Source organism: Squalius cephalus (assembly GCF_949319135.1).
Source record: "Squalius cephalus genome assembly, chromosome: 4".
Lineage (NCBI taxonomy): Eukaryota > Metazoa > Chordata > Actinopteri > Cypriniformes > Leuciscidae > Squalius > Squalius cephalus.
The window spans coordinates 44,854,942-44,927,030 of record NC_137125.1 but is presented as its reverse complement, the minus strand read 5'-3'; the positions used below and the strand labels follow the sequence as shown (position 1 = coordinate 44,927,030).

At 37.4% G+C, this 72,089-nt stretch overlaps 3 protein-coding genes across 5 annotated transcripts in view; 1 reads left to right on the top strand and 2 right to left on the bottom strand.

The window, feature by feature from the left end:
- dyrk2 (dual-specificity tyrosine-(Y)-phosphorylation regulated kinase 2) overlaps positions 1-7,443 on the top strand; it is a 10,336-nt gene extending 2,893 nt beyond the window's left edge. The window contains exon 3 of one of the 2 annotated variants that reach the window (XM_079868991.1): positions 2,789-7,443. In XM_079868991.1, coding sequence (XP_079725117.1) covers positions 2,789-4,381 — 1,593 coding nt within the window. In that variant the 3' untranslated portion in view covers positions 4,382-7,443. The remainder of the gene's footprint in view (positions 1-2,788) is intronic. The other variant, XM_079868992.1, reaches the window with a different exon arrangement.
- A 41,268-nt stretch (positions 7,444-48,711) lies between these two features.
- On the bottom strand, positions 48,712-51,864 carry LOC307157775 (uncharacterized protein). The gene is made up of 6 exons (XM_079869698.1): positions 51,418-51,864; positions 51,102-51,164; positions 50,515-50,673; positions 50,127-50,174; positions 49,943-50,017; positions 48,712-49,862 (listed from the first exon to the last, which is right to left on the bottom strand). Exons 1-6 carry the CDS (start codon positions 51,574-51,576, stop codon positions 49,743-49,745), a joined length of 624 nt encoding a protein of 207 aa, XP_079725824.1. The 5' UTR covers positions 51,577-51,864; the 3' UTR covers positions 48,712-49,742.
- Positions 51,865-57,293: 5,429 nt separating this feature from the next.
- On the bottom strand, positions 57,294-59,364 carry ifng1 (interferon gamma 1). Of its 2 annotated transcripts, none has more exons than XM_079869409.1 (4): positions 58,961-59,364; positions 58,442-58,519; positions 58,055-58,258; positions 57,294-57,464 (listed from the first exon to the last, which is right to left on the bottom strand). In XM_079869409.1, exons 1-4 carry the CDS (start codon positions 59,087-59,089, stop codon positions 57,327-57,329), a joined length of 549 nt encoding a protein of 182 aa, XP_079725535.1. In that variant the 5' UTR covers positions 59,090-59,364; the 3' UTR covers positions 57,294-57,326. The 2 variants fall into 2 exon arrangements, with proteins under 2 accessions (XP_079725535.1, XP_079725536.1); XM_079869410.1 differs by having other exon boundaries at positions 58,454-58,519.
- Positions 59,365-72,089: the final 12,725 nt, after the last annotated feature.

Genomic DNA, 72,089 nt, shown 5'->3' with positions numbered 1-72,089 from the left:
GTGAATTTCCGCTATACATCCAAAATCTTAATCCACTCAGCATTCACGGCATGATGTAGGACTAAAAAACATATTTTAGCGAAAAATTTTTAAATTTGCTAAAACACATGCAATGCACGACAATGAGATGCTGCTCAGTAATTAGTTTATTAGTAATATTTAAAGAATTGCAGTTTATGTAAATGTATTTGACATCACTGAATAAAATAAAATAATTGGATCAATGCCATTTATGACTAAGTAGCTGTGAGTTCTTTATTTAGCTGTCATTCTATTATGGGTAAATATAGACAGACTCGCATGGTAGGCACATTTGTACGTGTGCATAGTCTTACAAAACAGAATTCCTGCCACATGTAATGAATCAAATCTCAGCATTGTATTTGTAAATCTAGCTCGTCAGTCAACATATATATTTCAAGACATTTAATTGCTAAGCTAAGATGGAAATTGTCTTATTTCAGTGAATAAAAAATAAATAAAATACAAATATGCTTAATGATTGAATGAGAACTTTTTCAGGTTTCTGCAGATCCAATTATAATTATAACATAATAAGCTTATTGGGAATTATAACTTCCAATTAGGTGTCATGATGAGCTATGATTTGATGATGCTTAAGTTAACAGTACAGTAATGATTTCGAAGTGCAGTACGTTGGGCTCATTCCTACTTAGTTAGCCTATGTAACAGATTACATCAACAAATTAGAGCTGATTGTGTATACATATACATATAAGATCTTAAAAATAATTTCTGATGTGCTTTTCAAATGTCAAATTCACAGTCAAGTTATGTATGGCAATTAGTAGGACATTTAGGGACACACTCTGTGTTGATTTTGGCTTTGAAGCTAATAAGAAGGTTGCTTCCAATTATATGCCAAAAGTTTTAGATCGGCCAGCCACTCATGTAAGAAGACATTCTAGTTTTCAAGTTTTATAGTAATTACAAGGATGGCAATACTTATTCTGTCTTTATTTTTCTGTATGTTAAAATATCTGTCCAGTTAGATTTGAGTCTCATACCTTTTAGGTAAATTAACATCATTAAGGGCAGTTGAATCACAGCCTTTTAGCACTCCTCTTAAGCCGTATATGTATTTTGCAGAGTAGTGAGCATTAGAATGATTGCCATGCTCGCTACATTTCCTAGACCAAATGTGTCTTTTGTTCGGCTCCAGTTGTGTCCTCTACAGCTGCCAGCAAGCATGTATTTTCTACGACCCCCCACCTGTTCAGATCCTGTTTGAATTACCCAGCAGGGCGACCAAGTACAACAAAAGGTTAAAATTGAAGCTTTATTCAGATTAATTTTTAGTTCCAGAGGCTAATTTTAAATCTTAGTAATCTCTTGTGTATGATGCATGAGCTCAATAGTCAGTCAGTGTGATACATTTTTCCTGTAGAAACTAGGCTATATACTCTTTATGATGGCTGGTAAATTATCAAGAATGTCCTGCCTTAGCTAATACTTAAATCTTTGCTTAATATCATAAGCTTATTTAAAACAGTGCGATTTATTTTGTGACACTAAATATTGGTTTACTGATTTAAGATTGGATATTGGTTACATTTATATTTATATTTGAATGATGCAGTTTTCTAAACTAGAAGCCTGTCATTAAACAGGACATCATTGTCACTGTTTTAGTTTTGCGTGAGACAGGGCCAAAGCAAAAAATATGCCTGTATTTTGAGTGGTTTTAGAGCAGATTGTATGAGAGCCTTTGGATTTAGAGTTCAGCTTTATTTTTATCTTCAGTCAGAGGTGTAAAAACATCAGTACTTGCCATCTGGGTATTGCAGATAGGTTGAGATAAAAAGGATATGTAAATATCAGAAGTCTTGCAATGCCCTGATATGCTTTTACACTTTATTACTCTCTCTGCATGTGAATACGGAAAGGCTGAGATTAGACAATAAAGCACAGTTAAGTGGATCATGAGTATCATTCAAAACACAAAAATAAACGCTAAACCATTAAAACTACCTGGCTGAAATAACAGGACAATAGTCATGTCAAGGGGAGTAATGTTCAAATGTGTAAGAGTTTATGTTTTGTATAAAATGAGAAGGTTGCTGCAAACATCTGACTGAAGCAACAGGATGTCCTTGTAAAAACAAGATTCAGAGGTAATCACATTATCAAGGAAGTAAGCATCTTGCAGGGCAGGAGATTCTGGAAAGCAGGAAATTCATGTTTAATGAGCTTAAATAAACAACAACAAAAAAATCTTCCAAGTCTCCCATAGCTGAATTCCACATGCTAAAAACGCGATATTGTTTAACATCAAATAGCATTTAAATGGAAAGGTTGAGAAATTACACTACACGCATTGGACACCAAATCTCTTAGATCAGTTATTTAACATACTGAAGTAAATTATACAAACCAGCAGGACCCGTCATGTGTCGGAAGTCAATGCATAACAAGGGATACACATAAGTGCCCAGTCTGTTTTTATTCTGCAATTTTTGTCATTCAAGCTGTTCTTTTCCCTCTATGGATTATGTCCTGATCTCTGGTCTTTAGTATAGGAAGCTTCATTTCTATTGATCCACCAACAATAGACAAGGAGGATTTTGTTGTACTTTGTCCAAACTTTGCAAAGCACAAGAATTAAGTTAATTAATAATGCATGCAAATAAACATGGATTGAATTTTTTTCGAGCCTGTTGTAGAGAATCATGGAAAAATGTGTATATATTATCAGCCGTGTGTCCTTAATTTATTTGGGAAACAATCCTGAAATAATGCCTCTTGCTTTTGTTTTTACCTTATCCAGGCTGGAGGCAATAAACACACAATGACTGACCATCTGCACGTCGGGAATCACCAGCAGATCCATGTCCAACAGCTGTTTGAGGAGAACAGCAACAAAAGGACAGTGTTGACTGCACAACCCAACGGGTTGACACCCGTAGGTAGAGCAGGTCTGGCCATGCCGGAGAAGCAGCAAGAAAGCAGCCAGTGTCGACAAGGCAGCTCAACTTCCATCAAATCAACTGAAAGCAAACCTAAGCCAGCACCTTTGACTCCTGAGCAGGCCATGAAACAGTACATGTCAAAGCTTTCAGTGTTTGAACACCAAGAAATCTTCAGCTACTCTGAGGTCTATTTTATAGGTCCAAATGCGAAGAAAAGACAAGGTGTAGTTGGAGGGTCTAACAATGGAGGTTATGACGATGATCAGGGCTCTTACATTCATGTGCCCCATGACCATATATCATATAGATATGAGGTACTAAAGGTTATTGGTAAAGGCAGTTTTGGCCAGGTGGTGAAGGCCTATGACCACAAGAACCACCAGCAGGTGGCCCTGAAAATGGTGCGTAACGAAAAGCGATTCCATCGCCAAGCAGCTGAGGAAATTCGCATTCTGGAACATTTGCGCAAGCAGGATAAGGACTCCACCATGAATGTCATCCACATGCTGGAGAACTTTACATTCCGCAACCATATCTGCATGACGTTTGAGTTGCTCAGCATGAACCTCTATGAGCTCATCAAGAAAAACAAGTTTCAGGGCTTTAGTTTGCCACTAGTGCGCAAGTTTGCACACTCCATCTTACAGTGTCTGGACTCCCTGCACAAGAACAGAATTATTCACTGCGACCTCAAACCTGAGAATATCCTTCTGAAGCAGCAGGGGCGCAGTGGGATAAAAGTCATCGACTTCGGCTCAAGCTGTTATGAGCATCAAAGGGTCTACACTTACATCCAGTCACGCTTCTACAGGGCCCCAGAGGTCATTCTGGGTGCTCGATATGGGATGCCAATTGATATGTGGAGCTTAGGTTGTATCTTAGCGGAATTACTTACAGGGTACCCTCTCTTGCCTGGAGAAGATGAAGGGGACCAACTAGCATGTGTCATAGAGCTGTTGGGTATGCCCTCCCAGAAGCTACTGGATTCATCCAAGAGAGCAAAAAATTTTATCAGTTCGAAGGGATATCCCCGTTATTGCACAGTCACAACCTTACCTGATGGCTCAGTGGGGTTGAATGGAGGAAGGTCACGTAGGGGCAAACTCAGAGGTCCACCAGGCAGCAGGGACTGGGTGACAGCACTCAAAGGCTGTGATGACCCCCTCTTCTTGGACTTTCTAAAACAGTGTCTAGAGTGGGACCCGTCCCTGCGTATGACCCCTAGTCAGGCCCTCCGCCACCCATGGCTCAGAAGACGCTTGCCAAAACCTCCCACTGGGGAGAAAACCACCGTAAAGCGGATCACTGAGGGTACTGGTGCTATAACTTCAATCTCCAAATTACCTCCCCCTTCTGGCTCAGCCACAAAGTTAAGGACTAACATGGCACAAATGACTGATGCCAATGGGAATATACAACAAAGGACAGTGTTGCCAAAATTAGTCAGCTGAACACTACTTTTTTTTCTTTTAAATGATGATATTGGAAATTGTTATTGATATTGGAAAGCTGAGCATTCAGAAGCGTGGGTTTTTTTTAGGAATGAGAGTCATTAATGCATATACACCATTAATGAACTGCTTCGTAGCACCTTTAGTTGGATTTTTTCTAGGAAAGCTCAAATGGCCAAGAAAGGGGGAACAACACTTTAAAGTTTTTATCTCAGGACTTTGCTGAATGCTGCTTTGAAGGAGCAGTCTGGTTCTACAATCTGGTCTATAATAACAAAAAAGTCCCACTTTGGTTTGATACCTACATATTGTAGCATAAAAAAGTCAATGGCCTTGCCACAATGAAGTAATGGTTCATTGTTTTTATGTGCTTTTGAAAATTTAATCACTACCATAGTGAGTTAAAGGTTAAAAATGCATTTACTAAAAGCTATTCGATCTGAGACCTGTTGCATTGCAGCCTAATGCTGTCAATATCAAGACAAGAGAATTTTATAAAACACTCTAAGAGACTATGTAAGAGAAACAGGTACAATGGAGAGTGGATGTTGCAGACTGTAATGAGGTAGCAAAAGGAATCAATGTTTACATGATAGACTTGGTATGTGCCTATAAATCTCTTGACATTCCTTAAAGACATTAAATGAGGAAAAAAGAGAGTGTCTAGATTGATGGCAAGTTTAAAGGAATTTATGCGGCTAAATGGAGACGATACTCAGCAGTACTTGACACTCATGTAATTATAAGCTATTCGCTGGAAGAGTTGCTTTTGACAGTGTACTGTCCTGGAAGGAAGAAAAACTTTGGTGCTTTACCTTTTTTATTTATGATGATTTTTATATCTTGAAACGTAAAGCTTATGGAACAAAACAGTGTTGTGTATTCAGTTGAGTGAAGACTTAGTTTGCAGATTAGGGTCAAGAATGTTCTTTTTTTTGGTCTTGTCTCTAAAATGAATGCTTTTTTGCTGTGATTAGGACTAAGAATTTAAGAATAGGAAAGCAGAACATTGCATTTACTTTAATGCAAGCAAGTAATCATGCATGATACATATTTTAGATGGACAGGTTATGGCGGAGTATGTCACGATTCAAGTCTCGAAACAAATCTATAACCACAAAGATAATACAGATGGCAACATTGCATATCCTCAAATTGTTACATAATCATTGTGTGGACTTGCTAATATGAGGCCAGAGTTAAAATTCTTAAAGGTTGTTCCCTTTTTAAAAAATAATGTTACAAATAAGTTATTATAACACTTTCCCCCCAAATCCAAAACAGTTGGATTTGAAAAAGAATATTTCTCTTTAGAACACAAAGACTGGCCATTTTTGTAGCATTTGTGACATGGAAAGAATAATTTGACTGACATGGGTGTAAAAGCTTAGTAAGTTTAACTTATTTATTTCATTTTATTGTGTCAATGAAGAGCTAATATAGGTGGAACCAGTGGAGGTGGCTTGTATATCAATGGATTGATTTACGGTGCAATGCACAAAAAATATATCTGCCACTACATTGAAATCCTACTCTAGCAGGGGGTAGTCCTGCTTAATTTCACCCAGTCATGGATTGGGGGTGTGGAAGGAGGTCAAACTATGGGCTGTCAGGGAGACCAGCAAAGCTGTAATGCTCATGTTGATCCCTCCTCCTCCCCCACTAGAGGCTGGCACAGTGCCCACCAGGCCTACTGCACACTGCACAGGGGCTAAGGCCCTTTTGGACACCCATAGTGCTTTACAAATGCAGACGTTACCTGCCAACATCAGCAGGCATTTCACAATGTACTTTACACTGTTTTTATTGTTCTGTGAATTGACAGCAGTGTGGAATAATTGTGCCCTTAGGTTTAATACAATGTGCCTTTGGTTATCAATGCCATTCATTTTTATTTCAAACAACATTTCTCCCTTCCATTTACTTTGAAAGACTCATGGTGATTCTCTTGCACATGTTTGAGCATTGCCCAAAGATTGGCTACTTCCCAAACCTCGTTAAATGGGACTTGGGAACAACTGGCCGCACAGAAGAGGTTGTACATGCAGTTCAGACACTCAGTCTTTTTTCTACTATGATTTGATGAGTAAACAAATAACTTTAGGGCCCTTTTCCACCAGGGATGTCAGTAAGAGACAACAATCACTGACATAAAACAAGTGTCTTCACCACTGCATTCATGTTGTCTTAACATCACAAGTATTCAAGGTGATACATTTGGTTGATTTTATTTCAATAGAAATGAGAACACATTTTAATATTTTACCTCAGACTGTTGTGATATTCTTGTACTTTACGAATCCAGGGCATTTGGTACATACCAAAGTGCATTCCTTTCTGTGTTAGTGGCTATGTGGGAAAAGAAGCCAGATTTTCTCTCTTTACCTGATCAAGAGGCCATTCAAGCCACTCAAGAGTATGTCTTGAGAATGATAATCTTCTGTGGAGAGGGAAGGATGCTTGAGCTCTATTAGACAGTCACATCACCTGTTAAAATGTCTGACAGATGTAGCATACCTCCAAATCTCTTGTTACTTGACATGGCTGGATGTATCTTTTGAGCAGTAAAAACTGCAACCCCATGAAATCCAGTGAGTAAGTTGTCATCCTAGTGTGCAATACAGTGGTAGCATTGTTGGGGAAAATCAAACCACATGTCTGAAAGTTACATTTTAAAAGGATATGCTTTTTACAGTTTTTAAATGTATGCCCTAACTCTTGAATCTAGCTACCCACTGTCAGCTTCGTTTTTTAAAAACAAATCTTTAACAGAGGAACAAAGTTGGCAATGTTTATATTCAGCCACAGAAATGTACTGTACATATGTGAATTTGTTGAGAATTCGATGTGGATGTGTACATATGTATAATGTTTTCATTTTGTGAAATGCTGCTGAAAACACTACATATATTGCTGTAGTGGGGGTTTAATGTTGGCGGCCAGTTTAATGATACTGTATTGTACAGCTGATGGAAGAAGAGGTTTTTTCTAGTGATCATTTGTTAAATTTTATTGTGTGGCTGGAATATATTAATAATAAAAGTTTTAATGTCAATCTTTACAAAATGTGGTTTGTGGTGACATCTTTAAGCAATATGAAGAAACTAAAAGCTAAGCTAACTACGGTCTGATTATACGACACCGTTTTCAACTAAAAACTGAAAAGTTTTGGCCATTCATTTACACAACAACAGTGTTTTGAAGGCCTAAAAAAGGAAAGTTTTGAAAATGGTAACGTTATTGTCTTCGTGTAAACTACAAAAACGCAAATTTGTGAAAGCTGTGACGTCATCAACATAGTGACATTGCCAAGATGGAGTCAGGTAGTCCAATCAAGTCACCTGCTTTGCCATAGAAAAAGATACACAAATGTTGCCAATTTAGTGACTTTTCAGACCGCTTTAGAGACTTGCAACAAATCTAGCGACTTTTTGGACTGCTGGTTAACATGTAGTCAGTCATAATATAATACTCTTTCTGTTGTCTGACAGAAAATAAGTAAATGAGAACAGCTTTATTGGATATTTGGCTATGTATTGAATATATTCAAATAAAGTATGTGAGTACAGATTAGGAGAGAAAATGTGTAAAGTGCTGACAATTGGCTCATTATGTCATCTAGCGACATTTAGCTACTAAAGCAGGCTTTAGCTATTTCCATTGAAAATAGTTGGCAATACTGCACATAATTTTGGCTTGTTGTCAAAAGAAGATATGTTGAAAGGGCTGTAAAGATCTGGGCAGCCAGTAGTTCACACTCAGGTACATAGTTTACAAATTAAGGGAATTTTGCAATGTTACTGTTCCTCCTAGAAACCTCAGATTGACAGTTGATCTCCAGGCAACATTTGAGTTTGATAGTTCAATATAATAATATTCATCCATTTTTGATTAATAGCAATGGCTAATAAGACTGGGGGAGAAGAACTTCTGCGCATGTCAGCATTATTGATAAACCTACAGTAATACAGAAATATCCCAGGACTGTGTAGTGAGCCTTTGCCATCTTTATCATGTTGTATTAATGCAGAATGCTGTGTGCACGACTGTGGTTTTCCTTAAGGGAACTTCCTTCAGGGGCAGAGAGAGATGTCGTCCATGCAACAACCATGCAAACACTCCATGTGTGTGCTATTAATAAACGGTTCAAATATTGAGGGACTATAATCAAAGTCGTTTTACCGGTAACAGGCAACACAAAATCAATAATGAGCTGCAGCATGTTGTACATTTTAGAGATTCAGACATTGTGTGCATGGGTGCATTTATTATTTACAGGAAGTTCAGAAACTCTCACTTATAAGTGGTAAGACCACCAATTAACAATGCGTTTCCGCTAATGTCCTATTCTGAAGCAATAAACAAAATTGATGCCAGCAGTATTATAGATAGTGCAAATGAATGGTCCATTGCAAGTGGAGAGAACTGATAGGTGCTTCTTAATCCTATTTTATGTTCACTGGAAGTTGGGAGAATGTCTGTGACTCATCAGCTCATAGTCTGATGTCCCAATATGTTTAATGTGCTTTGATGGAAAGTCCTTCGTCTTTTGGTTAATACCAGCAACCAGTCATCAATTCTGCATTGTGGTAGTTTTCTGAAGCAGAGAAATCCTGTCTTCACTCACTAACTTTAATAAAGGTGTTTCTTTGGAGGAAGTCTTGGCATCTCTAAATGTGTTGTCTGTAGTGCTAATGAATTCAGTGTTGATTCTTTAAAAAAATTCCCGGAAAGCACTGAGAATTGTGTGCTGGATCTTTTATAAGACTTTAGCAGGAGGTTGTGTTGCTCTCTTTGCCAATTATGGTTTAAAGGAAGACTATTAATAGGCTTTCCAAATTCTTTGCATTGCTGATAGATTGGGCTGTTAGTGCATTGATCAGTTTCAACCACAGGATACCTTTTCTTGTTCTACGTCATAATAACAACCATGCATATTTTTGAGTCTGTGCATGATCTCAGGAATTTAAAATAGTCTTGCCTTAACTTCTAAGCCATATCTACAGCTTTGAAGACCATACCATTAATCTAATAGCCTTTCAGTTTATTTAAGGTTAATATTACTTTGCCTTATACTGCCAACAATCAACTACTTCATAGTTTGAATGGAAAAAATATCTACTTAGCTTGAATATATTCCTTGTAGAGTACATAAAACAGTAAAATTAAGGGTTTAGGTTCAACAATGAATTTGTTGCTGTGTAGAACTCTTATGGTGCTTCAAAGACTCAAAAAGTTCTTAATGTTGCATTATAGGTTCTTCAGATCAGTGTTTAAAAAAAACTGTTTTGTATAGCTTTCTTTGATTTGAAAACTCTTCTCTGTATGGCCATTAAGGAACATATTTTTCTTTCATGTTGTCCAGGAATGTGTTAAAGCTGGCAACCTTGCTTTCAGAATATGAGCACAGCTGCACAAGAGAAAACTACAACATGACTGTGAACAAAAGCAAACCTTCCAGTTTATTTCAGACCAGCTAAACGACTCATGAAATAAAACAGAGTCAAATACATCAGCATAACTCAGAGACAGGAGGCAGAAGGGATTTTCTGTCTCAATGCAGTTTTCTGTTGTTTTGGCTTATTGGCCTTTCTTTCGTTTTTGCTGGGCAAGCGAGTGTGGGAAGAATGCCCATGTGATAGACCTCTGTAAACAAACAGAGCTGGTGATGTCATACCACTGGAATGCAGAGGAATGCATTTTACAGACTGAGGGTACCGGAGGTATTTCCCCAGAGAGATGGAAAATGATCCATCAATGTTGCCTCCTCCATTTTATCATATCCTATTAAATTTCTTAAAAGTAAATAAGTTTTAAGTGTATAAAATGTTGTTAGAAATTTTTTAAACATATATATTGAAGAAACATTTTTGGATGTACGCGAAGCGACTTAGGCCAAAAGAGTAACACTTGTAACAGTGTAACACATAGGAGTAGCGTAAGCTTTGATGCCTCTCGCAGTTCAAACAAACAGGGCTGGACAACAAATTCAAGCTCCTCCGACATTTCTCTTCAAAAATTCTTATTTTAGACTTCTAATTCGTGACTGGTGTTTTGTTTTGCTCTCTGCGCTTCCGCGTTCATCATTATGTTGTGCACAATGTCAAAGTTTACTCTTTCGCCGTAAACGAACGCATCAATTCACTTCAGAAGGCCTTTATTAACACACACACACACACACACACACACACACACACCACCCCCACCCCACCAGAGCCTTTTGGAGCACTTTTATCATGGATGGATGCACTTTGATGGACTTCAAATAATATAAAGCCATTCACTGCCATTATAAAGCTTGGAAGAGCCAGGACATTTTTTAATATAACTCTTGATTGTATTAGTCTGAAAGAAGAATGTCATATACACCTAGGATGACTTGAGGATGAGAAAATCATTGGCTAATTTTCATTTTTGAGTGAACTATCCATTTAAGGAACCAAGTTTAACTTTTCAGTGTTTTGTATTTAGTTACACAAGGAACAGCAATGACTTATTACAGTTTTACACATTTATGTTCTATTTCCTAACATTGTGGCCTTGTCTGGATAGCGCACTTATCCATGGACATACACACATAAGTAACTAATATGTTGTTCATATTGCCAGCCAAATGGATATTTTCCCTATTGAGCCACAAGGAGCAGGTTTTCTTAGAAGCAGAGTAAATGAGGCTTCTGTGGGAGGGTCTTGCATAACTTTGAGCTGGAGGGAGTGCAGCTCCTCTCCATTGAAGTTAGCACATCTGCATGAATATGAACACCCTTAGAAGCCTCTCGTCAGACAGCATATGATACCACCCTTGGTTCTCACATCAACTGGATGATATGACAATGATCAGTGTCTACAAGCCAAACGTTGCTAGGAGGAAAAGGATACTCTACCATAAACCTCTGTGCCATTCAAAACACCACCCGCATACTGCACCTTCTGATGTGTTTTCATGCACCACACAGTGTTTTTCTTGCACCAAGAAATAAGATATGAACACACAAAACTACCATAAAAGCAACTACCATTCAATCCAGGTCTTCCATACCACATGGGTTTAATGTCTGCAAGCCCTATTTCTGTTTTGAGTTTTACTGGTTCTTATGTATGTGTTTTTTTTTTTTGTTTTTTTTTTAATCTGCTGAACTGTCCTGTTTAATTTATGGCATTGGATCAGTAAATGCAGCTAATCTTCCTCAGCAGGCACTGTCATCAGCAATGATGTCAGCTGATTTGAGGGTCGGGGAGGGCCTGAGACCTTTAGTGGAAGAAGGCAGTTTCTCTTTTCCTCTGTATTTATCTAAATGTTAAATATTAAGCTCTGTTTTCCCCCATGTACAAAGATCTGAATTGGCTATATTTTAAAATTAGTTGTACATTATAATCCTTAAAACTAAACAATTAAATAGGTCTTGCATTTATAAATTCTATACTTAAATAATACATTCAATTAATTATACGTTTGAATATTATTTGCAGCACAGATGCAATGATTTTCACAACCATAGTTCACAGGGCCACATTGCATATCCTTGGCTTTCCCTGGACTTTACACTTGGTGGTCAAGAATGTTTTGGTTTTATGTATTATTGAAGATTTTTTGAAATACAGCATTGCAATTTCATTCTGGGTGATATATAACAATTTATAAGTTATTGTTTTTGCCATGTTTAATAAAAACTGCCTGAAAAACCTTTTTGAGGTATGAAATTCAAACACTTAAATTTACTGAATATGCAACTTAACAATTGCAAATGTGTTTTTCAGAGTTGTGTTGATGCCATCAATACAAATAACTACTCTTAAGTGGTGACAGGATAATTAACTCTTGATAGTAATGGAGAAGCTGGCAGCTTGGACCATCTTCATCACCATATTAGGAATGTGAGAGACTGAGACTGCCATGATAAGTCAGTTGAGTTGAAGCCATGCTATTTTCAGCCATCAGAATCCCAGAGAGAGAAGACGAGCAGCTTTGAATCAGGGGATCAGAGTGCCAGCATACAAGTGCAAACATCTTGACCTGTGATTGGGCATGCTGGGATGTTTCTTTGAGCAGTCTCTCTATTGTTCTAGACTGCAATAAAAGCAATGGTTATAATAAAAAAATATTATGGCAAAACAATGCTAAAGCATTTGGATATTTGTTAAAACACTGCTTTAACTATTAATTATTAGATGCAAACTACCATGATCTCCACTTGCTCTATTACTTGCTCTATTTCTTTTTAATTATATGTAAAATATCTCACTGTATTAACAATATGGTTTCTTCATGGCTTAGCACTGCCGTCGATTGAAAGGTTAGAAGAAGGGGGAGCTTTTTGTGATCGACCATATCATAACAGAGGAGATGAAAGGTTTATAAATGTGTGGATGAGCACTTTCCAGCATCATTGGAAGTCTATCAAATCCTTTATGGATAGAGATGTGCTGTATCAGCTGGCTGAAGATGATGTTCAAGCAATTTAGCTTCACAATTTCCTTCTAATGCAAACTGTAAATTGTATATTGTTTTCCTATCAGCTCTGTAATTAGGTCCCAAACAAGATGCACCGCTTTGGCTCTTATACGCTGCTCTAACAAGTAATATCACAGTCACCATGTTTTTAGTCGAAGTCACTGCAGTTTGACATTATCTTTATGTAGGTACCATTAAACTTGTGTTAAACTTGTTTTGTTCTGTGCTTATCTGACAGATTCAGTTTTATTTAATCATGTAATGATTTTGTTGTTTTCTTAATCATGCATGCTTTATTGGCTTAAACCAGTTTTGAGTAGCACAGAAAGGTTATATGCAAATAAAATGCATTGAAGTTAGTTTTGTAATCCAGGAATATTTTTCAGTCAATGTGCAGTCCAACAAAAAAAAATCAGAGCTTCCTTGGAAAAGCCTTTTAGTCTGTAGTTGGCTATTTTACTCCTCATTTAGTCTTTGGTTGTCTTTTCCTCTGTTGCAGTTGCAAAGCAACAGTTTAGTCAGTTTTAACAGTTTATAAATCCCTAATGCAATCAGCATTAATTAATGTGGGCAGGTGAAAGGTCACAGCATAAGCCAACTATTGGCTTTAGGGCTTGTATGAAGCAGTGAATGCGGGAGACACCAGCCTGCAAGTATACTCAACATGATATAACTACTACGTGTTCACTTTATAAAATATCTGTTGTGTGTATGAATGTGTTGTGCAATTCTTATGAGGGGTGGCTGTATATAAAGTGCACAAAGATGAAAAATACAAGGAAATTGTCTTTTAATTCAATAATCCAAAGGATACAGAGCAGTAACACATCCACTTAAGACGAGACCGGACAAAGAACTGAACAAAACCGGGAGTGTATATACACAGACTAAATTCGATAATTAATAAACCACAGGTGAACAGAATGATTAATCAAACACACTAGGAAACCTGGTCAAATTACAGGGCACACAGGCAAACAAGAACAGAACTAAAAACACAAAGCCAAAACAGAACATATATGTGACAGTTCTCTTAAAGGAGAACATTTTTTTGTAAATTTGGAGTGCTGTCAGTACAGAGAACAACGACAAAAATCGGTGTTGCCTACACCATGTTATCCTCTTTTTAAAATTTGCACCCTGTTGACTTCAATGGGGCAAGTTTTAAACCTGCTTTTAGCCTCTTAACATCCTTGATGTGTCATTACAAGTGCCCAGCCATTGTGAGTGATTCCTTTAGAGTTAACACGGGTGAATCTGACTGCAGTAGATGTGAAAGATATGAATAAAAATGATGTTATTTCAGCCAGCGCACATACCTGTATTTACATCCTGTTTTCGGTCGAAGTCCACAGTAGTCGATTGTCGAATTCACGGGCGTGATAACCTATGCGCGTGAACTCGACAATCGACTACTGTGGACTTCGATGGCTGGGCACTTGTAATGACACCTCAAGGATGTTAAGAGGCTAAAAGCAGGTTTAAAACTTGCCCCATTGAAGTCAACAGGGTGCGAATTTTAAAAAGAGGATAACACGGTATAGGCAACACCGATTTTTGTCGTTGTTCTCTGTACTGACAGCACTCCAAATTTACAAAAAAATGAGCTCAATGTTAAAATTGACCGGAGTTCTCCTTTAACAGGTCTGTGGGGCTAGACTTGGGCGGGCGCTGTGAGCGAGGTTTAGATTCCTCACCGGCAGGCATCACAGGATTCAGATTCTTCAACACATGGCCTGCCAATGTGAATGATTCTGTCCCCCTCAGTCACGTGAAATTAAATTAGTGCTTACCTGTTCTTCAAACACAAACAGCAAGCAGCTGTTTCTGTACAAAGGTGCACTGCATGACCCCTTTATATTTAGCCTCAGCCCTGCTATCTGTATGCCATTTTGATCAGGTACATCGGGTCCCTAGCAAGGTTATATGTTTGGCACTGAGGTTAATGGGACCCTGGGGAGTAAATCAGGTTTAACTGTCAAGAAATATATGACTTTTTGAGATCAGTGATTTTAAATTTGACAAAAATTCTGATGTAAAAATCTGTTGTAATAAAATAACAAATATATGTACAATGTCAATATTTTTAGGAAAGATTAGCTCTGCTATACGCATTGTTTTACTCAGAAACTATAAGCATCTGTCATGCTTGGTAAGCAGAAAATGATGTCTTACTTTCAGGTGAGAACACCCATTCCTCTGATGGAAGCTTCCACTGCAGACAGCAGTTAATGACTTTGCAGAGAAAATCCACAGCCATTTATTAGAGCATTGTAATGCACTCACCATCCAAAAGTGAGTGTTTGCAGAGCTTTATTGGATTTTGAAGTGGATGCTGAAACTAGAGATGTCTAATAAATGATTCAACCATTTGCAGATGTTTCAGCAGCAGAGACAAGCCAGGCACAGGATCCAGCGAACACATTAACTAGCCATAATGTCTTACAAGTCCTTACCACTTCTCTGTGCTTTTACATGTCAGATCCATGGGCATGTTATCCAAAGGATCTCAGCCAGTAAACCACACACGCGTGAGGGCCCTTTTGTTAGAGCTGCATGGCACAGGGCCTTCTTTTCATGCCAGTTCCACTCTCTTGTTCTTTCATAATGGATAATGTGGGGACAACAATGCTGCAAACATGTCTCAATCAATAGGTAGACAAAATGGACAGGTGGTCATTTTAGTTGTGTATCTGTATGTTTGTGTGCGTGGATATACAAAGTACTGGTTAGATAAGCCAGTCATAGATGGGGACACCAATGGGTCATCCGTGCTACAGTTCCTATACTTGTTCTCATTCTGTTTTTTGTCACCTTGCTTGATCTGTCATTCAGCCCTGTTTGTTTATTTCACCTCTACATCAACCTCCATTTGCAGCTGCCTCTCTCTCTCTCTCTCTCTCTCTCTCTCTCTCTCTCTCTCTCTCTCTCTCTCTCTCTCTCTCTCTCTCTCTCTCTCTCTCTCTCTCTCTCTCTCTCTCTCTCTCTCTCAGCTCCCAAAGCTTCCCATTCTGTTGGCTCAATTCCCTGTTGTTCTGAGCTGCTATTAGAGCACTTTCCTGAAAAACGATTCGCCTTTTCAGGACAGCAGAATTCCATGTCAGCTCTGGAAAATCTGTTAATTGTCATGTTAATGCCACCATTAGCTGCTGCAATTCTCTCGTCAGAGACTCACCAATCAACATCACTTCCTCCCTTGTTTTGACTGCACGCTTCACAGCTCTCTCATCTTTACAGTACCATTACAAAACTGCAGTAAATATTGGTCTCATAGTTAAAGGAGACATATCATGCTTTTAAATTGTTCCTTTTTACATATAAATCATACATTTGTGGTCTATATAAAGCGGAACTGCAATGCTTGGGTCTGAATTCCTCATTATTATAGCTCCACGGGCCCCTTTTTTACCCCTTTTCTGAGGTGCTTCTGAGATCAAGTCGTTTTGGTGCGGTCTCTTTAAATACAATTGAGACACTTCATACCCCGCCCCCTCCCCAGGTTGCAGAGGTTCAACTGGGGTATGGGGTGGTGTGGCGCAATGGATAAGACACTTGCCTTTGGTGTGAGAGACCCGGGTTCGAATCCACTGTGAGACACCAATGTGTCCCTGAGCAAGACACTTAACCCCTAGTTGCTCCAGAGGCGTGCGACCTCTGACATATATATAGCAATTGTAAGTCGCTTTGGATAAAAGCGTCAGCTAAATGAATAAATGTAAATGTAAATGTAAACTCCACCCCGTTCGGCCATTTTTGTAGTCTGATAGCAGAGATAGGATTATCTAGCGGCACAGAAACTTTTTATTCACACGTTATTAACAAAATGTCAACAACGGAAGACTTGTCCAGCCAGCCTTACATGTTCGAGCCAGAGTTGGAGCTGGAGCGAAATGAAAATGAAGACGACGAACCTGCAGAACAACGTCTTCATATGGATGTATCGCAATGGTGTGTTACTGTATTTATACATGAAACTTTGGTCTTCCGACCTTTTACCACCGTGTCGATTTATTTTAAATAATATGTGCGAGGGAGAGAGAGCAAGACAGCGTCTAGTTTGGAGACGGTGATGTCTTGTTTACACTTTCGCCGGGCTCCGAGAGAGAGCGCGCGCGAGACCGGGTCTCTCTCTCTCTGCTCGTTCTTTCAGTTAAACATGCGCCACAAGCGCGGCAGTTCATCTACATTAGACGGTGTAATGAAGCGTGTGGGTTACTACATCCAACAACCGATCATTTTAACTTACCCTCTCGTAACTTCTGCATCCTTTAGCTTGGACTACAAAATTGCAGCGAGAAATAATAATGGCGGATCGCTCGAAGTGTTGGGCCGGAAGTCAATGTCCTTATTTGGCAGTTCCGCTGCAAATACTGTGACGTGATAGTTCACAAAACGTCATAGATAACAGAAAAATCGGAACAGGTTGAAAAATATGACCAAAACAGAATATAAAGATATCAACGAAGCACCTGAAGAGAATAATTTCATCTTTTCTGTACTTCTAAACACTCCAAATATACAACAAAATGCATTTAAGGGCTAAAAAAGTGCATTTAGCATGATATGTCCCCTTTAATGAAAATATAATTTTGTGACAGTGTTATTCCCTAGGATAGTAATAAATAAAAATTACAATATATAATGTGTGCATGTTGTCTCACGTGAGTATCTATCAAGTTTGTTTATATAATGGCATGTTACAGCATAGTTGTTTTTTTTCACACCCTATACTTCATGTAAGCTCCACTTCTGTTACAGATGTTTATCAGTACTGTTTTGTGGTAATGTGTTGCTGTTCTCTATCTTAATATACTCACAGGGTGTTTGAAAGATGTAGACTTCACTAGCCACACAGCTTGCCACCAGGAGGCCGATGAGGCCCAGGTGTCAGTGTTAATTAACAGCTTTTGAAATAGCCCTTTAGTTCCTGGGCCTGGCTATCAGCGTCTATATAGGGGAGTGAACTTTATGATATATTTGCAGATGGCACGCACCATGGAGCCTTTGGTTCAAGTTTCTTCGGCCGTAGCTCATGAGTCCTATTTAGGCCATTGGCAGAGTTTGAAATTTGAATTTCGTCACCAATAAATCTTCACTCGGGCCATAGCATGGGCAGGTTATTCATGCAACTGGTACTCTCATCATTGTTTGTCTTTGCCCAGGTCCCTCAGGGAACATAGTTGGACTGGAGGGGGCTGAGGTCTCATAACAGGCAGCTGTCAAACAGAGATGAAAGCTTTTCCTGTCAAACCATGAGCTTGCCAAGAAAGGTCCTCCTCTGTGAGCTGACATACTCATCCCAGACTGCCACGTCCTGAGCCAATCCCACGACTGCGTCCGAACACAAAACAACCTTCATCAAGTAATCTTGCTCTAGTCACTATATAACTTCTCTTTTGGTTTTTATTTGTATTTATTTATTGCCTTTTTAGTATAGGCAGGAAAGTATGGGCGAATGGTCATCCGGACATGACCCAGGTTGGATTCAAACCTGGGTATCCATGAGCAAACAGCTCTTAAAAGCATATGAATAATCCACTGCACCACAGCTCTGATAGATCATTGCTTTGACCTGTTGTTAATTTCCTGCTGGCTGAAATCAAAAGTAAGCTATTAGATTTTATCAGTGCCATCAGGTTTGCATCACTGTGGCACTTCATGTACCACTAGTGTACATGCAGTTTTGTTTTGTGAGATGTATTTCTGCTAATAGATCAGGACACTTAAGCCCTATGAGGATGCACAGTTCAAGTGTACTTAGAGATGCACACATACTTTTCACCCATACAATATATGTCTTTCATTGCTGCTTGTCTTTTAGAGGGTGTGGATATTATTGGCATCGTTTTACTAGCCCGTCGTTCTCTGGAGAAATGTGACTCCATTACACAATTAGAACCAGGGCAGTAAATTGTATGTTTGTGTCAAAGCGTATAAGGCCAAGATACAGTGACAGAATGAAGACTGTCACACTAACACAGAAAGGTCACGTATATTGGCGCACAGTATCAGTGTGTAAAAGTTCAAAGGGTATTTGATTTGTCAGAGCAATTTGTCCATCTGTGAAGTATATTCAACCTTAATTAAGTGGGTTTTTTTCTTCTCAAATTATTCTTTTCAATGAATCAGTTGATTCAGTTCACAAAACAGTCTGAATGATTAGTTCACAAATCAAACTGTTCCAGTTCTCACTGACTCAATGATCAGGTCAGAGGGATTAACAGCTCACTGGAGGGGAAGATTATCAGTGAAAACAACTTGTTGCTCACACAAACCTGTTGTATGAAAACAGAAGGAATATAGTGAATTTGTGAACAGTATCAACCATTTTATTATGATTTTATTATGATTTGATGCAAAATAATGATTTGTTCATCACTAATTCTCTCGTGAATGAGCGAGTGAGTAAATAATGGCATATAACTTTAATTATGCTAATAAACACTAGCCCTATTCACAGCAAGCCATTTCTCTATATCAACGAAACATTCAAGTATTGGAGTGTTGGATTAAATAAGCACGTCTGTCTCTAGGCGACATCCTGATCCTGAGAAGATGTCCTCATCCTCTGCGATTTTTAGCAGTGTAATTGCAGAAACAAAGTGAGGTATTGCGTCTTGAGCTAATCTGATTAGCTAGCCTATAAGCAGGCACAGGATAACACTGTCCTGGGATCCCAGGAGACTTTGGAAATGATGCGTCATGGAAACATGCATCATTTGAAACACTACAAACAAAAATATGCACCATATTGTGTAAGTAATGAGGTAATGTGAAATAATGATGCCTACATTGTACCTGTGGCATGTAATTGTTAATATTCTATTTAATATGTCATTCATAATATGTTATTTATTAAAGATGTTGTAGTTTTTATTCAATACACGCTAAAAAAAAGCAACAAGCATCTAAAGATTGTAAAGGTAGTTGGCCTATCAATATCATTGCAGTTTCTGTCCAGTCAGTGTGTATATATTTCATCAAAGCAACAGAAATGATGACCTCACCAATTGTACATTTCTGGTAGTTGAAAAGCACGAGGCAGTTAGAGAGATCTGAATTATTTGGAACTGTATGCCATGGGATTGCTATCTCTAATCCCTGTTTGCCATAGATTAAAAACTTGATGCCTCAGGTTTCTAGGCTTTTTCTTGACTTTCCATGAACACTGAGCTACTTTAGGGTGTTATCATTATTCTGTTGATGGATGTAAGTTTTGCACGTGATCCATGTAGCATCTGTCCTGGATCACCTTACAAGTCCTATCTAGGAGAATAAATGTGTTGGGGTGGGGGTAAGAAGGGATCGGCTTACTGCTCTGTAGTGTGGCTGTTCTTGCTAGCTCAACTTGACATTTGTCATATCGCCTAGAGGCAATAAAGAGTAAATATATTGTTTGAAAAAAATTTGACAAAGGTTGTCACTTTACTAGTGTGGTAAAGACTGTATCCTGTGTAGTCATTTATATAAACCAAAACTAGTTTGACCAAGTGGTCTAATTTGTCCTGAGTTCCCTGTCAAGAGTCTTGCTTGCCTTCATGTTAACATTCTAAAGGTGTCTTTTTCCTTTGAGGTCTGATGTTAAACAACTCAATTATCAGAAAGGGGGACACCAAAGCTGACATCTACTTGCCATCAATCTGTGCATGAGCTTGGCTCTTGCATGTAATTAGACAAATATCTTATCTTTGATGCTGTACTGCAGAATATTTTGCATACTTGGAATTTTCAATTTACTATAGGGGGTCATCTGTCTTGGTCAAATCAGATGGCACAGCACTGGGTGATAATGTGGATGCCTTCATAATCTGAATGCAAAGGAAAATGTTTTTTGTTTTTTTTTGTAAGTTATTGCACATTTTATTTGTAACTTATATCAGATAATAGGTTTTCCCATTTTTACTATTGTTCTTCTGTCATCAAAGCCTCAGGAATAAATGTTAAATGATAAAAGAAAGGGATGTGCAGATGATTTAAAAACATTTGTTTAGTAACGAGTAACCAGTGGCATCATACATATTAGAAAAAAAGTGTAGTACGCCACAAAAAACATGACCAGTGATAGGTAAATGAGACTAGATGGTGGTCTAAACTTGGGTCGCTTTGAATGCCTAGAACTTTTGTATTTAATACTTGATTATCTCAGATAAAATGATATACTGTAAACTCATATCTCAGTGTCCATCCTGTATTAACCATGCCTGGTTCATGCCAGAACATGTATTGCATACATCATTTTGTACGGTATGTTAAACATCAACTAGCCCTAGTCCACTCAAATAAATGATGGTCTATATTTGGATAAGCAGGCACCATGCTGACCTTGGGTATCTCTTTGTTTGTCATGAGGGATGATGAGGGGGTGCTTAGAACATGTGTAAAGCGATGCATGTCATGTCTATGCACAGGTATAGCTACAAGCAAAAATACACACTACAAGCAAAACCTCCCCAGTTCCTTCCTAATTTACTGCATACTGAGTACTCAACTGCAATGCAGGTGAAATTGCCATTGAAGGCAATATCTGCAATGACCTCGCCCCACATGGGTCAGCCTTGCACATCAAGACCTCTACTGTCAATCCTTGACATGGCATCAGGTTTCAACACAGGGATTACTAGAAAAAGATCTGTCCTCCCAGGATAGCACAGCGAGGTTATATTTAGCAGGCTTGATGAGTAGCCAGAATAATGCCACGTCTGCTGTCCACTGACCGCCCTTTGCCCCCTGATGCTCCCCAGTGAGAGTCTTACCAAGTGAGGGCCACACAGCAAAGTGTTTGAAAAGCAGGGAACTCCCCCCAAAAAGCAGTCTACTCATTGAGTTTTCAATTTCTTCCTGTCATCTTATAAGACATTGTTCTTGTCTTTTTACATAATAGAATCTGTTGCATTGTAAAGCCTACTAGTCATCGCTGATCTAGCAGAATCAGTGTGTGAGAAGAGTGTGTGATTGTTTCTGCATCCAGACACAGCCATTTTTCACAGATTATTTAACCTGTCCGCTTCGGTGACAATAATAAAATAGCCCCTAAAGTGTTTCCTGCCAAAAAAAAGCTTATAGAACCATAGAACCCGTCCTGTTTGAGTTCCAGTAGTGTCAGTTACTTTTCAAAAGTTCTATGGTTCTATTCGATCAAATACCAACAGATAAAAAATCAAAACCTGACAGCCTCTGCTAGAAATCTTATAACGGGCAAGGTTTGGATCTTCCAACAGGACAGTGATCCAAAAACAAACATCAAAATCAAAACAAAAATGGGTCACTGAGCACAAAACCAAGCATCTGCAATGGCCATCCCAGTTCCCTGACCTGAACCCTATAGAAAATTAGTGTGCTGAACTGAAGAGAAGAAGCGTCAACATGGATCTGGGAATCTGAAGGATCTGGAGAGATTCTGTATGGAGGAATGGTCTGAGATCTCTTGTCAGGTGTTCTCCAAATTCATCAGGCATTATAGAAGACTCAGAGCTGTTATCTTGGAAAAAGGAGGTCGCAAAAAGTATTTAATAAAAGGAGGCAAATAATTGTTCCCAACGTGTTTTGGAGAAAAACATTTATTTCATAATGTGATTATTAAATTATTAAAATGTAATTTTAATAAATTATTAAAATTATTCTTAATTAATTTTAATTTAATTACATTTTGACTTTTGTTGTAATTTTGTAACATTTACTTACCCTCATGTCATTCCAAACCAACATGCATCTCTTTTTTCTGTGGAATATAAAATAAGATATTTGTGGGGGGTTTTGCACAACATTCTTCAAAACTCCATACTCTGCAGAAGTCACACAGGTTTGGAACAACGTGGGGTTGAGTAAATGACCACACAAATTTTTTATGAACTTTTCATTTAAGAACAGCCAATGTATGATTGTGCCTTATAACATCCTCAGTGTGATAGCCAGTGAATAACAATGTCCTCAACAGACAACACATCCCTCTGTTTTTCAAAGTACACCCCTATGATATAGCGGGCAGAGTTTGTGAAGCAGGAATGTGGCCAGGCCCCATCGTGTAGTCAGAAATAGCCCTGTTCTAAAGATGTGCTTATTGATTCCTGCAAGCACAAGGGATCCAACCCTTTTGAAAAAAGAAAGAAAAAAATCACTCATCCCTGGCTAGTAACAGTCATTTGGGAACAGTGACACCTGTGTGACTGTGTGAAGCTGGGATTTGCTTTGTTGGGATTCTGAGTTATACTCAAATCCCTCAGACAGATCAGTAGTATCATATTACTGTTCCATTGAATGGGTGAATGTCCTGCCCCTGGTCAGTTGGATGAACCTGTTGAACCCTTTTCACAGACATAGACATGAGCCAGCAGTGGATCAAACTAAGATAGTGGACAGACTGACCCTGATCTTATATAGATATTGAATACTCTGATATTCTTGGTCTTTGGTATTCTTTAGAGCACTGTATTTTATTTTTTAGAGATTGGCCTTTTGTCAATACAGTATTTAAATGGGAGCTCCTTTACATTTCACATTAGTTTTAAATGAATCCATTTTCATCTTAGGTCATCTTTAGACTGCCAACAAAAATCTGATATTTTGCATATCCAGATTTTATCCAGATGGGTTTTAGAAAGTCTGGACAGCAAAACAAACAAACAAACAAACAAAAAACACATAAAATCAGATTTTTCAAATTTGATTCACACCACATAAGGAGGTGGTTTAAAATGCAATTCCAATCATATTCTTTTAGATGCGTCTCAGTCTGGATGCTCTGGCTGCTGAAATTGAATCCGAATCTGACACAGTTCGGAATTTGTTGCACACTTGTAAACACAAAAATCCGCACGAGATCTGATTTTTCACCATCCGTTCTGAGCCACTTCCAAATGTGGTTTTAAATCAGATACATATCCGATATCTGAACATCTGACCTACGTCTAAACAAGTATATCTGATTCCCCTTGGAATTCCAAGCCAAAGATAGCTTTTTAATTTTGTATTATGAAGCAGATGTAGTGCTCCCTTTAGTAATAAATGAGAGTGAGAGAGACAAAACTGTGTGTCATTCCAGTGGTCCTCTCTGTGTTGTTTGAGGATGTGCCACAGTCATCATGGCAACTCTCAACTCCCAACTGCCACTCAGAATTCAGAAAATGCAACTGAACTGTTCAGCGCAAACTCATTATAATTAAAGTAATTTAAATAAAACATACATATACTGTATATAAATTGAAACAGACATATATAAATACAAAATTTTTGTGACCCAAATATGCAGGATGGTCACACAGACAAGCCTATATTATGTACTAAAACTCTATATGTAAAACTTTATATGTAAAAATTGCACACACAGAAACATTCAGAACTCAGGAGCATAGAAATTGCCTTGTGAATTTTTTTAACAAAACAACTTCACTACTGAAAGCTACATTATATTTGTCAGCAACGAGGTGATAACTTTGCTGTTTTGATATTAAACTTACAAGCTTCACTGTTACATATAGAGATGCTTTACAGACGCATGCAGATAATTCACATACTCTCTCTCTCTCGCTCGTTAATTCTTTCAAATTCATAAATGTAATCTTACCACGCTACTTTATTTAGCTTCAGAATTCTAGAGTCGTAGATTAAACAACATGAAAATTACCGTTATTTTCTGGTTTATATCCATTCAGCCAGATTTTGCGCTGCATACATCTACAGTATAACAGCTTTTAACTTTACCATGCCTGCAAATAATCATGGTGCCACCCGACGTGAATTTTTTTTTTTTAGACATTTCCCTTTGTTTGTGCCCTTCGCTTACACGCAAACGGAGAACTCGCCTCTGAAACCGATTCTTTCTAAAAACTCCAGCCAGAGTGGAGATTTTGGAAAACTTTGTTTGCACGTTTGCATGTAAACTGAGAAAAACTGAGTTTTAGGCAGCCAACGTCACAGTATGCGACAGAACTTGCACCTGCGTCAAAAGTGCGACCTTGTTCGAAAGAGGAAGAGGAAGTGATTTGTTGCTGTTGTTGCTATTTTCGGGATTCTGATTGGCTAACGTGGGCTTGAGCTTCTCGTTACACTGCCACCTACAGGTTTGGCATGCTCTTGACGGCATATATACACGGGCTCATGTAAACGAACACTTCTGAAAACTGACAGGTACAGTATGCACAATGTTATTTTTGAAAATGGAGAGGGTGAAATGTCCGTTTATGAAAATAGCCGGCCACGTGTAAACGTAGCCTTTGTACGCCCATTCAAAACCTGAGGGTCAACCTTGTTGCATATAAAGCGATCACCAACAGAATAATTTTTTGGCAGGGATTAATGTAAACACAGATATCCGATTTCAGACAAAAAAATCAGACAAAAAAACGGATGTGGTCAAAAGATCAGATCTGTGCATTAAGACTTGCAGTGTAAATGCAGCCACTGTCTTCTGCGTTACTCTTAATGCGACACAACGGTACCGTCAAAACTGGGGACGGAAATGCCAGAAGTAGTAATATGGTGTCCAAATGGTATGTCAAAAGATTTCTGCATTTTCCTGTGCGACGGAGGAGTTCTGCACTGCAACTCGACAGGGTGCTTATTTGTAGAGCAAAATGATGCAGCTCCATTTTTCCTGCCTCTGTTTTGAAAGCCTCGTCACATACGTGGGTATGTCATTACCAAAGCAACCCTTATAGATAGGTTAGTTATGTCTGGACACACAAATCTTATTTGACCACTTGGAAAATAATAGTGTGGAAAGCCTGCTGAAAAGATCTAATCTGAGAAAAATCTAATTTGCCTGAAGTCTGAACATAGACTTAAAAAAGGCTATAAGTAAAATTCAGAAACCCTTGTTATTAAAGACACTGGTGGCTATTAAGTGAGCTGCAACCAGCAACTTATTGCTCGTACTTGCACTCGTGCACACGTAACGTACGAGACTTAATGTGATTCAAGGCCCCAATCATGGCAAAGTACTTTTTCGTTGTTCACTTAGAAGTAAAAAGTTTTAAATACCTTAGCAGCGATACTGTCAACGAACATCTGACGCTGTCCACACTGCTGAGAGTGGCATTTAGATTAATATGTTAATATGTGCTGCATGCTTTCCTCTCAATAACAAAATAAACACACACACAAAATGACAGTGGTGAGAAAACAGCAGTTAAGAAAGCATCTGATCCTAACAATGTGGATATGTTTGCATATCATGCATTCACTGGCAATTCACTGACATCATGTCAACAATAATTAGAAGTAATTAAAATTGCAGTGTTATGATAGTTTGATTATAAAGTATATTCAAGACTATAGACTATATAGATCTAGCAATGTGAGACTATAGTTTGAATTAAAACATTTTCTTTGCATGACACATTGACATTAAAGAATGGCTTTTCGGACATTATCCTGAACATTGTATAAGCATTCATTTCATGTGCCATTGAATAGAAAAGATGCTCTCTGGAGCATACATAAACATCACATCCTTTTGATCCTTCTCTTAAAAATTAGTCTACAGGCTTTCATAGGCAAACTAGGAAGTCGGAGAAGGTCTCAGTTTTTACGTTTTGTTACACAAGCAGTTCACACATTGGCAAAAAAAGGCGATTAATACATGAAAATTCTTACATATAGCCTCTTTATAATGTAATTTCCTTTTCTTCAGATTTTTTTCTTCATTCCTTGTTTTTATGAATGTCTCAGTAATTCTTTCCAAAATCTTACGAAATTTCACATCGGGTATGTGTGAAAACAGGTCTGGCTACTGTGCATTTTCATAATACACTCATCATTTTCAAATTAAAAATAACAAAATCTAATCTAATATGCTCATTTGCAATCCAAATGCTTGGATTTATAGATGCAGCTTTTTATTAACTAATGTATCATATGTTTAAGTAAAAATCATTGGAAAACTGCCATGAATAACCACCTGAAAAAAGACAAAAGGTCCAGCCTGTCACTCCGATATGAAAGACTCAAAGCGATAAGGCTCTATGCATGACTGTAAGTTCAAATGCTGGCTCAACTGGTTTACAAGAGGGTAAACTTAAAGCTGTTTATGTGTCATGGAGAGTACTTGCCAGATAAGAATGTCCAATGGAAAAAAAGCAGAGGAAAACAAATAAGATGAGAGAGGGGTCACAAATGTGCCCGAGTTGGAGTACTAGCTAGTATCTGTTTTCTCTTGCAGAATAGTTGTGCCACCCATATGTCTGGGTCAAGAAAACACAATAGATTAAAGGTGAAGTTGTATAAGAGAACTTCTTCCATTAGCCTCAGCTGCATACCTGAAAAAAGGCAGACTAAAATAATTTCCATGCCTGCTACTATAATATTGTACCAGAATCTTGACACATACCTATCGGAAAAAGATATAAAATAAAATAAAAAACTGTAAAATGCTCTTAACTTAATCTAAAAAACATAGCAACTAGCTATATCTACAGTTTAAGATGGGTTTGGTGCATACTGGGATAAAAAAGTACCCCATGTGTAAAATAATATACTCTGCTGTATCTTTAATGCTGTGGGCCTAGTTTTCTGCCAGAGGTCCTGGACATCTTGTTTAGATACATGGCATCATGGATTCGATCAAATACCAACAGATAAAAAATAAAAACCTGACAACGTCTGCTAGAAATCTTATAACGGGCCATGTTTGGATCTTCCAACAGGACAGTGATCCAAAACCAAACATCAAAATCAAAACAAAAATGGGTCACTGAGCACAAAACCAAACATCTACAATGGCCTTCCCAGTCCCCAGACCTGAACCCTATAGAAAATTAGGGTGTATTCACACCTGCCTTGTTTGGTTCGATTGAATCGAACTCAAGTTCGTTTCCCCCCTTGGTGTGGATCTTTTGGGCAGGTGTGAATACAGCAATCGCACTCGGGTGCGGACCAAACAACCGAACCGGGACCCAGCTGAAGAGGTGGTCTCGGTACGGTTCCAAACGAACTCTGGGACCGTTCGTTTATGGTGTGAACATGAACCGACCCAACTGCAGAAAACTGCGTCTTTTTATTTGACTGCTCTTATGAGGATACTTAACAAAACTGACATTTTGGCATAATGGTGTGTCTTATTGTTCGTTCAAGCGCGAAAGAGAATTCTGCCGCGCTGTCTGTGCACACGATACTGTTGCGCGTCTTTCTGTGCGTTGTGTGTGCATCAGGACATTAACAGACAGAGCGTTTTCTTTTGTCTTACCGCGCTTAAATGGTTTAAAAGCATGTTCTCTCCGCCGGAACTGTCTTGCAGCACATCGTCGTCTTCTCAAAATCCTAATTACAACATCGTATAGATGACATTGTGTCATATGATGCTCATTAGTTTCTTCATATTGCATTTGTAGAGAATAACACCAAATCAGTAAAAGAACAAATATTGCATTACGAAATATCTTCATGTTGAGCCTGTTTTTGCACTTCCTGCTTTTCCCTACTTGAGAATTCCTGTCCAATGAATGGATGACCTTAGCACACGTGTGGTTTTGTTTACAAATTTTGGTTCACTTGCAAAAAGAGCAGTGTGAAAGCGAACCGTACCAAACAAAAAAAAAATCAACATTGTATTTGGTCCGGACCAAAGCAAGTGAACTATCGGACTTTCCTGGTGTGAATACACCCTTAGTGTGCTGAACTGAAGAGAAGAAGCACCAACATGGATCTGGGAATCTGAAGGATCTGGAGAGATTCTGTATGGAGGAATGGTCTGTGATCTCTTGTCAGGTATTCTCCATATTCATCAGGCATTATAGGAGAAGACTCAGAGCTGTTGTCTTGAAAAAAGGAGGTTGCAAAAAGTATTTAAGAAAACGGGGCAAATAATTGTTCCCAACGTGTTTTGGAGAAAAACATTTATTTCATAATGTGATTTTCCCCCCACTTTCAATTATTTTACTTCAATGAAAGATTAGTGGTCAGTGTGTGCCAACACACAAAAGTGAGCCTTGGTCTGATATGAGAGACCCTGTGACCTAGATTTGGCAGGTTGGTTAAGTGAGAGCTCTTAAATTTCAAGTGACCCAATTGGCTGCATAAAATATTGTCCCTTGCTGGCATTAACTGATTGCCATCTGGCCTAATGAGCATGTGTAATGTTATCTCTTTATTTCTATAAATGTATTTTATTCTCTGATAATTTTTTTAATATAAAATGTTAAGTTCTTCTGTTTCAGGATTTGTGTCTTAGGCCTCTCATGTGCTACGGTCACTTATTTAATCCCATCCAAATACTCTCTGGTTGCACCAGTCCGTGTTTATGACTGTGGAGTAATATTAATGATGGCTTTTAAATAAAGCAAATATTTAAATCCACAAATATGTATTTGAAAATAATATAGAAATATGATATTCAATTACCTCTATGATTCACATTTGTTTTATTTTTCTCTCTCTCCGTTGCTAGTGACTACCATAGCTATACACATGGACCATCAACTTCTAACTGTCCGCTTGCTATTGTTAGTAACCTTGTGAAACTTTTAACCCCCTTTTAACATTTTTCACACATATGTCAGTAGGAAGATTCCATGACACTGGTTCTCTAAATATAAAGCCGGTTCCCTGTTCCTACTCAGGAATAGACATGTTTCCATCAAAGGTTGGCCTCTGGTGCACGACCGGAACATATGCAGCTTGTTCTTGCTCTCCATTACTCAAGCTCTTTTAGGGTCTCCCTATAGGTTTCAATTACAATCGTCTATCTGCACTTTGTTGGACTGCCGGCTCACTTGAACGTGACAAACTAAATCCCAACTGCAGATCTGAGTCAGTGTTGTACTTTATGTTGTACTTCAACTTAGGGCTGGGCGATAAAATGGTATCGGTATTTATCGACGGTACACCATTGTCGGTAACAATATAAAAAATGTTTGATATAGCACTTGATATTTTCATTGAAGGTGTGTTCCATTCGACCGTGATTCGTAAGTGGACTGCGAAGTTAAAGATGGCGCGACCACCACAACGTTGCCCAACATCAAATGGCAAATCAGCAACATTCACCATGGATTTAATGTAGTAACACTAACTGTAACCATGAAAATTTGGCAGGAATAGTAAAATGCTTTCAAGTTGTCACACGTCTTTTTTCACTTCAAAACTCAAATATTATCAAATTTAAATGTTATTTTTAATGTGATGACCAAAACATTATTTGTTCATCCTTCAGAGATTACCCCCATTTATAAAACTAAAAGTTTCAAGATGTAGGAAAACTCACTTATTTAAAAATAATAATAATAATAATAATAATAAATAAATAAATAAATTAAAATAAAAAAATCAAGGAAATTTCTCTGGCATTTATTTCTTTTTGCTGTATCGGAAACGTACCGAACCGTGACACCACTGTGTCGTATCAAACCGAACCGTGAATTTTGTGAACCATTACACCCCTACTTATTACAGAAGTTGATCTACCTCAAAGTTTGCCTTGATTGTTCTACATTTACACTTTTACATTGCACACATTTTGTAATATTTTATTTAAGGTTAAGAGTTTCTTTAACACTTACTTTTTTATCTTAATATGAGACATAAAGAAGATATTTTTGTTTACATTTTATTTCGTTTTTCACTGCTAAAACTAATATAATTTGTTATTTGCCTTAATAATGTGAATAAATAAATAAAAAACAGTGGTTTAAATTCAAACTTTTCTACTTGTCTTTAAAAATAAAAAAGGTTATAAAAATGTCAATAATTATCAATACCGAACGATATGAAACATTATATCGTGATCATTTTTTTAGCTATCGCACAGCCCTACTTCAACTGGTCATGCAAGCACTCACTGTGGCCTTCTCATTACCTTGTGGGTTGATCATTTATATTTCAATGATTAATTAAATGCAAAGGATTTCATATTAATGTTAATGAAAATCTATTATTTTTGGTTAAGTGAGCAATCCAGAATCAATTGAATAGATACATTGGTAAATATGAAACATTTGCTGCTAGAACGTTCAGCGGTATTGTGATCATTTTTGATATTTATAGAACAGTTTGTTCTATAAAGGATTTTCAGTGGGTTCCAGTTGAGGATTGCTACATGAATTGTAGGCCTAATACAGTTCAGAGATTCATACAACAATTTTTAACAGCCCAGTCAGATATAGATTAGTGTCTGTAACTATATACACTTATATGCTATATTTCAGTTAATCTATCAATTTCAGGTAGTCATGAGTGAACAAGTTTTTTCTTTACTCATAATGGTTACTTCTCTCTGGTTCCAAGAATGCCCCTCTGCAGTGGAGTACCCTATTATTCTCTTAAAAAACATTTAGTTATCTTTTTGGAAGCAACAATGTCATTTATATTTCTTCAAACAGTAAGCTGAGGACACTGGAAACAATGACACATTTAACCTGTGAAATAGCAGGAATATACAGTACTAACAGCTTTGTCCACAATAACAGACTTTTATTTCATAGCTTATCTGCTGAATTTTCTGACTTCATACACACTTCTAAAGATGACATCAAACGTATAGCTGGAAAGCCTTTCACAAAACATTCAAGCATTAGCATGTCTTACAAATTATGTATAATATCTTAATGAAATGTCTAGCTTTTTCATGTCATGTTGGAAATGTGTTTTTTTTTTTTTTCTTCTCAGAATTCTGAGCTGATAAACTGTAATATGACTAAAGATTCACACTTTTGGACATTATGTCTGTCCATTTACTTAACCTCTCTTAAATATTATGAATAATTTTAAGGAAATTAAGTTATGAATGCAAAAGTCTGATAGATCACTGGTCCAATAATGACTGAAGGCTAGATGTTCATGTGAACTCTACAGAGTTATTTGCAAAAGTTAAGATGGCATATATGGCCAAAGATTTTAGTTTAGAATTTCATACTTGAAACTCTTGTATCATCCTCAGGATGGATAAGGTAACCAGAGGAATGCATTTGAAACAGATGATCACACTCGGAATAGAGTGACAGTCAAGGAGATTCAAAACAGAGTGCTTGTGAAAGCTGACCGAATCAGAACTCAAGGGGGCAGGACACTGAGCAGGACGTATCATCTGCTTTCATCACAGATCATTTCATCCTCCAGCTATCCCATATACCATGGTGTTCTGTCAGTGCCAAACAGCAGACTGATCCGAGTAGCTGGTGAGCACTTTCGCATGAGTGGCGCTCCAGTAATGGCTACTATTCTAGCCTGTGGTTGAAGCTACATCTGGGAAACCGCAGGCCCTGTCACTGACAGCCTCAGTAAAGAGCATCTTTCCATGGGATGGTATTTCAGCATGCTGTTTTTTTAAAAGGCAAGCTCGACAGTGGTCCTCACATAGTTGCGGTTGCAGAGGCTCAGCTCTTGGCTCTAAGCAGGTCACCTCATGGAGGGTCTACCCCAGATAAACACATGGTCCCCCTTTCTCTCCCAACTTAAGATTCAATGATTGCATGGGCTGGCAGATGTCAGAGACTTAGAGTGGAACTGTACATCAATAAACAGACTTTGCTTCTGCCAAAGCTCGTTAAGGCTCATGTTCTCCACTTATCTACATGGCAGACAGACCTGCATCCCCTTCTTCCTATAGGCTCATTCAAAGTAACATGTGATATGGCATTTTTCACTCAAAATAATTATTTTTGCTGCTTGTTAAATTGACTTAATTAAAATGAGCTGAAGCAATACAATTTTGTTTCATTGTCATTTTCACTTCATTTCACTATGCTCAATCCACCTAAATTTGTACAATGAAAGATAACAATTTTTTGTGTTGGGAAACATGAAGCATTTTTGTTGCATTAACTGAAACTAGGCAGTGGATTTGTAGTTCCGGGCTTGCTTTGCATAGAACTGGGTTATTTTATGAGTTTTTTAGAAAAGGGAAAGACTTGTTAGTGTTTAATGTTCAGATAGGTCGGACATTTGAAATAGTTTCTGTTGAATTTTTTTGTGGTTACCACTGTGCTGAAGAGAGTTTGTGGTTAGGTTGTGGCTGGCGATATTAAGACTATCATGTTGCTTCATTCATTGAGCCATAGCTATGGTAGCATCAATGCAGTGATAAGTAACATGCAAGCAATAGAAAGTTATTAAGCATGTAAACATGTGCTGTGTTAGTTATTAATTATAACTTAAAGCAAGATGATTTGATAACAGTGCTGCTCTTTCCCATACGCAGATTATGCTACCTAAGTATGGCAACTGGCCCCGCCCCCATCAGACAAACAATACAGAGATTCTGTATAAATGTAATGTTCAATATTGCATTAAGAATAAACAATAAGAAACCACACATATATTTGCCATAACTGTGAAGTGTCAATGAGGGGTACATTTTAAAGTACTATTGCATTTCACTGAAATTATGCATTAAAAGAATCTTTAATTTGTTTACTATATTTGCCTTTAGATAACTGTAGCAAGGCACTTAACAACGCTAAAGGCATGGGGTTGATTCCAACGAAACAATGTATTATAAAATGTATATCTGGAAAGTATCATAATATATTGTCTTTTTTTTTTTTTTTTAGCCCATGTCTTTTATTTATTCTTGCCCACAAACAAAGCTTTATATTGATGTACACACACAAACACATTTATACATACATACAACCTCTACCATGCTGTGAGGCACTGTTTGATGTCTCTGTTGCTGACATCTAGTGACCAGCATGAAGAGGAACAGAAGCTCTGTCTGAATAATTCATGTCTCATGTGTTGCCCACAGCTGATTAACTGGCCTAAGGCAGAGAACGATGCATGTGAAAACAGAGCTAGCCAGGAAAACAGGTTCTCAGCTTCTCACTTACACAAAAAAGAATCAGTGCCAACATGATTGATTGTAACAACTACCACAAGCGTTTAAAAAAGCAGAGATTTTACTTTATGTAGCTGGTGAAAATAGCTGAGATTTTTTTGTGTACTGCAACAGACCTCTTTGGAGTATTTGGAGCTTTAGAATACCATGTTTTATGAATCTGAAGAACATGTGATACTGCACACTAATCTGTGCTTTACATGTTTGCTTTTAAGTTGCCTTCAGGGGACAGAATAATTGCCTTATCCAAGCTTAAAATGGTACTTGAGTTTCTTGCTTGGTTTAGATTCACTCTGTAAATTTGCAGATGCAAAACTTTGTGGTTAGATAACTAAAAGCTGCAATTGAAGCCATGTCTATCTGAAAGAGATGTATATTTTAAACTTGTTGCAAATGGAATATTAGTCCTTGATATTGTGGAGCTTCCAAAACAGATGTAAAAAGGAAATACAATCAATTATTTAGATGACTCTGTGGTGTCATTATATTTGATGAGACATTATCTTTGATTATTTTCTCCTGCATAAACACAATCCAGTTTCCGAAACAGATCCATGGCAATTTAGCAAGATAACACAGGAGGAACATCCTCTGTAACTTATAACATGTCATTGTGGAGTGAGGAAGCCAAACATACACTTGTTTGCTAGTACTTGTGCCCTGCAACTGTCACCAGATGACAAGTTTGTCATTTTGTTGTCTTTGTCGCTGTCCAGGGTCTCACCTGGGAATAGACTTAATCACTGGCCTACCTCCATCCAACAAAAATACCTGCATCCTAGTAGCTGCTGACCGCTTCTTCAAACTAATCCCATTCAAAGATCTACCCACTGCTATGGAAACAGCCGAGGCCCTTTGGATAACCAGAAGACATTGTGTCAGATATAGGCTCACAATTCACCTCTCATGTCTGGAAAGCCTTCTTTCATTTTCTCGAAGTATCAGTAAGCTTGTCTTCAGGCTATCACCCCCAGATCAACGTCCAAACCGAATGCAAGATTCAAGAAATTGGACGTTACCTGCGGTCATACTGCCACCATCATCAACATAGCTGGAACTGCTTCCTACTGTGGACCAAGTATGAACAGAATTCTCTTCGTCAGAACACCACAGGACTCACCCCTTTCCAGTGCATACTCGGCTACCAACCGCCCCTGTTCCCTGGTAAGGTGAGCCATCCGAGGTTACAGCTGTCAACCATTGGTTTCGAGAGGGTGTGGGACTCAGCTCATGTTCATCTGCAAGGGGCAGTCCGGAGGCACAAGAGCCAGGCCGACCCCCAGAAGAGCTGCTACACCCACCTACCATCCAGGACAGAAGGTCTGGCTCTCCACCAGGGACACCCACCTCCGAATGCCCTGTTGTAAGCTGAGTACCAGATTTATCGGCCCATTCACCATTGACCGCCAAATCAATGATGTGACATACTGCCTCATCCTACCTCCACAGTACAGAATATCACCCAGTTTTAACATGTCACTGTTAAAACATTATCATGCCTCTCTTCTCCCTTCATCCACAGGACCTGTTGCTGCCAACGTACCTCCTCCTTCTGTCGAAGCAGAAGATAACCAGGTCCACACTGTTCATTCCATCCTTGACTCCCAGCAATGAGGCAACCTCATTGAATAGCTTGTGGACTGGGAGGGGCATGGACCCGAGGAGAGATCATGGGATCCATGTAACGACATCCTAGATCCTACTCTACTCACCGATTTCCATAACGCCCATCCAGAATGTCCAGCAACCGGAAGCAGAGGTCGTCCTCGTCAGCGCATCCGGTCCTCTGGAGCTGCCCGTGGAGGGGTGGAGGGGGGGTTCTGTCACGGAATCAGCCAATACACCCTCAGCACCAGGTCCTTCAGCACCACCCACTCGTTCCCAGTCACTTGAATACTAACCTGTCACACCCTCATCAAGCACCACATATAAGCACCCAGTTCACACACTATCATTGTCCGGTCTCGTCAGTCTCTACACGAGTACACTTACCTGACCACTCACCTTCCTATGCCTACCTTCATCGTCCTCTTCCAGAGAATCGTTGCCTTGGACCCACTACCTTCTTCGTGCTTGTCTTCAACCTTGCAAGCAGAAATACACCGTCAGTTAATGTGACTGTCATTTAAACTGCTTATCAAGGCTCGAAATTGCGACCATTTTGGTCGCATATGCTCCTGAAATTTAATCTGTGCGACCTAAAAATATATTTGGGAGCATTTGTGCGAGTGCAAATAATGGTTGTGGTGCGACCTGTTTTCATTTCTCTAAAAAACGTTTGCAAATTACTTCACAGTGTGTACCTTATGTGCACTGATACGCGATGGCCGGACCGTCATTCTATCCAACGTTATATAACCAATCCCGGGGTTTTTCCTGCATTGATTTTTTTTTGGCGGCCGCCAAAGCCTTTTGATCGGTGCGTGAGTGACTGCTGCGCTTGACGAGAGAAAGCCCCGGCCGCGCGCGCGCACTCTCACGTCTTCAAACAACACGAGCGCTGTCTTGCTCTCTCTCCCTCGCGCATATTAATCAAAATCATTTGACACGATAGAAAAAGGGCGGAAGACCGAAGTTTCACGTGGAGCATTCAGAGATTTTTTTTTCTCCTAAATTACCGTGGAGTGTGAATTGTGCTAAAAAATAAACTACCGGGATAATCACACAACGCGTGCCGTATGCTACACGTCCACTAATGACACGTCCGATTCGCGAACTAATGACTCATTTGAACCGATTCACTTTAATGAATGGTTAAAACAACTGATCTGTCCAACACACTCACGAGACGTCTGAATCGGTGTATAACAAATCGGTAACACTTTACAATAATGTTCCACTTATTAAATTAACACAGTTAACATGTACTATTAATAAACTGCACTTTGTTAATTTGTTAACCATTGTTAATGTTAATTTCAACATTTGGGCTACTAATAGCCTACATTATTGAATTTTTTTTTATTATTTGTTAACATAGTTAATGCACTGTTAAGTAACATTAATGAACAATGAACAGCTGTATTTTTATTAACTAAGATTAACAAAGATTAATACAGCATATTAATAGCAATAGAGTGCCAAGTGCCAAGCAAAAAATGCAGGGACAGGTGTGTGGCAAACAAATCAGGTTCATCAGGTTCGATTATTAAGGCTTTTAATCGGCAGGATACGTCAAATGTAACCATACTGTCTATGAATATAACACCGCATACACCATCGCCAAAGAAGAGCTTGCCTTCACTAAATTTATGTCAAATGACAAATCATGTGCCAATATCATCGGGGTGAGATGATATAGAGCCAGAAGACCAAATTTCAAATCTTGGCCACAGGATGAAATAAAATCTGTTAATATATAATTTGTAGTTGTGGTGCTCCTAAATTTTTGCTGGTGCTCCTAACTTTTTGAAGTTGGGAGCACCAGTGCTACCAAGTAAAAAAGTTAATTTCGAGCCCTGCTTATGCTCATCACTCACCTGTCTGCCGATCTTCCAGATCACCACCAACCTTTTAATAAAGAACTTTATTACTTTTACCTCTGTGTCTCCTCTCCTGTTTCGTGACAGATAGGCATCATATCCCTAAAGGCAGAGGTGGATCAGCTGAGAGTCAGCTGATGTGAGCCTGACTAACGTGACCTGCCAGAACTAATGCCACGCTTGATTTTCATTATTTCACAATACAAATGCCAAAAGTTATACCAAACCTGTGTCTCACTGCCTGAAATTGTGGAATTGGTTGATTATGTTCCCAGCAGCTAAGCACAAAGGCAAGGAAACTTTCAGGACAATTAAAGTATAAGTTCAAACAAGCTGTATTAATGAAGACCTGGTAGGTGAATCAGTATCAGATGAACAGCATGCTGTAGTTTAATAGCAGAAAAGTACACTATTGTTGCTCTACTGTGATTATGATCTCAGCAGATTCTTTGGTCCAAAGCTAATTTTAGGCAAGTACACGTTAAATTGATGAATACTTTAACAAGTAGGTGAAGACTCACACTTACTAAAATAAAAGCTTAAAATGAAAAAAGAAACCAGTGCCAATACAGTTGTGGAGTTCAAGGAACATGTAGAACACAGACATGTACTACAATGAAAGCTACTAAGATAGAACCCAGTTAACCTGCTCCAGTCATTAGGTTGTGTCCATACTGAGACACCCTTCTTTTGTAAACACTGATGTTTACATAAGAATCAGACAGCTTCTGAAAGCTAGGACAAGTTTTCCAGCCAAGGTGAGGTTATAGGTACACAAAGAAAGTCCTCCTGTCCTGTAGAAGAGTTAAACAAAGGCTGTATTAGATGACACGTATCACTTGTTAGGGTGTAGTTTACTTTTGTGTGCACAGCAACAGTTAGGACATGTTAAAGTATAATCTAAAAGTATTTATCTTGTTCAATAATTAAGTATATATATATGTATTTATTTTTAAAATTGTATTCACAAATAATGGATTTTATTTATTTGAACTTCTGGCCATTGCATCAAATTTATGATTTCATTACGTTTGATCTGAAGTCAAGTTTCAAGCTTCAGGCACAGACAAACTACAGTTTCAAAATGGTCAATAATTTTTTTGAGAAAATCTAAAGCAAAAACTAGTCTTAAAGAGCTCAAGAAAAACTCAACAGAGACATCTTTATCATTCCACACCATTACTTCTTGCTGCTCAACCTACTAGTCACAAGTCCCTAAAAGAAACTGTGGAAGCTCAATTTCTTCATGTTTTGATTCTTTCAAAACATACTGATTTAAAATTGCCTTAATCCAGTGATAGATGAGTGGCCTCTGTCTGTCTCTACTGCCTGTCAAAGCAAACCTTAGTAATCAGATTAAAGATCACTAAGCCAGAAAGTGTGTGAATTTAACAGATAAATGCCAAAACAGTCTACGAGCTATGAAACAGAAACACAGGCATATGGTCCCTGTGAAAGAAAGAAATCCCAGAATACATTGTGTCAAGTTCAGTGGGAAAAATCCAAGACTGTGTACGAGGTAAACAAAGGTAGATTGTAAATGAACTTATTTTTAATAATGAACTGCATTGTTAAAAATAGTTCCGTATAATTAAAGAATTTAATCATTTTATTGAGGGTTGCATAATACATTGATACCAAATTAGCTATTAGATAATATTATAATCTATCGCCATCTGTCAATATTAGACATATAATTTAAATTGTATTTAAATGTACATTTAATTGTGCATGGTCCTTTTCTGCTATTTTTACAATTAGATTATTTTTGTGGACATTTAACCCTCACTTAAATGTATTCTTTGTTCACACTGCACATTATAACATTGTGATATCTAAATCCATTTGTGCATTTAAAATTAATCATTTTAGTTTTTTAGATTCAGATTTTAGTGTTTTGTTTTAAATTTATTTCAGAAAAATATTATTTTAATGTCAGCCATTTACCGGTTATCAGCCATTACAGAAAAAAAATTAGCGGCTTATCAGTATAGTCCAAAATGTTTATATTGTGCATCCCCAATTTCATTAGTTATTTATATGCCCTAACTGCGTATCGTAAAAAGTCGCTGCCTATGCATATCATTGCATGATCCTGCCCAATAAAAAAAAATCACAGGTGTAACATTAAAAAAAACGTATTTTTTTACAAATAAATCTATGTTTGTTACTTTACTTGGATAATCGCTACTTGGATAATCGCTTAATTTAGATTTATAGCAAAAACATTTTGAGTTAATATTTACTGCTGGATTTGGCTGATGTAATGAACACTATCCACACGGTGACGACGTGCTGCAACATAAATCTAGCAACCTTTCTCATATTTCCATTGTTTTAATTATTTAGAGTAATTTTATTAGACTGTTGTCTACAACAGGTGCGACCATTGTAGTGTCGCGCCACGCTGCAACAGCTTGAAGCTGTTGATGCTTGAAGCTGGATGCATCAAAGGAAACTTTCCAAATCCATTATTTCTGTTGTTGGAAGCTTTGCAACAGTGTGGATTACCTAAGCCTCAGGTATACAACAGAGAATCCGTTTACGGTCTCTTCGTGCCACATCCAGTGTAGACAGAATCATGATTTTAATGATTTCTTGCTTTTGACATGTTGCAATGCCCTGCTCACATTTGTTGTAAACAGGGTGTAGCAGTATTATATGTGTAACGTTACCTTGCTATTACTTTACATATAAAAAGGTAAACCTTGTGAGATTTCGAGAGTCAAGCCTGACCTTAGACTGGCGAGTAATGCATTATGTGAATTGTATTTAATGAGCAGCTGTGTTGGTAGTACCATTGTAGTCAATCTCTACTGCATAGTGCATATGCTTATTACATATAATGAAGAAAACTAATGAATGTCATACCAATATGTATTCACATGAGTTACTTCTACATTTCATTTTATTGATGCTTTTTCATTTGAATGTTTCTTCTACACAAAAAAAAAAATAGTAAGACTGCATACTGTTTCACATACATACCTGTTGCAATGCATGTTCATTTCTTAGACAGTGGACTGTGCCTGCATATCATAATACAATTATTATTATTTTTTTATATGTATTATAGTCACATGCAATTTTATGTTTAATGTTGGGAAGGAGGAGGAAAGGGATGCCTTACCTGTAATCAGATGACTTCTGCATTTTTTTTTTTTTGTGTGGAAAAAAATAACATCTTTATTTTTTTTAAAGGTGCAATAAGTAGTTTTTATGTTTTGCTGGCTCCTGTTCTTCCCAGTGGTCCTTGACTTCATTATTTATTTTAACTCATTCTGTTTGCATTGATGGGTTGCACACGTGATGATCCATACTTTCAATCTGAATTATGCCTATGCTAGACTCCTGTTGTGCCTTTAATATATGGTGTCTAAAATATGGTGTTTGTTGTTATATTCCTTGATTTACTAGTCTGTTCAACTTAGGTGTATTATTATTATATTTTTTAATGTGCTCTGACCGCTGGAAAAGTGCCAGATAAATTAAAATTATTTTGAACTTGGTCAAACTGCAAGACACTGCTGGTCAAGTGATCTCAACATAGAGAATTTAAAACTACCACATTTCAGTATTTCATGTGGCTCTACATTTGCTTTATTTTTATGTCTGTGGCTCTCCCTTACCTTGTTCTCCCGCTATTTTCCGAAGTTCAAGAATTCCACCTTGAGGGGTTCAAATGCCTGCAAAATATTATAATATTAGCTATATTGTACTGCACGACAAATTAATAATGCATATTATGAACATAATTATGAATGTATAATTATGAATATCTAAAGGTGCATTTGATTTTTATTTCCTCTAGATGGCACAAAAACTCAACACAACACTTTCCTAAACATCCATGTTTCTGTTTAATTGACAGACTATAGCCCCTTTCATTATGGTACAAACTTTGCCGAAGTCATTGTTCTGAACAAGTATAAACTTTTTATAACATATTAGACTATACAAAACATATTACTTTAGCTAAAGTGAATGTCAATACTGGGGGCCTTTTGCCTCATGCTGATTAGCCTTTTATCCCAAGTGTGAGGTAAAGGCTCCCCTCTATAACCAATACATTTTTATGATTTTTAAACAAAACAAACTGCTTTTATGGTTTATTTACATACACAATATCCATGTGTAATAAAAAAAATATAGATTTTCTGCAATCATACACATTTTCCTTATGGTGTACACTACAATATTTCAGGCTAATTCTTGCCCAAAAGAGTCATTTGTTGGTGAATCTGGCTACACTTACTGCAATGTGCTTTTGATTCAATAAAACGAATCAGCTTATGAGAATCATTTGTTCATGAATCGGTCTAGTATTGCGATGGATGCTGTTGAGAGTAAATAGGAATGCAAGAAGTGCTGCATGGGGTGTAACTTCAGTGCTCTTTGGGTCTAGGGATGGTTTCACTCATAAGAAAAAACAATCCAAGGAACTGGAGTAATTCGTTTTTAGAAAAATATAATAATGATAAAAAAAGTAATTTGTTAGTGAATAGAGGTAAAATATGACAACAAAGGCATGACTAACATCGAGTCACTTACCCTTTTATTTCATAAATTAAACACTTCCTCAGAGACGTTCATAAAATCGTACAGTAGGCCTAGCCTATTCCTGAAATCAAGAAACTGCCAAAAAATGTTACAAACTTAGTTTTAAACTAGTAACGTTAGTCTAACAGTCGTCAATATAGAATAAACAATATAGAGTTTTCTAGGCCTCTTCCAAAAAAGCGCGAATTTTCGCCATGTTAAGCCTGGTTCATAGTGAGAGGAAATTGTTGTTTTACAGTTGATTACTGGCTTAGAAATATTACAATTACACCAAGTCACATTACAAAATAACAATCGTAAAGTTAAGTTTCTTAAGTGATATTTTGAATGTATTCAAGGTGAGTTCACCATGTTGTACTTACCATTGGCTAATTAAGAGATTCAATTTACGTCCTCATAAGCTGGTAATTTTCTGTGAGAGGTCCTACTTGTATCACGTGGCCGCTGTTGATAGCCTATGTTCACGTCATAATTACTGTAACAATTCTGAACTGTAAGAAGCATAGAACTTGTAATTACAAAGTGTAAACTCAATTTTCTGATAGCTACGACTTGTATCACGTGGCCACTGTACCACCTGACCACTGCAGATTTAAAAAGTGTTCATTATTACAGTTACGACATGGCGCGAATGCAGTAGGCCTAAGTGTTGCCATATACAGCTCAGACAGAGAGATGTCGTGTTGTCATCAGATTATGACATGGCGTGATCAGCATAATTTGTTTGTCCTCGTATTTTCTCCTTGAAATTCATATTTTGATAGTAGCCTAATATAATTTTGTATATTAATTTTGTATAGTAATAATTTTGGAATTATTTGATTATATATATAGGCTATATATATATAATATTTTTAGTTATGTTCGGTTGGTTTACTAAGCCTGTTCATACTTGTTCATCTCACCCTTTTTTAAGAGTTGTTTTCAAATTTTTCCATTATATGTAGCTATATCACCGTAGATCACTCTGTATGCAAAAGTATTTTGTAATTGGATAAATTACTTATTCCTGTCCCTAATTTTTTTTTTTTTTTTTTTTTGCTTGTTTGAATTAATCATACATTATATAATGTGTCTCTATTCATTTATATCATTAGTTATTACAGATTTTATATATTGCATAATTTAAATGAAAAGTTCAAAGCACCCTGTCACATTAATTCCTAAGATGACAATGGCTTATTTTCATCATATTCATGTAGCATATCAACTTTCCGTGAGCACTCTTTCTTGTTAATAGTCCAGTCCTTACTGAGGAGAAAAGTGTGTATTTGGAAATACCCTCGGCCCCTCCCCAGCTCAGTATCCTTGTTTCAACTAAACCATGGCCTGGTGACACAGAGAGCTTGCTAACTTCAAGACTTATTTTTACACTTTTTTTTTTTTTTTTTTAAACTTAACCCCAAGGTAGTCCAGACCAACCACAACCAGAAAAAAAATGGTGTCTTCAAAGAATAACCACAGTCATACTTGATAATTCTGAATAATATTTTCCATCCCTGATGTTTGCTGTATGAGGTGTTTAACAGTGTTGTTCTTGCAAATATACAGATATTGTTGTGCACAAAAAATGCAAGTTCTGGAAATTTTGGAATCTGAAAATTTAAAATGACTTCTTTAAACTTAAATTATTTTTATATTATCTGGGTCAGTAATTTATCTAAAGTAATCCCTTATCCTAATGAATTGCCTATTGTTTATAGTGTATGTATATCATAATTTTTACAAATATATATTGTTTATTTATAGTGTGCATAGCTTTGTATATTGTATATAGTAAAGTTCAATTATATATTTACAATAGGCCTATACCACCCATAAGGCGGCTCAACTAGGCCGTTCATACTTGTGATCCATGAGGCAACACATGTGTGAGAGAGCATGTGTGTGGGTGATTGGAGCCTGACTCATCCGTATTTTCCAATCACCTTTTCTTAATGTGACCTTCTCACCTATGGAACAGAAATGATTATTGGATTATACCATTCTGGTTAGGGACAGTCCTTAGCATCAGTGTGATTTTTTCACTCTGTGAATGGACAAATGGTACTCATCCTCTATATTTGTGTTACTTTAAAGGCCAGTGACTTATAACTGAACCCTCACTAACGTTGTATTCAGAGCATTGAACAGTATTCTGCATGAATATTCATTTTGTGAGTGTTTCTGTTTGCTCTTCACTCCTACATGTTTACAACCACGCAGTGTGCAAAGCAATTGAGCATGCACAGGAAATGTAACACGTTCTGAAATGACAACTCAAAGCAAAAAATTGCTTCTACCCTTTTCTATATGCAAATGAGGTACTGCAAGGGCTAAGATATAGGTTGAATTTAAGCTTACCAATGCACAAACATCTACAAGGGAGCACAATGAATCCAGAGAATATGGTGTTTAACATATTTTCGGATTGTAGAGGATTGCAGCTTGGCCAAAGTTAGTTGTAACTAATGGTATAACAATGCAAGATGTTTCGTAGTTTGATGTTGTTCCTGTTTTAAAAAGACAGCATGTTGGCCAATTATAACCAACTGAAGGTTCTCCTTAGTATTAGCCAGTTGCTAGGCACTAAAAACTCTCCACAACACTTTAGCAACAGCCTAGCAGTGCCCTATCAACCATCCGGAACACCCTAAATTGTTTAGGAACAACCTAGCAACAAATCAATGAATCTTATCTTGATCACAAGTATCACTGACAATAGTTTGTGGTTTAGTGCACCTGCTACAAGCCTGACACATGTATCTACAGTCGAATTACTCTGCAAGAGGATGTGTCAGCTCCTTTTTGTCTGTTTTGGTTTCATGATATGCATCAATATAATTTTCTATTTGAGTTTCTGATCTTTATCTCCAAACCACTTTGTACCTTGCTTTCGAAACGACTCTTGCGTGTGCGTGTTGACGAGAGTCTAATTATTTTGAATGAGTTGTGTTTCAATGTCCAGGTTTAATTTTTATGGTATACGTCCAAATTGTGAAAAGTACACAGTCACCTTGAATCCATTGGGGGTACCGGGGTCAACATCAGTGACATTTCAATTAAACTTATCTATGGATGTGTTGCAAGACTTTTAAGTGTTTTACTTGATGAGGATTTTACACTTGACCTTAGAAACTTGTTTTGTGTTTTGAAAAAATAATTTCTTCTTAGCATGTCTCAATGCACATACAGCACGAGGGCCTTGTTTGATGGAAGCCCATGTGTGACAGCGGAACCTTTAGAAATCCTACAACCTACACAATGTGCCAGTTCCTGAACATTCTCCCCGAAACTTTAAGCAGCGGTGAATTTCAATGATAGGTGGGTGAAATTCGATTTCGGAGGGTAATGCGGTGAGGAGAACTGTATGACTTCAAAGGTTTGCGATCTGGTTAACTTAAGTCATGACTTTTTGTTCTGACCTGATCAATTCTTTGTCATCTTCCTGATTTCATTACTATATACTATCTGTATGCCATTTAAGCATCGATCTGACATTTTGTGTTTATAGCACATATTTTCATATATGTATACAACTTCATTAAAATTGCAAAACAATATAATTTTGACAATATGTTGCATATATATATATATGCCAAATCATTTGTAGTTATTTTTCTTCCACCTCATTGCTGATTCCACGTAATTCTCAGTGGTTCAGGGAAAAAGCCTCTAAAAGCTGATGTCATTAACGTGTGTGTAGAGCAGAGGTGCTCATGGTGCATTTTGGATGCAAAGCAGAGCGAAACGAAAGTGCTGACGAACACCCACTCATATTTGCACACATATAAATAGATATACTTTTATTTTCAACCCGAATGCCTAATGACATATAAGTATGCTGGACTGTTTCAAACGGCTCATGATCAGGTAACATAAATATTTAATTTTCACAGGAATTGCAAAAGTGAAAAGAGATCCAACAATTATAATGAAATAGTAACACAGCCTCACTGTCATGTTTTATTTCATTTCTTTTAATTTGTTGACTTCAAGAAGCCAGCCAGCAAGGGATGTTTTCCTGTGAAAAGCACCTTAATTGATTCTCACCAAATTTTTCAGACTGTCACTGTGCGTCTTACCCAGGCTCTACCTCACTCTATTTGTGTTGTGCACCACCCTTCAGTAGAAGGATGAGTCTGTGGTCTGCTCTGCTCTACTTATCGTAAGCTTCACAAGCTCTCGCTTACCAGAAGTGACGGGACACGGGGGGTTTCTCAGTGACATCACTTCATGCGACGAGGCAGAGCGTCCAGACAGGGCTGTTGCAACCATGCAGGCATGAAGTAGAGAAACAATCACAAGTGTTTAATCATCCTTTTAGTCCTAGAAGATGATCAAAGATTTATTGATCTTTCATTTAGTCATTACTTTCTTTATTTTATTCATAATCATGCTTTCCTCGCCCTGTCACAGTTTCCGTTGTGGGCGCTGCTGTGTCTTGTGTGTCTCTGGCTGTTTTTCAGCATGATTCAGATGAGATATCATCAAGATCTAAGAAGCTGTTGGCACCCTATAAGTCACTGTTGTTTTAAAGCTTAGCAGCAATGATATCCTGCCTGGTCACAGTGTGCAGTTTCACTTTTAAGTTGAACTACTGGAGCATTTGTTTGACTGAAAAATAATCGAACCTTCTAAATATAATGTATTCCAGTGAATCATAATTGGTGATGATCCAGAAAGGAGGGGGAAACAATGCTTATTAAAAATTATAAAATGTAACAATCATGCTTATTTAAAACAGCAAAATACATATAGGCCCTTATAGGGAGGTGAAAAGGAAAATATCTTTTGTTGTGCATTCTGTCAAACTCTATGGTGAATGTGATTGTACCTGTTCCTGGATCAAAATCTTTGTTGATCCTGGAACAACATTCCAATTAACCAATCAGATTTGAGGGTCAAGTTTACAGTTTATGTCAAGTTTAGGTTTAAAACTATGGTATTGTGATGTTACAGTTTTTCTCACTTCTTTTCTTTCAAAACAATAAGTTCAGATCTCTGAACAGTTTGTTTCTTGTTCACATCAGATTTGAATTTCATATTGATTTAAAGGGATGGTTCGGAGTAAAATCACCCTAGGGTCCTTTGCACCATGAGCTTATTTAGAGATATCAGCCGAATGGCTTATTGCAGGCGCTAATGGAACCTAGGATTTATCTCGTAAATTACCCTACTAATAATGCCCAGAATGGTACCAAACATCTACAGTAGTACAAATTTGTTCTGTACTCATAAAACGAGGCATTGGGAAGTTTGTAAGTACATCAGGAGTTTATTTAAATAACACTTGCCTGATGGCTAATGCTACCGCTAACCCGGTCGTCGAGGTCACTTCAGCGACTTGGGAAAAGCACGTAAAAGTCCTGGCAGAAAGCGATGCATAAGGATGTAGTGTAACGACGCCCAGTTGCAGGAATGCACTAATATTTTGTTGGTAGTACCAGTTTGCAACAATTATTAGTTAACACTAAGTTGTCAACACTTCGGAAAAAAGTAATAAAAAATGTTGGATATACTGGCATATATTCTGGGATACACATACTGGGATATATTCTGCCAGGACTTTTACATGCTTTTCCCAAATTACTGAAGTGACCTCGACGACCGAGTTAGCGGTAGCATTAGCCATCAGGCAAGTGTTATTTAAATAAACTCCTGATGTACTTACAAACTTTCCAATGCCGCGTTTTATGAGTACAGAACCTATTTGTACTACTGTACAAGTTTGGTACCATTCTGAGCATTATTAGTGGGGTAATTTACAAGATACATCCTTGGATCCATTAGCGCCTGCACTAAGCCATTCGGCTGATATCTCTAAATAAGCTCTAACTTTAATAATGTTCGACCAAGGGAAAAAAGGCTTCTGGGGGGGGGTGTTTGGATCGAGGTCATGGTGCAAAGGACCCTAGGTTGATTTTACTCCGAACCATCCCTTTAAGCAAATTGCATGTGTTTTGGAACATGCGTGTAAAAGAGAAAGCACAATTTTCTACAGTTTGCACAATAATACACATGGCTTGTTGATCAAAACGGATGAGTTGATTCTCAGTGAAACTGTCAAACTCTGCACAATTTCTAAACATTCTTCCATCGTGTGAGCATTCGCATGCAAAATGATCCAATCAATTATCAAAATCTGTTGGACATGCAAATATATTCCATAAATACCTTTGACATGGAATGTTTGTAATGTCTGCTAAATTGGCAAATTGCCTGCCATTGTAATGAAATAGGAATAACAATCTTACCAATCAACCAATCAAGTTATATGCCAACTGAAAATTCACAGTTGCTTGTCATGGAAGAGCAATACAATATGCAAGAATGTGGTTTTAGGGGAAGACATAATAGAATATGTAAAAATGAACAAGCAACTGAGTTTTTAGTTTACATGTAACTTGATTGGGAAGATTGTGATTCCTATTTCATTAGGCCATTTTGCATTTCTGTAAAAATAAATGTGCTAAAAATGTTCGGTCCCAATTTAGGTGTCTTTAACTAGACTACTATGTACTGACATTTACTGTAAATTAATCATTTGAAACAATGCACTTATTATGTACATACGTTTTTACATTGTACTTACATTTATAAAATACCTGCATGTAATTACAGCTGTATTTAAATGACACCGTTGACCCTTCCCTGACCCCTGAAACCACCCATAAACCTACCCATACCACTAAACCTGTACCTAACCATACCTGCATCCCACCTCAATAGCAGCACAAGCACTTTATTGACTTTTCCTTGTAAATTTTTAACTACTGCTGAAATATGTATCTAATAAGCTCAGTGATACACAAAAGCATTCAGTTAGACAAAACTGACGTTTTTGTATTTCACATGAAATTTGAATATAAAAAAATATTTCCATCGGTTGCACTTTATTTTACAGTATGTGTAATTACAGTGTACCTAAAGTACTGGTTAATATAAGGTAACTACATAGGATAAGGTTAGGTTTAGGGGTAGGGTCAGAGTTAGTACCTAGTTATTACCAAGTTATTGTAATAACTATAATATGCACATATATGTATATGGGGAACAGGACTGTAAAATAACGTGCTACCAAAACATTTAAACATTTTAACCAGTGTGGCTTACACAAAGACAAGAACACTTTTTATTTTGGTGGTATTGGCCAATTTACTGACACAATAGGTTTTGAAGCATGAATTAAATGGTTTGGGTGAGTAACATGCAATAGAGTTCAAGCAAACAGTTAAGCTTACAGCTTAGAAAATGTTAAGAATATTTTTTTAAAAATGTGCCAAAGCGATTGAGAAAAAAATTGAGATGCCAGCATGAAAAGGGTTGCATGACATGCCCTCATTCTAAAAAAACAACAACATTTATTACAAAATTACACAAAATTAGCTTATGTCATAGACTACATTAAATATGGGGTATAGGTTTAACATTTTGTTAAAGAACCACTATCTCACCATCACTAAGTGTGTCACACACTAATGAGTGTCATATAGTTTGCTTTTAACTTGCATGAGTTTTGTGCATGCATGCCATCAGTCGCAGGTGCATGAGTGCCAAATGCACAGGAGACAAACTGCAGTTCTGTTACAGCTTGTAGTTGAAAGAAAGAAGGAAATTAGATAGATAGACATACAAACACACTTAAGCATATTCATGGACATAGATGTTGGAAAGGTTTTACTGAGCAGACAAATGAATAGAAAACAAGGAAAACATTTATCCGTGTTTTCATTAACAAAAATATCTATACTTGGTAAGAAGAACTGATAAGAATGTAAATGTGTACCTTGAAATGCAATGTAAGTCGCTTTGTATAAAAGCGTCTGCCAAATGCATAAATGTGGTATATTTTCTCACCTGCGTTTACTGCAGTACACTCAATCTTTCACCGAAAGTACGTAAGCAATATGCATATAATGTTTAAATACTCATTACTTAAAAAAAAGCAAAAAAGATATTTGCACTAAAAGCATTAACAACTAAAATTCCATTTTAGAAACAAAAGGTCAGAAAAATGTGGTCTCATTTAGAAGAGATAGCTTGTTATTCTGTCCCTGCTTAAACTGTCACGTCTTAAAGTGATTGGGCAGAGATGTTACATAACACATTGTTGGCTGCAATTCATGGAACGCTATGCCTCTCCATATCATTCGTATTTTTCCGGAAGCCTTTTCCCCGTATGTAGAGATGGAGGGTTTTTAGCTCATCCATGACCCTCTCCTGGATATGCACATCACTGAGCTGTAAGTTGTGAAGATAGAGTTTATAACACACACACACACAGACAAGTTTAATCAGTCTTTCAATAGTTCAATACTTACCCTTTCACTGGCATTCTTCAGTTTTTGTAGCTGTAAGATAGCAAGCTGTTTTGGTTTCATTTTTATCTCCGGAATCTGGATAGAAGAAGAAGTTGAAATTCTGAGTAAAATTGCCCATTATTTACTCATTATTATATTAAATAATATATATTTATTTATTTAAAATATGTACGAGAATATTTACCTTTATGGAGGAAGTTGCAGCCTTTTCATTTAGCTTATTACATTTTATCTGAAACAAGGAAGAGGGAGTAAAGAAATTAGTCAGTTGTTCAGTGTGGCCTAAGTGAATACCCTAAGCTTAAGAAATGGACTTTGTTTAGAAGCTAAAACAACATATTGGTTCATAATGAGGTAAAATGCTATATTGCTAACCCTGATGGCCAGCATGAGGCAAGAATGAACGTCAAAGTTGGTGAAGGTCTGCTAGTTAACTGCTGTTACCCATTACCCATTTTTTTCCAGCTTTATATTTTCCCTTTAAGATATAGCTATGTGATATAATCACTCAAAGGCACAGGGATGTAACATGACATGGTTTAATATCTATTCTGAAAATAGAATGTGCTGACCTTATAAACACAGCTTCTGAGTTGATCCAAAATGTGTATAAGCTCCCGATGGTAGTCAATGCCATCTTTGAGATGGACAGATGACGTCTTCTCTGTCTCAACGAGAACATTTTGAAATAGGTCGATGATTTCCAGCAGGACACAGCTGTGAAGATTTTTCTGATGAATGAAAAAGATACAGCTCAGTTCACATGAAATGTGTGAAACCGGATGCCACCAGAATTGTAGTTGGCATGATGGTATACAGATAAAAGTTTCCACGTATTGTAATTAAGTCATATATTGTGAAGCTAAAAGACTGAAATATGTGACATATGACATAAAAATCTGTTTTTTATAGGTTTATCAAGATTGTTGCTAAAATTCATGGGGCCTGGGACAACATTTGTATGGGTTGGGCTTCTTTTATGGGTTAAGGCCCAATTGTGTATCATATAGGACCTGATTGAGCCACCTCATAACACGGCCCCAGATTGATTTCATTACATTCATATTACTTTTGTGATGATTTTTTCATTCAGTAACTGGATTTATGCACCACTGAATATGAGAGTATGATATACGATAAATTATAATATGCCTCTTACCCTTTTCCGTATTTTGTCAAAGGATTTGTGCATCAGGAGGATCTTCTCACCTTCTGCAGCTACCTAAGAGGATTATTCAAACCATTATATATTGAAAGATTCAAAGGCTCCAGGGCATTTTCCAAAAAATGTGCTAGTAAACTGATTCTTCACATGAACACCTGACTTTTCTTATCTAGTTGCAGCCTTTTGTTGTCACGCAAGATTATTTCCATGGCCATATCATTCTCACTTTGTACTGATTTCGCCATGTGCATGCAGTTATTTGGCAATTTGAGTTCTAAAACAAGACTGATAGTAGGATCAGAGTACTCACCACATCTTTGCTGACATGCTCGGCTATTTTCTCCACCATGTTCAGATCAAAACAAGGTCCCTCTTTGATGCAGTTTTCATTTTGGAATACCATCGTGCACTCGTGTATCGGAATGCCAAGAATTAGGATCAGAACAAAATATTGCAAAGCACTAGCCATATTCTGTCCCTAAATTACTAAATGAATGTTTCTGAATGGAGGTCCTGTTGATACACCTGTCTCATTCTGTTGTTCCTTCTTTTGCCTTCGCTCTGGTCCTCACCTTTGTATTTATTCTAGTTTCCTGGTGACGTCAACGTTGTCCTTTCCTGCTTTTCTACCTTACCCGTTCAGATCAACCGATGATGTCAGACTGCCGAATCGTAATGTAATCCATATTGGGTTATGTATCCAGTGGGGATCATGTCTGGGCTTAAATTGTCACTGCAGAATGCAAGGTTTTCTGACAGCTTCATGATTTTCGAGGGAGCTTAAATAAAAGAAAGTCACCACAAAATTGTAATACAACTCTATAACGAGGTCATGACATTTATGCGGCTCGAGGATGTCCCAGATTCTAAATCTCTACGCAAACCACAGTCTTGGTCAAGGAAAGTTCATTGGCAACATAAATGGCACCATGATAATGATACTTACACAAAAGACAATTAGAAATAATTTAATATTGAATTTGCATGTTTAAGATGCTAAGGCTAGACTAAAAATCGCTCTGAACAGAAATGGAACGAGATGACTGATCATCTGATAAGGAGATAAGGGGTCACCAACGGAAACTTAGGGGGAATTGAAATCTAGGCCACTTTCCAACATCGCATCTCAATCTTTTTTGTTTTTGAGGTCAAACGAGGCTTCGGTTATTACTTTGTCATGTAATAACTTGATTTTATTTAAACAGACTTACTCTTGTTGTTATACGATGGTTCATTTGAATCTGTCTTGGAATCTGTCTCACAACCAACAATTTTGCCATGATAAAGTTTAAAAAAAAGTTAGTGTACTTTAAAGTTAGTGTAATTAAACTCAGAGCTTGAGATGAAATGAGATGTGACATCAAGGTAAACATCACGTGAAGATTTTAATTGTGCATCTTTTCAAATTATTTATCTTTATTTAGGGATAAAAATTGCTAGCAATGAAATTAGCCTTGGCAAGACAAAGACGTCAGCTATTTAATTTAAAAAATCAGCAACATTTCCACTACGTAAATTTAATAAACACAATACATCATTTGAAATGTTTTCGCAAATTCTATTATAATGGAAAGTTTCAGAAAAATTATTGAATTCTCCAGTGATGCAAGTAGGTCAACTTGTTAGTGGACAAATATTATTTTATTTATTTAAGTCTTATTTCTTCAGTTAACACAGCAAATTCCAAGTATACTTTCGATTATGTCTACTTGCCCTTAAAAATGAATTTCCAAAAAGCAACACACTGTAAAATGTGGTGTGCAATCCCCACACCCAAGGAATTTCCAACTTCTGTTGTCATGCACTCAGCATATATTAAATGAGAGAAGACAAAGGAATATAGGGTTAGGGTTGGGGAGGGGAGGGGAGAGGAGGGGAAGGGGGGATTTCCAGAGAAATTGTGTTTGTCTTATCCTCACTTCATCAGCGTTTACCCTGTTTCTTTGAAATGTAGGTAGATGTAAACAGGAAGCAGTTTTAGCTGCTCAAAATGAAAGGAATCTCAACTTCTCCTTTATACTGGGCCATTTAAAAATGTAAACACACATCATAAATCAAGGCTCACTGGGTTAAGTTACATCCCAGCCATAAACCATGATTTGCTGTTTATATATATATATATATATATATATATATATATATATATATATATATATATATATATATATAATTTTCATTTTCATTCATTTGATTGGACAAAAATCCGAGTAGTGCAGGATGAGTCATCAATATTGTTTGGTCAGTTTCTGCAAGAGAAAGACTGTAAATTTGAAACATGTATATTTATCAATCTTTAGTCAGTATTTAGAAGTACCGTACACTAGCATATATATGACCTCAGAGTTAACACACATGGACTGAAAGCCACAAAAGCCTTCTTTACAGGATCATATTTCTATTTTTTCCTGTCAAATGACTGTGACGAGCAGGACGAGGACGAGGGCCGTGGGAGAACGGCGCGAGGCCGGTGGCGTGGCCTCCTTCTTCCCATAACAACATACCTTGCTCCAATGACTTTAACATGCTGCAGACACTATGAATTAATATATAGACACAAGGGTTGCACGTGTTTGCCTTCATGGTGCTAAAATATAAAGGTATTGCATAGCTTCAGTGCTATACGGCTACAGGCAACATTTTTTACGAGTCAGTTTCTAGGTTTATGTTGACACCTCAGTTAGAAACTCTATTTCGAACACATTACTTCACACTACTTTATAAAACAACACTGACAACTTTGCAAATGTATTAAACAAGAAAAATTCAAAAACGAGAGAGAAAAAAGTATATTGCATAAGTATTTCTACCCTAAACTCTTACAGTACTTAGTACTTTACAGCCTCAAGTATTTTGGGGTATATGTGACAAGCTTTGCACATCTGCATTTTTTGCCATTCTTTTCCTGTCAGGTTGGATGGGGACCATTGGTGGACAGACATTTTCAGGTTTCTCCAGAGCTGTTCAATTGGGTTCAAGTCCGGGCTCAAGGACATTCACAGAGTTGTCCATAAGCCATTCCATTTTTTTACTCTTATCTAAGTGCTTAGGGTCATTCTCTTGTTGGAAGTCGAACCTATTAAGGCTATCTCTATATTTTGCTGCATTGAGCTTTCCTTCTACCCTGACGAGTCCCCCAGTCCCTGTCGCTGAAAAACACCCCCAGAGCATGATGCTGCTAGTGCTACCACCACACTTTAATGTTGGGAGGGTATTGTGCAGGTGAAAAGCAGTGCTTGGTTTCCTCCATGATGCTTGGAACTGAGGTTCATCAGACCAGAGAATCTTGTTTCTCACAGTCTGAGAGAGTCCTGGATCGGTGGAGTGTTGCAGTGATGTTTGTCCTTCTGTAAGTTTGTCCCATCTCCATATATGATCATGGAGCTCAACTAGAGTGACAATCAGCTTCTTGATTCTCTAACCAAGGTCTTCTCCATTGATTGCTCAGTTTGGCCAGGAGGCCCGCTCTAGGAAGAGTCCTGGTTGTTCCAAACTTCTTCCATTAAGGATTATGGAGGGTACTTGCTTCCGTGAACCTTCAATGCAGCAATTTTTTTTTTCGTAGTCTTTCCTAGTTCTGTGTCTTGACACAATCCTGTCTATGAGCTCTGCAGGCAGTTATTTTGACTTCATGGATTGGTTTTTGCTCTGATATGCATATTCAGCTAAAGAAGAAGCTATTAGACCTTTTATTGAGCGGTATGTACTTTTCTAAATCATACCTATTCAATTGAATTTTCCACAGGTTAAATTGAAGTGTAGGAACTTCTCAAAGTTGATCCAAGCAAAATTGGACTAAGCTAAATTTCAAGTGTCCCAGAAAAGGGTACCAATACTTACAATGTATTCATTTCAGTTTTTTATTTTTAATGCATTTGCAAAGTTAACACAATATAAAGCAGTTTAGCATAAAATGGACTGCATTTATATAGCGCTTTCACAGACCTATGGCCACCAAAGCGCTTTACAATATTGCCTCACATTCACCCATTCACTCACTCATTCATACACCGACGGCGGTGTCAGCCATGCAAGGCGCCATCCAGCTCGTCGGGAGCATAAGACTGCAACACAACAAAATGTGGGGGAAAAAGTTAAATTAAGAGGTATGAATTTTTTAATCAACATCCCAGAATAGCATTTTTTTAAAGGTATTTAGAACACAAAAGCAACTCATACATATATATATATATATATATATATATATATATATATATATATATATATATATATATATATATATATATATACAACTCATATATAAGTTTCTAGGTTTATGCTGACGGGTATATATATAATATAGATTGTGCATATGAGTTGCTTTTGAAATAGAACCCGTCAGCATAAACCTCGAAATTTACCCTGTTGCTCAGACATTTTGGAAAGTCTGATGCCGTATAGCACTGTGGGGAAGCTATGCAACACCTTTATATTTAAGCACCATGCAAACAATCATATATATTGCTTCAATACAGATGCATGCAAATGGGTGTGTTATAATATTTGTCCATTACTTTAAAAAGGATATGAAAATGACATTGTATAATATTTAGTAGTGCATTTTGTTTTGTGCATCTGTGAGAACCTTTGATACTGTTAACCTCATTAAAGTGAAATAAACTGGCTGGACCGCAGACAGTGCTGTCTGCAGCATTTTTCGAAACTGTGGTGAGAGCTGGCATGTGTTGAAATGGGTAGTTTCATGACTCTTAAAGCAAAAGGCAAACCATTTTTTTTTTTAGCATGCTTAGATCCATAAGGTTTTCTGTGCAACGTGCAAATGACATCTCTTGACAGCAGTAAATCATGGATGCTGTTCAAGAGTGAGTATGACTATCTACTCTCATTCTGCTGGTTTGTGGTTAATGCATCACCAACAGTTAAAAACCCTTTGCTGAGAAATAACACTTGCATCATCATTTCTTCTATAGTGAAAGATGGTCCTCAGTGTAAGGTGCTGGTATCATCACCCAGCATTTAAACTTAAATAGCATAACTGGTCAACTAGCTTTCAAAAAAAAAAAAGACCATGCTGGTTGACCAGCTTCAAGTTTTGCTGGTGAAGTGCATGGTTATGCTGTCCAGCAGTTAGACCAGCACCAAACCATAAGTAGTATAAGCCAGCTTGAAGCAGCAAGAAAATTCACTGTGTCACATGCTAATTGTTAACTTGAACAGTGTCTGCAAAATATACAAAGACTGGCCACTTTCCCCACCCACTTGACATTATAAGACCTCTATTTTCCTGGCAGTCAAACAATACGTAATGAAACCTTAAATGTATTAATTGTTTGTGGTGTGTAGATGCAATGTGAACGACAAGCTTTGCTTACATAAACAGATGGGGCCAAACCTGTTTAATGACTTTTTCTTTTTTCTTTTTTTTTGCCTGGAATTCCCGTAAGAATTGTATAAGAGTAGTATTATATTTCACATGCAGGTAGGTCACTTGACAGTCTTTTAAATAGTGAAGGAAGAGAGTGTGCTATGTTAACATGACCACGAGCGGATTACAGTAGTCTTAAAAGGTATTCAGATACAAAATGTAAAATTAAGTGGTATCTGCAAAAAAATTATTCTTTTTTCAAAATTTACTTCACTTATCTAATCAATTTTAACCAATGGATGAAAAGTGTGAATGGTCTGCTGTCTTTAAAAATGGCACTTGGTTTGATATTTGTATCTCATACAATGACATTCTCACATCTTTAAGTGCGACATAAGTGTCCTTTTCCTCAGGGCTTCCCTATATGTGTTGACTTTGGTGTTCAAACGTGTAATATGATGATGAAGTCATGAATTATTTTGCTTTCAGTGGCACTTTAGTCTGTATTGTGACATTCAGAGACATGTGTGGGCTAAGTCAAATTTCAATCAATGAAACTGATGACAAAGAGTTTCAAATCCTGGGGAAGGACAGGATACATTACTGTGTCAAATAGAAACATGTCTTGGCATGTAGACTGGCATATCTTATAAAGTCAATTAAATCAGCACAAGCATTATTTAAAAAAAAAAAATTTTATTTAGTCATAGACCTTACAACTTTTGCTATGCAACTAGCAAGTAGTTTACAGTGGTTTTTTCAAATAAATAAGAACAAATAAATACTGTCAGTTTGAACAATTATCTCTTGCGCACAATGTGTGCACAACATAAGTTTTATAAATAGAATAAATAACACTGATTTTCCACCATTCTTTAAATAATGATCAAGATCTACTAAGACTTCTGCCTCTTGATGCTTTTGGCCTGTCGTCTCCTGCGGTCTTTATTCTTCAGGTTTCTCATCTGTGTTGCTTCTCTGTAGACACGCTTGAGCTCAAACAAGGCTTTGCGCTGGACGATTGGGTCATTTTCCTGCAATTGCAAAACATTTAATCAGTGATATGTCTTTATAATGGCATCTTATTGATTCTAAGTGGACGCAAAGTAAAAAAAGTGAAATTTACACTCTAACTTGTATGTTTTTGAATTTTATCAAGCAGTATCAGTATCACATTCAAAATGTAGCGAAATATCAGTTCTAATTAAATGTTTCAAATGTGATTGATAAAATGTAGTGGCAATATGAGGCAAATATTCCTGCCACTTTTTAGCTGTGCTAATTTTGTGCAGATTTTCTTGACTGTCCCTATGCTCATGGTCCAAAATTAATACAAATGCAAGTAAAAATCTGCTTTGGTGAGTGTTGTCCCAAAATGTTACCCACCAGTTGATGGTAAGATTTCAAGGAACAATATATATATATATAAAAATGTAAATATTACTTTATATTTGTTATTGTTTTATGACCAGTTGGTTTAGGGCCAGTAACATTTCTAAGTTACCTGGCCATTGGCAGGTATGAAAAAGCATACTTATATATATATATATAGCTCTGAAGTTTTGATGTTCAGTGCTTCTTGGTGTCAAGTTAGGTTTCACAGAATCTGAAACTGTAATCTCACCTTAATCGCCCATAGGGTTTCTGCATATGTCTTGAGCTCTGCACTCTTGCCTGGGAAGTAGTTTTCTTGCAGTTTTTTCAGATGCTCTTGAACATGTGCCAGTCTTTCTTTTGTAGATTCATCCAGACTCTCGTTCTGCATGCGAGTGAATATCCTACTGTATGTGTCCATAATGATGCTCATCAGTAGATTCTGTTCACTTTCCTGCCACACAAAAACAACACACATGAGCACAATGTGCAGTCAACACAGGATATCCCATACAGGATGTATCAAAACAATATGCCCTTTGGTTTAGTAAGGCTACACTTGTATCTTTTTTTTATATTTTAGATCACAAAGGTGCAAATATCAAGCCATTCTGCCTTTTTGAAAGAGGCTATTTACCTCAAGATTCACCTTTAAGTCTTTCAGGACCCGCAGGAAGATAGGGTGTGCGTTGTGTATCTCACGGTCATCTTTTATCTGGAAGAAATGAAAAGGTCATCGTTTGTATTGGTTACTGTTTTAGACTTCAGTAGTCATTTTGAACTCTTATCTCTTCTCACTTAATCAGATGAATGTGTTTATTATTATTAGCATCTGAAACCCAAACTCAACCTACAGACCAGACATTTTCCACCATGCAAGAAAGGCCCATATGTAGGAGTTTCAGTCTCTATGGATGGTAGACTATACTTCCTGGTTTGTATACTACCTCTCAACCATCCAATTTCAGTAAAACTTGACTAGTTTGTAAAGCCAGCTTATTCAAAACTGTTTGCGGCCCATCTTTGAATATCTTGCAGGCCGTATCCTGGAAAAGTACACCTTAATCTATCCCTATTAGTTAACTTTTTGAACTCTTTTCTTTCACTTCCTGTCTATGATGTGACATATGAAGGAAATTCGAACTGGTCTACTTACATAGTACGCTTTCAGCTCATCAATGTTCTTGTCCAGGTTCTCCGGGACGCTGGCCTCGGCATATGTCATCCATCCCAAAGTCATCAAACATACTCCCCAGACAAAGGCCATCATGTGTTGCGCAATCATAGTCCTTGTTAGTTTCAGGTGTTCGCTGAAGTTTGACTTGTATTCCTATCTTTTAAAAGTTGAAGTTGCCTTTGACACCGTTGAGCGACAACCGACTGTTCTCGTGTCCTGGTGATGGTCTGAATGCATCTGTTCAAGTGAATGGGGTATTTATAGTTATGTGTGAGAGCGAGCGAGCGAGCTGTGATCTAGGTGTGAAGTTGTGTGGCTTTTACAGCCGAAGTTTCCTATAAATCACAATGCACCATGATACTGCTCTGCACCATTGAGCCCACCACTCATCTTCTCGGCTGGAATCCCGTGGATGCCACTAGGCGGGGCTGTTGGTGGTTTTGTGGTCTGGAATCTTTTTGGTGATTCAGTAAGGTGTTCGGGCCTCCTGGGCCTAAACGTCAATGCAGGTATGGACACTCCAATGATGCGTGTGCATTAATAACTGCCAGTAGGGAAGGAAGTAGTAGCTTTTTCTTATCCTAGGGTTTAGAATAATGGCCTTGCACCAAATTTAGCAGCGTTTGAACTTATACCCACTTGCATAATTTTCTTCTCTTATTCCATTTTCAACTTCTACAAGCATTGGCATGCAATACACTTTTCACACAGCTCTTCTGTGCAATCTGACAGCTAGGAAATCACAAGTTTATGTTATTTTAGTTAAATGAGACTTTTGATGTTATAAATATAAGAGTGATTAACCTTGATGCTTTATCTCTTTTAGATGCAGCTGGTGGAAAAATTAACAAAAGTGGGCTGAAACATTCACTAGAAGTTCTTCAGAATCACACATAGGATCTGCCACATACAGGGCTAAGATGATGAAAAAAGATTATATATATAAAGAAGGACCCTTTTGGCTTTCTGATGTCAGAAGAACTGAGTTGCGCTGTTGCTCATAAGGAGATGCATACCAGCGTTTGAGGTTTTAACACTTCATCAGCTCAGCCTTTACACGCAGAGAAAGAGAGAGAGTGACAGAGAAAGAGAACAAGAGGAAGACAGACTCAAAAGTGATGAGTAGTGTGAGACAGGTACGGTTACGCAAAGAGGAAGCTACTTTCTTAGTAGGTCAGTTGAGGTGATGCCACCACTAGGTAAGAATATGTACCTAGGAAGGTTATCTGAAATCTGAAGAAGTGTGTCCTGACTTGGCTTAATTTCAGATTGCAGAATTGCAGATTTTTGTCATGATTAAGCTCCTCCAAACAATTTCGTTATGGTAATTGTATAAACCAAAAACGTGAATGATAGAAAATCCCGCATGTACATGTACGTCATAAAAAGTAGGAAAAGTGTGACTTGAACTCCTATCAGCCGTCACTCAGACACTCCGGACCTCAATGTTGGAGGTATGTCTAATTTTCCTGTGCAGCGTCATCGGCGTGGTTGATTTTCCGCCGCTGTGGTTGTAGAGAGGTGTTACCCCAGACTCCTCATTATACATCATACAGACCACGTGGAAACCTAAAAGGATATTCCTTCTAAGAACCGCTTACTTGTCATTTTTTGTACGGTTTCATTGTTGTTAATCATCAGCAAAAAAAAAATTCCATATTTTGCCAAATATATTCAATCACCTCATTTTGAAGATTTACTGGGATTCTGAGTGTAAACCAGTAGGATAATTAATTGTAGTGGTGGTTGGATGGTTTATCAAAGATAAATTCTTATCATTCAAAATGTATCCTTTATGATGTGTTTTTTCTTTTTGTGTGAAAATGTTCCATTTGACAAGGACTTAAGATGCAGCAGGAGACTAAAGTGATCCATCACTAAGGATGTTTTAAACATCTGTTGACATATGAGGCTGTAACCAAATATTCAATAATGGAATTACATAGAAAAGACTTGAGGGTTATATAAAACAACATACATTTCATTACTTCATCACTATGCATTCCCTGGGGATCAAACCCATGACCTTAGTTATGCTAGTGCAGGGGTGTCCAATCCCGCTGATGGAGGGCCAACATCCTGCTGAGTTTAGCTCCAACCAGCTCCAACACACTTACCTGGAAAGCAAAGCCACTCCGGCAAGTGTAATGTCTGCTAACACTGCAGTACGCAGGGAAGGAGACCACAGTTTTTTTAAATGGATGTGAACGGAGGAGAGGCTTCACTACGGTGAAGAAACACGACCAGCTGCCTACGACATGACAGACCATTGCAAGTCTATTTGTCCTTCGCAACAGAAGTAGCACAAGAGCTTGGAGTGCGTCCGAAATAGAATGTGGTATCAGTTTGTGGTTTTGTTGTGTTGTGTCACGCCGCTTCCAGTGTATTATCACTGATTATAATGGGTTCTATTGTCTTTGTCTGGTCTAGAGTTACGAAATAGCAGTGCCCGGCCACATGTTCTCAGTGCTCCGCCTCTAAATCCTAGACCTTATGCTTAAACCGACATATTCCTGTGCCATGAACAACAAGGTACTGGATGCGGCAGTTCATCTGGCACAGTGGAATCCCAGTTGTAGAGGGCTGGAAATTGAAATCCATGGCTTAGTGTGGATGTCAAAACCAAATTAACATATTACTTAACAATTAGTTATAACAAGTAGTCATAACATAATTATACCTTTGCAAATCATAAGCTAATGATTCATTAAAGCAGACAACTGGAGGTTATAATGCATGGCTTTGACCCATTCAAGTCACACAGTAACACGTTATTATCTGTGCATTAGTTAAGAATGAATTAATGCATATTAGTGCATCCATATTGTAAAGCACAGGAGTCAAACTCAGTTCCTGGAGGGCCACAGCCTTACACAGTTTTGTTCCAACCCTGCTTCAACACACACACACCTGCAGTTTTCAAATAAGCCTGAAGGACTTGATTAGCTGATCAGGTGTGTTTAATTAGGGTTGAAGCTAAACTCTGCAGGGCTGTGGCCCTCCAGGAACTGAGTTTGACACCCCAGTTGTAAAGTGTTACCATGTTTGCTCTTAAACATTAGTTTTCGATTGAACTATTTTTAGAGTTTACACCGAAAAAAACGCTGTTTAATAAAAAAAGTCCTGCACAACAGGTATGATTACGTTTACGGCACTTCTCATTCATTTCTATGGTATCCACAAACAGTGACTGACTGTCACGCAACTCTGAAGTTCAGTGACGTCAAGGCTGTAATGTGATGGGTTATCAAGGCACACATGATCTAAGTTAGCCATTACACTTTCTCCTATGGTAGAGACACGGACCCTTGTATCTCCCAATAAATACCCTTAAATTGGGCACTAGACCTATTTGAGAGGACAGCCATAGTGGTGTCCGTACCATTGCACTCATTCAATCCCATAATGCACCGCAATAACGAGTGTACAATTGATGTACACTCAACGGCTAGAGAATACCCATGCACTGTGAAGGTTGTGACGAATGAATTCCCGCACCTCGCCAGAAGATAGCGCCCGCAGTGGATTCATCCATCCATCCATTTTCCAAACTGCTGGTCCAATGTGGGTACAATGTAATATCATACAGGTAAATAAGATTTATTAAGGTTTATACATGCTAGTTTCCCATGACAGAGTTAAAGAAAAATCTTTTCATTACTACTGGATCCGCCAGTTTGCTAAGTTTCAAATATTTATTAAACAGCAAACTATGCAAACTATGCAAAAGCAGCAGCCCTTCCGGCGCACTCTGTGTCCAAATTTGCTTACTCATTTTCATTCACTCCATCAAGTGGAACTGAATTGAAAAAAAATAAAACTATATTAGGGGAGTAATGTAGGCAAGAGTGAATGAGGGTATAGGGGGATTTCGAACACAGCTTATCTGTTTCTAGTCAGTCTGAAGACTTTGATTAGCTGATTCAGGTGTGTTTAATTAAGGTTGGAGCTAAACTCTGCAGGATAGTGGCCCTCCGGGACTTGGTACTGAGGAACAGCCCAGGTTTTGACGCTCCTGTGCTATAGGCCATGCTCTACTGTTTAAGCTACAGGACCACTTGTCTGTGGTTCTGGTTTAAACAATCAAATACAATTTTCTTTCACAGTTTAGAGCTTGTTTGAATGCCATTCACCCCTTAATGTGTCAAGTACTTGAGGATGGAATACACTATAGCCTGCATGACTTTTAAAATCTGAAACACTAGGTATCATACACTTGCTGACTTTGTAAAAGAGAAAAACTGGACATCATACACTAAACAAATCAGATCACACACTACCAGACTTTTGAGACATTCCAAACCCAATAACATGTAGAAACATTGCTAGGTGTAGCATAACAAATGAAAATAATAATAAAATGGTCTAAATCCAGCTCAAAATATCAAACATGTTTGATATCCTCCTACATGCGCTACATAATTTTCTTTGAACTGACCAATATTTACAGACTGGCTCTGACTTTCAGTAACTAGCCTCAACTTCTTTTAGACAGCAAATCGGCCAAAAATCTGTGCTAAAACCATGCAGTGTATTCCAGCCTTTATTTGAATATTTTTGTGTGCATTTGTGTGTAATGTCATTTAAATGTACATTGTAAAGTTTGTTATTGAACAAGCCGAGCCGTAATTGAATGCAAAATTATTTTTATTGTTATTAACCATTTAGCCAGTGAAGCTCACAAAATATTTCATGCAAATCCAGTTAGAAATCATGATTCCCCATTTCTGTACACTGTAAATGATGCAAACACACTTGCGATGAGAATAAGTTAGATTTTAAGTTATGGATGGTGTAGTATAGTACATTATAAAGTAAAAAATAAATAATTATTTCCACATAATTTATAAATAAATAGGCTAATACAATAACAAAGCACATGTATACTAAATGAAAGGCAGGACTTTTGGATCTTTTCAGTGGTGTTTTTCTGCCCGTTTAAACACAATGAGAAAGTCATTCAATGCTCCTTTTTGGATTGTTTCATTTTTCACCTGAGGGAGAACAAACATATGTATTAGATATCATATCATATATTAGATATCACATTGCCTGATATTATATTATAGCCTATCATAAACAGCAATTCAACAACTAAAAATGTACACTTTTCACAATGAAGACAGGACTTTCTCTTTATGTTTACCTCAATGTTCAATGTTCTGTTCATGTTCTTAAGCTGTTCCCATACTTCAAGTTCTTTACTGTAATTGCGTCTCAGGGTGTTGTTCACCTCATTCATTAAATATCCTAGACGGTTTTGCACATCTTCCTTATTAGACTTCTCCTTCATGTCTTTGAACATATCTTCATAGATGTTCAGCATTCTTTCAAGCAACAGCGTCTGACAAGTGCAAGTGGAAGCCATGGACTAAAAGAAACAAATATCATTAGCATGAAATATACAGAGGCATATATATATCATTCAATAGCATTTTCATATGTTAGCCTTTTGCACAGTAAAAACTTACATTCAGCTTGTCCAGATAAGAACCAAAAACAGACTTTGCAACCCATTCTGTGCCATGTGTTTTCTAAAGAAAGTGGGCATAAAACAGCGACGTTATGAATGAATGTGCATCTCTTGTAAATCTTAACCCCTAATCTAAGATCAAAGTGTCACAAAGTTTATTGCGCAATAGGTCTCTTCTTGCTAATATTAGCTGCAAGACCTAACTATAGCATACAGATATGAATAGGATTATAAGTGATTCATCTTTCTTACACAAACTAAATTGCTTTCAAACCCGCTGCTGAAGTTCATAACAGTAGATATCACTTACATAATCTTTTTGTAGATGGTGGATATCATTCTCAAGTGATTTGATCTTCTCGGACCGTCTAAATCTGAGCGAGTTGGATGTCTGAAGAGATGCTATTAACAGAAGTCCACACATCAGCACCATGTTGAGCCAAGAATCCATTCTTTGTGTTCGTGTTTCAAGTGACTTTAAACAAGAGGTTGTGAACTGATGCTAGTCAGCAGGTGAGTGTTGATGATCGGAAAGTGGCCGGGGGTTTATATAGATGCACAAACAAAAAAGAGCAACGGTATGAAGGCGGCAGTGGATGCGCTTGGGGTTTGGGGTTTCTGTGGGCTACTTTTCTATGAAGGTTTCCTATCAAAGATGAGATGCTCTCAAGTGACGTCACGTCACTAATCCCATACCCCAGGAGCAACTCAAACAATTCACAAGGTCACAGTGGCCTGTCGAGAAAAGCCATGGTTTTCGGCCATGGTTTTCGGATTTTCGGACTGTTAGAAACTGGGTTGGGGGTTTGTTGACATGCGCTCCCAATGAGTCAATAGCAAACTGAAAGTTTGCTCATTATCAGATATAATTTTTTGTTTTGTGTGAAATCGAAACTTCTTATCAGTGGTTATCAGCTGGGTTTATTTCCAACAACTATATTCAATTTTTTCCTTGTTTGTTTTTTTTAATAATGCATGTGTGCACATATGTACCTGCATGAGTCTGCATATGTTGCATATGCATTTTTGACCACAAGTGTTTGTTTACATGTGAGAAAGTGCATATGTTGGCATATGCATATGTAGCTGTGTGTGTTTGGTGCTGCAAATGCGTGCTGAAAAACATTCTATAAATCAATTGCTGAATTATCACTATAAAATTTTGATCCCATATGCATTACTTTGCATTGGTGGTTAATTTGTGGTGATGTAAAGTTGCTTAAGCTTCAACTTACTGCCTGTGGCCACATAGTTTTTTCAGTTGAATTCCCCTTCAAACATACTCTGGTGTAGCAACAAACATCAGTTCTCTGAATCTGAACCTCAGAAATCTTAAAACCATGTTGATTTAAATGAATTTGTGCATAGTATATGCTGTGGTATGGATTGTGCATACAGTGCAAGTTTCAGGAACTGTTTCTCCTATAAGTCTGGGAGTTCCTGTAGCTCAAACAGTGGAGCGTTAACAGTTTTAAGGTTGTGGGTTTGATTCCCAAGGAAGGCATAAACTGAAAAAATGTGTACCTTGAATGCAATGTAGATTATTTGGATAAAAGTGTCTGCAAAATGCATTCAGCAGTTCAGCAGTTGCATACATGCTTGGCACATTGAAGTCTTGGTGTCCATGTGAGTGATATAGGTTTGAGTCTGACTTATAATGGGATGTTTCCCAATCTCTCACTCTTCCAAATATATCCTTGTCCCTTCTCCATTGCAGAGCACTAAAATATGAAAAATAAAGTGATCTTAGAAGGTTCTTTTATGTATTGATGTCCAAGTTTCTCATCTCTAATGGGTTTTGCTATCTTGAATTTAAATTGACAGTTTTATGGATGCTTTTTAGCCAGCAAGCTTTTAAATGACACGTTTTATTCTTAAACTTTATTTATTTATTTTAAATTCAAAGTTTTACTTGTTTGAACATCTTTTTTATATATATATATTTACATTTGCCATTGGAAAAAGTGTCCCAATCAACCTGAATTCACTATGATTACACAAGACATAAGTGTTTATTGAATGTTGCCATGGTCGCAAGCCACCCAACAAACTAGAAACTGGTTGAGGTGAACTATGACTCAGCAAACTGAAATTTTCATCACTATTGCATATCATATTTATCCTTTTAGAACATTAAACCTGTTAGTGGGTGTGGTTTTTATATCTAATAACTAATGGCCAACATATTTGTTGTGTTATTAGAAGTATACCATTGATGTAAAGAAGCCCATTTCTGAAACATATTTATAAAAAAATGCTTTGGTAAATCAAAATAATGCATAAGTCATGATTATAATATATAAGTCGAAATTAAAATTAAATTGTAACTTTTTATCTCATAATTCTAAGTCCTAATCATGATTTTTCCTTCCATTCAAACCTGGGCTTCCATACAATGGACACTTTTGGTAATATCTTTATGGCACTGTATGGTGTTTCTGTAGCTCAAACAGCAATGCATGGCACTCAAAACACCAAAGTTAAGGATTCAAGGATAAAATATTCAACTTCAATGCAATATGATGTATAAGTGGCTTATGAAGTAATGCGTTATAAGACAAAAGTAATATTTCTATAGAACTGGTGATGATGTACATTTGCTTAATTTACATTTTACTGCCTGTGGCCACAGTTTTTTTTTTTTTTTTTTTTCAGTGGAATTCTCTCAGACATACTGTGGTGTGGCAGCATCAGTTCTCTGAATCTGAACCTCAGAAATCATCTTAAACGAGCCTGTCTCTACACTTAAAACCACTGTGAATAAATTAGATAAATGGATTGGAAAGAATGAAAATGCTATCTGGCATCAATAATTGGCATCACTGGGTGGGTGAAAGTGGCTGATTAAGATTTAAACAGCAGATGAAACTAATTTAAAGGTCCAGGATGTGTTACATTTGTCAGAAGAACTGGAAATGCAAGTAGTAGCAAAGTCATTCCTCGAAAGACAAAACTCATTTATAGAAGAGTGTAGGGTGATTCTGAACTAAATGCCACTTTTGAGTGAGTATATTTCTACGGTTTTAAGCCAGTTGTTTATCTTTTGCTGTAGTGTGTCAGTAGGAAATATCAGTTTACATTTCCAAACATTAATTTGGCCATTAATTGTAATAACCCAGCAAGATTTTGGTTTGCACAAGGAGTCTGACAACATCCGCTATGCACCACACAGATATCTGATCTCACCATCTTTCTTCAAGCATCTTGTAGACATTTCCGCAGTTCTTCCGAATTTAGTCTGTCTCAGTTTTTTCTGTTTTTCTGTCCATCGCAGATGGACTCAATGATGGTGACATTAGATGTGGAGCATACCGGCTGTTGTCAGACTCCTTGTGCATACAAAAATCTCACTATAGATACTTTTTTATTTTATTATTATTTATTTTTTTGTGCACATATGATTGCATTATAATTTATAGGCCCACATACAGCGCAGAACATTTAACCTAACATTCGGAGGACAAAAAAAGACATGTTTAGCAGCAAATCTTTAAACGTAAAATATCAAACCAAATGGCATTTAGTTGCAGCCGTGTGATTGGCTAATTAGATTTTGCGTTAACGAGCAGTTGAACTTAAAGGGGTGGTAAAACACCTTTTTTCGAAGGCTTGATTGTGTTTGTGGGGTGCACTGTAACATGTGTTCATGCTTCGGATTATTTTTTACATATTTAACCATTATTCTACACTGCTCTGTCCCTCCCAAGGGGGTAATCTTTCAGAAAAAACTGAAGCTTCCCCGGGGGCCGCCATTGATTAGCAGACCATCACCTGCTGTTAGCATTCCATTGACTCCCATTCATTTTGGTGTCACTTTGACAGCGAATAACTTTACATCTGAGGCGTTTAAAGACTCCATTTGTCCATTATATATTTCTAAAGAAACACGAAAATGTATAAAAGGCTCCATTACATATCCATTACTCCATGGCCCCGTAGAAGCAGTTTTTGTAAAAATAGGCTAACGATTGCGTCATAACCACGCGACTCTCTGTCGCACAGTAGAGAAATTACCGTATGGACAGGAGGAGAAGCTCACGGGCAATCGGGGGGACGTGGAGGCAAAATGACAAAATAATTAATCAAAAGTTCTAGCAAAAGTTTCTCCTGCTCCTAGCTCATGGACACCTCCTACTCACACTCTCCGTCTCTGCAAGCTTCGGAAGGGAATGATTCAGATTTCTCTTGGCACAGCTACTAGAAGACAGACAGGTTGCTCACGTCACATGTACGTCGTCAAGCTCAGTTTGAGTCTGCGCAGTACGGTCAGCCATCAGGAAGTGAGTGCTTCTAATTGACTTCACTTTTCTCCGTTGAATCCAATGGGGTCGCTGTGTCCATTTCTTTTACTGTCTATGGTCCCTCCTTGTAAAAACGGTCGAATGATTTCCAGGTTCTTTGAAGGTTCTATTTTTTTTTTGACTGCAGATCTATTGTGATCGCTACTGACTATATGGCACTGTTACTTTTGTATTTTTAGAACGATTGTAGCCAAATATCTGTCGTCAGAACTATTAACCCAATACGAACACTAAACATTAGCTTTACAACAGTAGACAAATCAAACACAAATCCATGTTTAGCATGCCTGTAGATAAACAAGCATGTCGATAAACAATACATAAAAGCTATAATCAAAGAATAATTTACACTGATCACATAAATGACAACCACTAACATTCCAAGTTCGCTGCGCTGGTGAACAAACTGGTTTGTGGAGCCAAACAGCATTGTCCTTCGTTTACTTCCTTGCTACAACGTGCAATTAACAATACGAACTATTACAGGAAAACACATCATCGGAAAAATCATACTTACAGGTTGTGGCTCGTAAACAACAGCTTCTGTTTTTAAAGTTGGAACTGCTCCATCTTTCAGGACAAGCCGTTGTGCGAATCCTGCATTGAACTCGCGTAGATTGAGGAAGCTTTCCTCCGGAAAATGTGCAGCACAGAGAGCGACATTTGGATTATAATTATGAGGGACCCAGTTAAAAATAAATTGTAACCATTGCTCCCTAACTCCACCGTCCTTAGGAAGACTGAACAAAGTGACCTACAATCTGGGTGAAAATAACAGAGTTTCGACGGCATGGCGCAACGACACTCTACTACCACAACAACTCTTCTCCAAAGCAACATAAAATGGCCTTGCCCCCTTTATTTATTGTGTTCCCAAAGGAGGGGTTTATGTAAATGTTGGGGTTAGTGATGTCACTAACCCTGGAGGAATGTCTTGTAGTCCCTACCGGCCATTTGCTGTAGTCCTTAGAAATTGATTTCTTTAAAAGCAAATATCACCTTTTGTATTGAACTTTGAGCGTTGTAACTTTGCAGATGTTGTTTATGCTCAAACAGCAACATTACACACTAGTTAAAGTTAAAAAAGTGAAATCACATTCAACCACCCCTTTAAAGAAATAGTTCTTTGAAGAAATGAGAAAAAAGTGCAACACGCAATATGGAAAAAATAAGTCCCACCTTCTAAATAAAGAGCCACACTGTATCCGAAATCTTAGAAGAAATGGGAAAAAAGTATAACGCGCAATATTCCAGAATAAGTCTCGCCTTCTAAATAAAACAGCCACACTGGGTCTGAAATCAAATTCTTCCATTATATAGTATACAAAAAACAGTACTCCAAAAGAGTAGTATGTCCGAATTAACAGTATTCATAAAACAGTAGGTGAAAAGTGCCCGGATGACCAACTACTTCCGGCGAGATTCTGAAGTGTGTTTTCGATGGACACTTCACTATCCCATAAGCCCACGGGAGGGGATTTATGAATGGAAGTGAAGTAAAGCAACTGACACTGGTAGGTCACGTGACAGTAACAACATGGTCTGAATTTCATTCATACTACACATATTCATACTATATAGAGCGCACTTTTTAACAGTCACGAAGTGGATTCAAATTCAAATAGGCTACCTCAGACAGTATGCGATTTTGGACGCAGATCCAGTCACTTATTGATAAAGTTATTGCGTCACTGCAGCTGCCGTCAGAAGCTCCAGTTCCTTTAGAAGATACCTGAGATACCTTATCTGAAATGCGTGCTGAAGACTGCACATGTGCATTGGCTGGTCCAGCCTGAAAAATATGTTTTTTAAGCATAAGAAACAACATTTATTGGACTGTTCAAGGCAGATTTTGTTGCTGATTTGAAATATGTTATTTAATTGTGAGTTAGGCAAGCAGTTTTTGAGATTTCAGGTTTCCCCCATTCAAGTAGATAGGACTTGATCTTGGATGCCCAAATAGCTGCAACAGTGTTGCAAATATGGCGGCCATATGACTTTCCTTAAAAGGGAATTTGGTATATTTTAGGTTTCAAATAATAAAACAAGATAATGTTGTTCAAAATGATGACAAAAAAAGACATTTTCTGATTTTCAACTATCTGTGGATCATGTTCATACAGTAAATGTGATGAACTATGCTTAATGAACTTACATACATCCACTAGTAGAAATCACTTTGGGAGCAGCTGGATGTGAGTATAAAAATAGCTCAGAAAATTAAAGTAATTTCAATGAAAAAGGAAACAGTTTAGAAAACTTTTCTGTCATTAATAAACAACTTCACAGCAACACATGAGTTGCATTCTAGTAACTACTAAGTGGAATAGTGGAAACCATAGTGGAAACTTTTTGTGGTCTGATTGGCTGGTTGTTTTAATGATAATTGTTTAAAAATTCAGTAACACTTTATAATTACTGTTCAGTAATTCACATGAACAAATGAGTAATGCAATATGCATTCTAGTAAATATATTAACTAAGTATAAACTATATGATTAACAAATTAGTAAGTAATAGCACAAAGCAGAATGCAGTTTAATCAACTATTAGCTAATCAATAACTAAAAAAAATTCATGTATACCAGAGAACAACTAAGAAACTACATACAGTTTCAAAATTAATTTGAATAATGCATAATTAGTGCAAAATAGTTAGCAAAATATTAGTGCATAATATGCAAAAGTGAAGATCATGCTAATCTATTAGTAATGATTACTAGTAATGAATATTGTGTTACTTGTTTGTTACTCATACACGTTGCGTGTGTGATTCATTAATGACATAATATTCTAAAGTTTTAAGCAGTTTTAAACAATAATCACTAAAACCACCAGCCAATCAGACCTCAAATAGTTTCAACAAGTGGGCATTTCTGTGACACACAATACACATCCGACCCCAACATTTACCATCCGTATGTCAAGATAGAATGAAACTGTGTCACTGCAAGGTTTAACCATGTCATTTTATCAGATGTGATTCTGCTCATTTATATTGACTGAGTATACATTTTAAAAACTTAAGTATTGGACAGCCATAGAGAAACTGAGCGAAAAAAGTCCAGTCAAGGACTCTCCAGTCTCCTTATTGGAAAAGAGCGATTTAGATGTATAGTAACTGAGTCACTGAGTCAATGACCTAACTGTTTCCTCCGCAGCCTCTCCATCTGCGTAGCAGCTTAACTGTGAGTTTCCAGTGAGCATGCTGTGGTCAGGTTAGCACTGCTGCTTCTGAGCACTGGAGTCACAATTCATCCGACTTCTCACCCCTTTTTCCTCTTTTGTAAGAAGGATTTGAGGTGGCAATTTACAATTTACGTAAGCATTTATG

Bases quoted from the DNA above. Each gene is read 5' to 3' on its own strand.
- LOC307157775 (XM_079869698.1), bottom strand. From the start codon at position 51,576: ATGGCTAGTGCTTTGCAATATTTTGTTCTGATCCTAATTCTTGGCATT. The intron at 50,175-50,514 runs GTCAGCACATTC...TCCTTGTTTCAG, and splicing joins TCAGAAGCTGTGTTTATAAG to ATAAAATGTAATAAGCTAAA. The intron at 50,018-50,126 runs GTAAATATTCTC...TCTTCTATCCAG, and splicing joins CTGCAACTTCCTCCATAAAG to ATTCCGGAGATAAAAATGAA.
- ifng1 (XM_079869409.1), bottom strand. From the start codon at position 59,089: ATGATTGCGCAACACATGATGGCCTTTGTCTGGGGAGTATGTTTGATG. The intron at 58,259-58,441 runs GTAAATAGCCTC...TTTGTGTGGCAG, and splicing joins ACTTAAAGGTGAATCTTGAG to GAAAGTGAACAGAATCTACT. The intron at 57,465-58,054 runs GTGAGATTACAG...TTGCAATTGCAG, and splicing joins AAACCCTATGGGCGATTAAG to GAAAATGACCCAATCGTCCA.